Genomic DNA, 61,943 nt, shown 5'->3' on the forward strand with positions numbered 1-61,943 from the left:
CATGAGTAGTTACTTTGCCTCCAGTTTCCCAATACCTGACTACAACCTCACTTGGAGTACCCTCGAGCTGGCTCTATTTTGATGGTGGATTCTGTGAAAAAATGGGAAGAAATGCTGTAGGAATGTCAGGAAGGCTCATTTTCTTCATGCCCTGGAACAGCTGAAATGCAGAGCTAACATGTTTGTCCTTCCAGTTACTTATATATTTCTTCAATTTTTATGGTATTCAGTATTTTAGATCAGACACTAATGCTGCTTTCAAGCAAGTGGCACAACTTACGGACAAAATTCTTCATGTTTTTAATTCTAGGGAACTATGCCTTGAATAAATAGTTGCAAGCTGTCTGGGAGCAATACCAGTCCCCCGCCCTCATTGAACCATGTTTGACATTGTCAGGTATTTAGCTTGTTTTAACACACAAGTTTTTCACCTGCTGCTGATTCCAGCCATTCATAAGGGGTTTTTTTCCCAAAATCCAGAATTTGTTTTGGTTTTCTTTGTTTTCCGAAATATCCATTTGCTTGCTTTTCTTGGCAAAACCATTCCTGTGTTCACAGTTGAACTTTCAAGAATCTGGAGGAATCTAAGAGACAACCACCTTTTTCTCCATGCCCTGAAAGTGATCACATTGGCAGCTCTTACTATGCTGCTGGGCATGGGATACATCTTCCCAAGCCCTGCTTCTCTCCAAGGATCAATTCTCACACTCCTGACAACACAGAACTATTGGATATCTTGACTCTGGAGAACAGCTTCATCTCTAAAAGGAGGTGCTCAAATGCCAGGTATTCAGGCCTGCTAAAACTTTTCCTCCAATTACTGTACAAAGACTGTTCCTCTGCCTTCCTATCCACTGTGCTTCAAGTCTGCCTCCCCTGCTTTGTGTGCCTTTGCTGCCAGTGATGAACGCAGAGGATGGACTGATAGCAGTGAACACAGGCAGCCTCCACTGTCGGTAGTCATCCAGCACTTAGCAATCACGAAAGGCTTGGCAGGGTGGCCAGAGACACACAACGCTGTCCTGGCAATGAGCCCTTCCCCGGCACTGCCAGGCTCCGCAGGGCGGCAGCCACAACTGACACACTGTGGGCAATCCCACCTGAGGAACTCCAGAGACCAAAGAGGCTGGGAAAGATGACCCCAGCTGTCCCTGAAAGCCTCCACCATTCCACGATTCTGAAATCTGAAGTTCTGTCAGTTCCTACTGAAGAAAGCTGTGTAAATCCTGCTTAGCTATGCATAATATTAATAAAAATTATGTGACCAACTCCACCCAGTACTTTTTTTGAGCATTGTAGAAGCAGAATAAAATAAGACTTTAAGACTCATAAAACACAAATCAGCATACTTACATGAACATTGCCAGCTGGCCTTAGATCCAAGAAAATCTTGATTTTCAGTAGAAAAGATATATGGTTTAGTCAAGTTGTCCCTGCATGGCTGCAAATTAAATATTATTTTGGTGCATGGGAACTTTGCAGTTCATAAAACCTGTGTATAGAAGTACTACAGAGATCCAGAAAGAAGAGTGAAATTTGTTTAAATCAATATGAAAATGCTCAAAATCAATAAGACATGAAGTCAATTACTTGCATTTCTGAATAAACAGAAGAAAATGAAGATTTAAGACCTACAGGTAACAAGTCATATAAGTATTGGTTTTAAAAAAATTGGTTTGCCCCTACCTTTTTATTTTATTCATGTGATGGTTTAGAAAGAGTATAATAAATAATTTCAACACAAAGCTAATTACTACAAAAGTGTACTTGCATTCCATTTAGGAAAAATCTGATACACGAAAGCCAAGAGCTGCTGATTAACGCTTTTGTTTCCCAAATGTAAATCCAAGCACACTGTAAGCTCTACAAAACCAACAAACAAACATTATGAGTTCATTGGACCAAGTGTTCACTTTAACCCCAGAAGATATTAATCTGCATGCACAAACACTGTGTGAGAAGAGTTCTCTGTTTCTCAATTACACACCATGTTTTTTAGACATATGCTAAATGACCTTTGGAAAGGTTGCCTCTGATTTCCCTGCATAGAAAGTAAATTCACTGCTCAAACGTAAATATTAATCACATACTCCTGCAAGAAGAAAACTGGTTTTCTTGAAAAGTCCTGAAGAGGGGAACCATTTCTCCTGTGCTTGGTGGGTGCCCTGGCATCAGTGGTCCCCAGAAGGGCCCCCAGCAGCAGCCTCATGCCCTGCAGTGCTCCTCACACTTGGGAACGGCCTGGCAGAGGGACAGACCACCCTCCCTGCCCTGAGGGGAACTGCCTGCCACATTTAAAAGCCAACGTGTGGTTAAGTAGTACTGAAAAATGAGTGGCCAACACAAGAACTAGCCATTGAAGAGGTGCTTTCAGAGACCTGCAGACATTATGCCTGTACAGATGCCATCCGCAGGTGATGGAACAGCCAGATCAGGAAGGAGACAGCATAGTAATACCCAATCTTCTCTTCCAGATCCTCATTTAGATTTATTTGTTCCATACCTACTGCACTTGAAAATAACCTGTGAGTGTTCAAGCCTTAGAAGAGACTTTATAGTTTGGTTCATCGAGGCAGGATTTTTATCAATAACAAACATAAACAGTAACTTATTATTACTCTCAAGAGGTAGTCCCAGCCTGGAGGGAGGATAAGGACGTATTCTGCTTACACAAAGCAGCACAAGCTGCAGTCAGGCACTCCTCTGAACTTTCTCAGGTTGTGAAGTGAGGCACCTTCAGCAAAAGCTGCAGGTTTTCCCACTACAACCACTTATGTACCTTTGGGTACCTGGGGCTTAGAGCCTACAGCACAGCATTAAACTTCTAAACACCATGTCCCGTAGCAGAGAAGGCAGAAAAAAATGAAACATTCCACAAAAAATGAGATTGTTCAAAAAGGAACTAAGGACTGAAATACAATCTGTTCTCAGAGTCGTTATACAACTAAAGAATTCTACATATGTGCCTATACACACACACTCAGATGCATTGGTTTTAAGAGTTTTCTATGGGATAAGAAAATAAAATTAGAAAACTCAAAACGTATTTTTTAATAGATTTCATATTTTTACTACAACATCTCTAACAGAAGGTCATGGAAACTTTAACTAGAAGAAAACTTCAATACTTCTGCTGAAGAAAATTCTATTTCCTACTTAAAACTCTCACCTCCAGACCCAGCTGCACACTTACATCACATCATACAGTGACATTTGTGAGAGGGTTAGTTACCTCTCCTATATTTCACCTTGCCCTACTGTCCATCCGCTTTAAGCCCAAGTGTCTTCCTTCAAGCACCTCCTGTCTCAGCAGCCTGATCCCTCATATTTTAGTGTGCTTCGTGTATTCTGCCTTTATCAGTACAGCAAGATAGACTCCAAAATGTTCTTTCCTATAAAAAAGAATGATTTGGGCCTGTCTTAGAGGCAATGAAAATGATTTTATGGGTTTGGAGCTGTTAGAATTCCCTCTGCTGCACAGCTCTGCCTCCAGCACTGCGGCACAGCGATGCCATCTGCTTACAGCAGCGAGATGCACCCACCGTGCAGAGCCCAGCCTCTGCACCACTGCTGCCACCACCAACCTGTGAAAGATGTAATCTGCTCTGCCTCTGGCATGGTGGGGAGAAATCCTCAGACTTGAAACACTCGGGGTATTGCTGCTGAGTGAAGGGAGAACTGAAACGCCCAAGCTCTTCTTAGGGGGCAAAAATAAGCAGCCGAAGAATTGGAAGAAGATGAGGCAGAGGGTTTCTTTCAAATTACCCTTTGAAAGTGTGGCTTGGGTTGATCTTTTTTCAAAGGTGTGAAAATCCGGGCCCTGATTTGAATGGTGAACAAAGAAGAGATTTGCATGAGAGAGAGAGCAAAAACTCTTGTGTGGGCAGGTGGGGGATTAATTCTTCCAGTATAGAAGTAACAAGAAAAAGGTCTATGGATTTACTTTCCCATTCTTGGATGGATACCTGCTGTTTTCCAAGATAGAGTGGGCACCTTTATTTCACTTGGGCCTATACGAATTCCCAAAGCCCTATCATAAAAGAGATTTGTGCTGTGTAAATGCTTGACCTCCATTACATATGTAGCCTGTGGTTTTTATTTATAAAAATGCTTAAGCAGCTGTCTGGCCCCACAGAGCAGGACATGTCCACAACTACTGACAGATGTGATTGAGGCACTGAAGGTCATTTAACCGAGGACACAAACACCTGCAGCATCTCCTTGTCCAATATTTTGATTAAAGAAAACTAGGGAGGAGTGTTGCCCATCTCCCTGAGGAAGAGAGGCAGTATCACCTCATACCTGTAAGGACAGACTGGCACATTAACACATCGGATTGCTTAGCTCCCTTAGGTATGGATAGCTAAAGGAAATTTTCTTCTAATTAAGAGCCTAAAATCAAGTAATGAAGTATTGTTTTCAGTCATTGTATCTATTACTGCCGTTGCTGGACAGCAAAGGATTTGCTCTCCATCTCTGAATGAGGCAATTACGTCTCCAATTAAAGGTGTCTCAAAATTGTTAGCCCCTCAAAATTGAAGATTTTGTCCAAAGATTTCAAAATTGAAGATTTTTGTCCAAAAGCTACAAAAACATCTTATAAGTCCTCATGGCCCATTTCCAACAAGCATCTGCAGGGCAAGACAGAGATTAAGACTTATAAAAATCCACTGGAAAAGAAAACTCCTACAAGTGAGCTTCATGTTGCAGGCTACAGAAAGCCATATCATCTCTCTCCTCATGCTCTGAGGAGAAGGCATCTAGCTGCAAATACAAATATGAGAGCATGTTTCAACCACATCTATTCTGTCCTCTAGTGTCAGCTTTTACTGATTAACAGAATCAGAATAAGCCTTACTCTGTGGTCCATTAACTGGCTTTTTTAAAGCAAAATAGTACCTGTCCTATTGTGAATTGGCAAGCATACATCTCAAAAGAGGCCAAGTTTTAACTGGAAAACATCAGCTTCACCCAAACCTACCTGCAAACTTTTAAACAGCATCATTTCAGTACATAAGACAGCCTGAAAACCACAAACGGGATTTACTTCAGGGGAGAATCACAGCAGAACAGAGAACACAACTGATTTTATTTCCAACAATTTTTCTTTAAACTAATGCTATTGTATGCAGAGAGTTTGTGTAGCTAAAAATATGTCAGAATGGTCTTTCCCTCCTTGATTTACAACAGACCTATCCATGCAGGCTGTTCTGCTTAAGAACATGATTAGCCAAATTCCCCCTTACAGCAGACTGCCATTTCATGCATTTTATGAGTACAGCATGTATTGTATCAAAGTAGTTCCATGAACAGGGTAATTTTCTCTGCATTTAGGTGCTGCCACAGTAAAGTATTTTTTAAAAAATCCTAGAATACTTAGGTACACTAGTTGAGGAAAACAAAACCATATTAACAGTAGTTCCACGAAAGCTGTAAGCAGAGCAGGAGCCGAACAAGCAGAAGATCTCCAGCACCCTCTTCTGGCGTGTAGAGCCTGCAGGCACCACTGCAAAAACCTTCCTTCTGCTCGAATTACATCGACAGCCCTAGGTAACTAACATACAAGTAGAGGGGAGTGACGGGGTGTTAGTGCCCTCTGCAGCACTGACTTATATATGTCATCCTATTGTTTTGAAAATTTCGGGAAGAAATTCCAACAGTAATGGTATCCCACAGTAGTGGGATCTTTCCTCACACTCAGCATGCATTGACGCACGATGGCAACATTGCTTCTGCTGGGACCCCAACCTTAGAGCTGCTATGAAATACCTTTCCCGGGTCCACAGTGCTCCCCGTAGCACTGAGCCCACTCAGCACCCAGCTCCCCCACCACCAGGTCCATCAGCTCACCTCCCAGTGAAGCCAACAACACCGTGCCCCCGCCCCTCCGCAGCTCTGCCAAGATTGCCACCGTTTCAGAGATCGCCAAAAAGGTTTCAGCTTTGCTGAGGCTTGATACATTAGTTAGTTAATGAAATCTGTCCATCCTGGTTTGGTAAATCCTAATAGCTACCTCATCCAGCAAAGTGGGGTTCTATCATCTTTTTTTAAAAAATTAACAGTGAAATTGTGGCAGTACCGGGTTCCTTTGCTCAGCTTTCCTGCCTCCCCCATCCACATACCACTGAGCAAAATTCGCTGCTCAGCCGGTGAATTTCACATGCTTCCATGATTACTCTTTGAAAGGGCTTAAACACCCTGTAAAGTACTCATGCATCCACTTGTCCCTTTGCAGGCATTTGATGCGTGCACCAGATACAGTCTGCTCCATACAACAGTCACTCACCTTCCATCAGTCACAGAACCACAGAAAAAGGCTGAGTTTAGAAGGACCCACAAGGACAAGTGAGTCCAACTCCTGGCCCTGCACAGCACCATCTCCAAGAGTCACATCATGTGCCTGACAGAATTGTCCCAATACTTCCTGAAATCTGTCAGGTTTGCTGCTGTGACCACTTCCCTAGGGAGCTGTTTCAGTGCCCTAACACCCTCTGGGTGAAGAACCTTTTCCTAATATCCATCCTAAACCTTCCCTGAGGAGGCCATTGCCTTGGGTCCTGTCACTGGTCATTCAGAGAAGAGATCAATATCTGTCTTTCCTCTTTCCCTCAGGAGGAAGTTGTATCTGCAGTGAGGTATACAGTCTCCTCCAGGCTGAACAGACCAAGTGACCTCAGCTGCTCCTCATCAGGCTTCCCCTCCAGAACCTTCAACATCTTTGTTGCTCTTCTTTGGACTCTAATATTTTAGTACCTTTCTTATACTGTGGCACCCAGAAGTGCCCCCACCAGTGCAGAGCAGAGCAGGACAATCCCCTCCCTTGCCTGGCTGCTGATGCTGTCCCTGATGCCCCCAGGACACGCTTGGCCCTCCTGGCTGCCAGGGCACTGCTGGCTCATGTTCAGCTTGCCATGGACCAGAGCCCCAGGGCCCTTTCCATGGCACTGCTGCCCAGCCTCTCATTCCCCAGCCTGTCTGTACATCCAGGGCTGCCCCATGCCAGGTGCAGAATCTGGCATCTTCCTTTGTTGAATTTCATATGGTTGGTCCTTCTCCTTGCAGCTTCTCCTCCCCCAGGCACATTTCTGAGCTGGGGTGTCACTGTCCTCACAGCTCTACCCCTTTGTGCCCCCACAGCCCCACCAGGCAAAGCAGACCCAGCTCCTGATCCACAGCTGCAGCCAAGATGCTGGATCCACTGCTGAAGCTCCTGTACTCAGCACAGCCAAGCTGACCATCCTTCATTTTGCCCAGCTGTTTCCACCACCCAGACATGAGAGCTATGCCTCTGCAGAGTCCTCTTCACCCCTGGCTATCACTATTTCTTCATAAACTGCTTTCCACTGCTCATTAGAGAAGATTCTGCTCCAGCCGTATCTCTCCACCCTCACTCTGTGAAGAGAGCTCTGTCTGTAGCTGCCACCTGCCTTTGGGCATAAGGGAAAGAAGCCAATTAGTCCTAGTGCGTGAAGGTGCCTTGTCTGTGTCCTGCTCCCTCAGTCCAAGCACAGCAGGTTCTTTTGCTACCAGTTGGCAGTCTCTGCATCACAAAATCTACTAAAAATTCAAAGGTGAGGCCATCTGCCTTTCAGAAATTTTAACAGCAGCCAAAAATTCAAATACAAACCCAAAAAATGGCATCCCAGGAAAAATCAAAACAGAAACAAACAAAATCCCAGTAACAGAAAGCAAAACCAAAAATATATAAACAAAACCACAAACGCTAACAAACCACAAAAAATACAACCCAAACTAAAAGGTGAAGAAAAAAGAAGGTTTAACCTATACTGTGGCTGCCCAGTGTTGACCTAGGCCAGACTGTGCATAATTTTTTTTTTTTTTACTCCATTTCAGTCAAGTACCAGTTCCCCCTCCTCAGAGAGCTCTGGCCTCTCTCCCCACTACCACCCTACTCTTGCAGTGATGCATCTCTTAGATAGGTGCCCTCCTACACCCTGGGTCACTTAGAGGATGCCCTCTGAATCTCAGACCCCACAGAATTGCGTCTGCTCCTAAAAATACCTTAGCAATTTTACAGAAGCTCCAGCTTTTTTCTCATCTTTTCTTCAGTCTTAATTTTCCCATTCATATGACAGGAAACCAACATCAGGACCACCTTTGAGAGTTCTTTAAACTAGGTTTGAAGGGGAAGGGGATGCAGCTGGGCTTTCTGGAAGCAGGCACAAAGGTGGTAAGCCTGAGTTAGGGGTGAAATCCCTAACTGTTGAGGTTCATGTATACCAATGTGCACAGCATGGGCAACAAACAAGAGCTGGAAGCCCTGGTGCAAGAGCAGAGCTATGATGAAATTGCCATCGCAGAAACATGGTGCGATGACTCACACAGCTTTGCACCGGACAGGTACAACCTCTTCAGAAGAGACAGGAAAGGGAGAAGAGGTGAAGGGATGATCCTTTATACCAGGGAGGCTTTTGATGCCCTGGATATTGAAACTAATGATGATGAGGCTGAGTGCCATTGGGTAAGAATTAGGGGGAAGGTCAACAAGGCTGGCATCCTACTGGGAGTCTGTTATCATCCACCCAGCCAGGATGAAGAGGTGGACAACTTATTCTGTATGCAGCTGGAAAATGTTTCAGACTTCAACCTACCAGACATCTGCTGGAAACTTAATACAGAGAAAAGAGGCAGTCCAGGAAGTTCTGAGAGTGTGTGGAGGACAACTTTTTGTTGTGGCTGGTGGGTGAGCCCCACCAGGAGAGGGACTATGTTAGACCTGTTGTTCGCAAATAGAGATGGGCTGGTTGGGAGGTGTGGTGGTTGGAAGCCACTTGGGGCAGAGTGATCGTGAAATTATAGAGTTCTTGATATTTGGTGAAATCAGAAGGAACATCAGTAGGACTCTTACACTGGACTTCCAGAGGGCAGACTTTGGCCTATTTAGGTGACTTATTCAGAGTTCCTTGGGAAGCAGCCCTTAAAAACAAATGAGTCCAGGAAAGGTGAGTGTGCTTCAAAACAGAGATCCTGAGGGCACAGGAACAGACTGTCCCTATGTGCTGAAAGATGAGACAATGAGGCAAATGTCCATCCTGGATCGGCAAGGAGGTTTTGAAGGAGCTTAGGAATAAAAAGAGGATGTATTACAGGTCTCTGAGGAAGAATTCAAGGGGGGTTGCTAGGGCATGTAGGAAAAAAATTAAGGAGGCCAAAGCCTTTTTACAAATATATTAACAGCAAAAGGAGGGGTAAGACCAACCTTTGTTGTCTACAGGATGTGGAAGGGAACTCAGTAATTGCAGTTAAGGAAAAGGTAGAGGTGCTTAATGCCTTCTTTTCCTCAGTCTTTAGTGGAAAGACAGCTTGTCCTCAGAACAGCTGTCCTCCTGGGCTGGTAGATGGTATCAGACAGAATGGTCCCCATTATCAGAGAACAGCTGAGCCACCTGGATGTTCCTAAATCCATGGGATCCATCCCAGGTGATGAGGGGGCTGGCAGATGAGCTTGCAAAGCTGCTCTCCATCATTTACCAGCAGTTCTGGCTCACTGGTGAGGTTCCAGAGGACTGGAAGCTGGCCAATGTGACAACCATTCATAAAAAGGGTAAATGAGGAAGGTGGATCCTGGTAATTATAGGCCAGCTAGCCTGACCTCTGTACCAGGGAAGGTTATGGAGCAGTTGATACCGAGTGCCAGCACACAGCACTCACAGGATGGCCAGGGTGTCAGACCCAGCCAGCACAGGTTTAGAGGGGCAGGTCGTGTTTGACCAACCTGAACTCCTTTTATGACCAAGTGACCCGCCTGGTGGATGTGGGAAAGGCTGTGGATGTTGTGTACCTGGACTTCAGCAAGGCCTTGGCACTGTCTCCCACAGCATACTCCTGGAAAAGCTGGCAGCCCACGGCTTGGACAGGAGCACTCTGTGCTGGGTTAGGAACTGGCTGGATGGCCGGGCCCAGAGGGTGCTGGTGAATGGTGCTGCATCCAGCTGGTGGCTGCTCACCAGGGGTGTCCCTCAGGGGTCTGTGCTGGGGCCAGGGCTGTTCAGTGTCTTTATTGATGACATGGATGAGGGGATTGAGGCTTTCAGTAGTGAATTTGCAGATGACACTGAGCTGGGATCATGTGTTGTTCTGTTGGAAGGTGGGAGGGCTCTGCAGAGAGACCTGGAATGACTGAATGGATGGGCAGAGTCCAACAGGATGAAGATTAACAAGTCCAGTTGTTAAGTCCTGCATTTTGGCCACAGTAACCGCCAGTAATGTTACAGGCTGGGGATGGTGTGGCTGGACAGTGCCCAGGCAGAAAGGGACCTGGGGGTGCTGGTGACAGCGGCTGAACACGAGCCAGCAGTGTGCCCTGGTGGCCATACAGGCCAGTGGCATCCTGGCCTGTGCCAGGAACAGTGTGGCCAGCAGGAGCAGGGAGGTCACCCTTCCCTGTACTCGGCACTGGTGAGGCAGCACCTTGAGTGCTGTGTCCAGCTCTGGGCCCTCAGTTTGGGAAGGACCTTGAGACACCCAAGCAGGTCCAGAGGAGGCAACGAGGCTGGAGAGGGGCTTGGAACAGAAACCCTGTGAGGAACGACTGAGGGAGCTGGGGGTGTTTAGCCTGGAGAAAAGGAGACTCAGGGGTGACCTTAACACTCTCCACAAGTTCCTGAAAGGTGGTTGCAGTCAGGTGCGGGTTGGTCTCTTTCTCCAGGCAACAACTGACAGAACAAGACAGACTTAAGCTGCAGCAAGGGAAATATAGGTTGGATGTTAGGAAGAAGTCTTTTATGGAAAGGGTGATAAAGTACTGGAATTGTCTGCCCAGGGAGATGGTGGAGTCACCATCCTTGGATGTGTTTAAAAAAAGACTGGATGTGGCACTCAGTGCTGTGGTTTAGTTGAGGTGTTAGGGCACGGGTTGTATTTGACAGTCTTAAAGGTCTTTTCCAACCTCATGATTCTGTGATTTGTAAAGTGGCACAAGAAAGGTACTCAAAGAAAATTAAAGTCAAGATTATAAACAGAGAACCTTGCTGAAAGCCAAGAAGCACAAGCACATGCAATCTTCAAGCACTCCCAGGCATGTGTTACTGTTACATTTTTAATTGCACAAGCACATACCACTCACCTGGCAGGACACCAGGACACCTGCCTAACTCAGTATTTGGTTTTGACTTACTTAACACCTCAGTCCCTGCCATGCACAAAACACAGAACTACTCCCCTCCTCTGGTACTTTGGTGCTGAGTCCTTCAATGTTAACTTACCTTTGTATCCTTGTGGTTAGCAAGCAGTATGGTCCATTTTCTTCAAGGCAATAAATTACCAAGGTTAAGGTAAGAATTTGCACGAACATCCACTAAAATCAGGATCTTGCTTGCTCATTGCTAAACCTGGCATATCACTATCAGCTTGTTCTCTCAACACTAATCAAAAAAAAAGGAACAAGAGAACCACATCAAACCTCTACATAAACTAGTCAAGACATTAACCTTCTTACAATGAAACAGCATAATCTGGGATCATCACATACAACAAAAGTTGGCTGCAATCTAACGCAGAACCAGCCACTAACAGGCAGGGAGAATGCTTCTCGGTCATCAGAAGACTCACTTTCCAACTACATGATCAGAACAAAATTATTGCAGACCTTTATTTTTCAAAATTATGAGACTGTTTGCTCCCATTTGCCCTTATCACTGAAAACTTTTCCCCTCTTTTGTCCCTGAGTTCTCCACAACTGTATCTGCCTTTGGCACATCTGCTAGGCTCCGCCAGCATGCAGCTGTATGCTGAGGGGCTTGGTCAGCCTGGGAAAACTGGTCCCACGGTATATTCAGCAGTAAATGACCAGGAACAGGTTCTTCCAGTGGAAACATAAGGTAACCAAAACCACAGCCAGTGGAAACATAAGGTAGCCAGTACTAGCAGTTTCATCTACAACAATGTGCTTGTTTTTTCAGCAGTTTATAAAAGGAAAGACTAAAAATCAAATAATACTCAGTTATAATTTATCTGGAACATTAAGATACTTACAAATTGCACTTTCAGAATATCTAATTCCTTTATCTCAATTATGAAAATGCATTTATTCTGTACAAAGATTATTTGTGCATGCCCACTTTGGAGGTGGACAATAAAAAAAAAACTGAAGCAAAGAAAAATAAATGTTCACACGAGGATTTAGGAAAATAAAATTTACATTCATACTTGAGCTTCTTTCTGAAACAGCCTTCCAATGAATAAAGTAGTGTTTCTCAGCTTCTGGTAATGAAGCTTGGCATAAACAGCGGCTTGACTCAGCAGGCTGTTTATAGTGTATGTCAGTTCCTTACAGATCAGCTCAATTCAGACAGCTTTCATTTTCATTATCCTTACAAACAACATGAATTGTTACCTAAAGCAATGTCGTAGAAAAATAAAAAATTAACCCAGCTGTTGAGGAAGAGGCCCTTCAGCCTGCCTATAATTTAAGGCAGGAAAAAAAAATGTGATGCTCATGACAAGAACACCAGTAAAACCAACCAAGCACAAATGGCAGGCACAGAAAATAATTACTGCTAACAATTCTACAATGTCCCCTTGTATTACATTCAAATTCTAATAGAACACATCCATGCAACACAGTGCGTGCACATGTATTCTAAACAACTCAAAGCTCTCTTTTTTACCTATCCATGATGCAGTCACTTAAGCTCAGACAGGAGGCACCTTGACTTGCTAAAGATGGTTCTGCTTCAGCAGTCCTCAGCAGAAAGCAAGGGGAGATGGAATACACAAGAACAGCACAGAGCCCCCAGATTTTAAGCTATCACACAAAAGGAACAAGGAAGCCACAATACTAAAGCCACCATGCTGGATTAAGCTGGATCAGAGCTGCACACCATCTCCTGTACTGGCTACACCGAGTAGCTGACTGGAGGAAAAGCCGCACCACCTTCCCTGACACAACTCTGGTAACACTAAGGCAACACCAGGCGCCCTCTGGGTTCAGGGCCAGCCAGGAGCCCTGTGTTGGTACCTAATGCACAGCTCTGTTTCAGGACCTATAGGCTTAGAAGATCACAACTCAGGATAGTACACCACCAGCCTGTTAAACCAGTAAAACGAAATAGCTCAGGTCACCAGGCTGGTCCAAGTTCTCAAGCATGTGCAATTTCCTGAAACAGTTCTCAAGTCTGACACTTCCTGGCAGAATGCGTTTGTTTCCCTTTGCTTCCCAAGCTGAAACTTAGTATTCACAGAAAGAGTTCTCTCCCCTCATCTCCTAGGGAACTCAAGTTCTCCATACTGACCCAAAATCCATCAGTCTGTTAAGCAGATGCCTGCCTGGACATCAGCAATCATCACTTACCAAAAATACTCTTTCACTTCAAAGCTGTATATTTCATCTCCATAGAAGACAAAACTAAATGAGCAATTGCTCTGCAAGTATGGAATGGCATTTCTCCATGAAAATCATACCAGTGCCAGGGACATAAATAGCTGCATATTAAGAATATCCAACAAGAATGAAGTCTACATAACAAGCCTACTGTTGGGTATCTTTTCAGGAATTTAAGGAATGCATGCTGCTACAGGCCCTGTGAGACCTTCCCCATCCATCAGAGGATCTGATCTGCACAAGGGACTACGGCGGAAGCAGACTGTGGTGCACACTGAACTCAGCAGTAAACTCCACTGATGCACTGGTTGAAGGAGTGAGTTTTTCTTCTGTCTGAAGATCTCTTCCAGATGGCAATCCAGTAAGAGAGACCAACCTCAGAATTTGCTTACAAATCTCCTGAGGAAGTGCAAACCTCCTGTGAGAGAAGAGTCTTTGGCACTATCCTGTGCCCCATCCAGAGCCAGACTGCTTTGCAGATCACTGCCAGTGCTGGTTTAGCAAATGCATTTCCAGGTACCTCTAAGGACAGCTGCAGAGTGATCCAGGCTACAAAACAAACCTCATTCAGTTTGCAATAAAACTCACCGATGAGCAAGAACAACAGCACGAGGAAAGATGACCAGCTAGTCAGCACATTTATTATTCTAATGAGCCAGTAATCCTTGGTGTTCAAGTGCAATAATCCTTAATCAGATCAAAAGTTCCCTGCAGCTCAGTAAATTACTTCAGCTGCTGCCTAGCAGCAAACTGAAAATGGATAAACAAAGGCATCCTTGACTAAACTATACTTCCAGTTTCTAGCAGCCAGTAGTTTAAATGCATTTACTGAAAAATAGATATTCTTTTAAAAAGAAACACTGAAGTTGAAGTCCCCAACCTCAAATCAAGCAGATGTTTATCCCTCACAGGCAACTGTATAGGAGAATAAAAATTCATTTCCTTCACACCTGGTAACATTTCTCAAAGACTGGGATGACCATTAAAATCTTCTTCAGACTATTGACAAGGTCCAACATGAATCTGTGGACAACTTTACTGTAGTTTTAACAATTTCCACAAAGACAACTAGCTTCTTTTAGACCTTAAGAGAGATAAAGGCCCTGTACAAGCCAGCAAGGGAGGCCTCTGGTCTTACTGCATGAGGTGAAGGATCCCCAGCTCTCCATCATAAACTCAGGCACCCTCCATGCCAGCAGCAGGCTGAGGGTACATTCTCCATCAACAGCAGGTCAGAAGAACCAGTGAGTGAGCGATCACTACTGTTTGCTTTTGAAGAGGGTTGGAACAGGGAACCAGGAATACATGGTTCTCCACCAATAAAGCCTGGAAGATGAAGAGAAATGCGACTTCAAATCATGTCTGCATACAGCCACCTGTGATTAACACCACTGAAGTCAAGCTCTGTTAACCCAGCACCGACAAAGTATCTCCAAAGCTTACTAGTGCCCACTAAGGATATGGGCAAGTTTAGTCACCAACTTCTCAATCCTTTAACACAGACACCTGGTGAAGCAGAAAAACAAGAGAGGACTTATTCTGGGAATGGATCATGGTTTATGTATGAGAGAACAAAAAGGCCAATGCACTACTTAAATTGCCCTGGAAAAGGAACAAAGTCAAAGATGCATAAGATTGCACTGTTAAATACTAGAGAATCCAATTTTGTTCTTCTCTACATCATCAAGCACTGAAAAAAAGGAAGACGAACTGTACAATAAAATGCTTTCATACATTTTATGGAAGTATACTACAAAAACCAAACGTTGTTTTGAGTGACATTTCGCAGGAAAAAAAACCTAAAAGAGTTCCCACAGTAAGTGACTAAAAGTTTCTTAAGGTGACACAGAAGATGATGGATACTCTACTCAGCTTTGTCACAAGCAAATATAAGGGAATCCAGTTCCTCAGTGGAAATATCTAATCTCACCTATTCCCACACTGCCATCAAGGGCCAACAGAAGTAACAGAGCAGGCTGATAACCACTTAAGCCAGGGGCCACACACACTTACGAGGAGTCTCTGAACTGGTAGAAACTACCAGAAATTAATCCACAAGTATCAGCAGACACAAGAGGAGAAACCAGTTCAGAGAAAAGTTATGAAGGCTATGAAAGTGTTTCACTCTACAAAGCAAAACCACTGCCCAATTCCTGTTACCTGCTTTGCCCACAGTTCATTATAATCAGTGCTTCCATTACCAGTTTCAGGATATAAACTAGCAAAGAAGAAGTACCAAGTATGACTAGTACTCCCACTTCCTCTAAAGATAATTTTCTCAATTCCAACTTGTAGATTTCCAAAGTCTATACAATTTTAACACAGCTCTTCTATAATTACATTAACTTCTCAGTTAATTCCTGAGGTGACTGAAATAAAGTAAAACAATAAAGAAGGGGGAAAAGTCTACACTCCACTTTGAGAAATGTCAAGGAAAAACATTTTCACTTCCTATTAAAACAGTGCATACACATATCACTATATAATTAAGCTAGGCAGAAGATCCTGTTTATAGTATGTGAAAACCAAAAAGTGAACAAACTACAACCATGTGTCAAAGTCATTAAAAATAAATTCAGGAGAGGGAAAGGAAAAAGGTGTATAAGGCATGCAGGTAGGAAAAACATCATTACAGATATGGCAGTTTTCTTTTTAAAAAAGAAACATTTTTATCCTCTTAAATTTAGATTAGAAACTGAGTATTTAAATACACCAGGCCAAAATTAACTACATCAACATTTGCAAGCAGCTTCTAATACAAAAACTGACCTCTTGAAAAGAAATATCTGTTTAAATTAACAATAAATAAAAAAGAGAAACATACCAAATTTGGCCCAAAATTTATGCCACCTTATAAAAAAAGTATTTTCCTAAAGAAATATGGACAGAATCTCAACTTTATAAATATTTTTGCTTTCAAGTTCTAAACTGCAAATAATTTACTATAAGAAGTAGTAGAATTCAAAAACATCTTGACAGGGAAGTGTCTATATATATATATATATATATATATACACACACATATATATATATGTGCTATATTATAAACTTATGCAACATCCCCAAGAGCAGTTGTGCTTATGAATTAATGCTACACAGGTTGCACAACCGTGGACAACATTTAAAGAACTAAAATAAACCAACTAAAACTATAAATAATACAATATTGGTTTTTAAATGTGAGATCACAAAGAAAAAGTCTTACACTGAGTAAGCAAAAGAGGTGGCTATTGCACACATATACTTCTGCTGCTATAAAAGCAAGATCTAGTGATGAAAGTATTTTTACCTTGCACTGAAATGCACAACTGCACTGCTGCCAGAGTACATGTAATATAAATGCAAACTAACTTAGCTGTTTTAAAAACAATACCCGTGATGCTGTGCAGTGAGGCAATACTCTGTAAATCATTTATTTCCCATGTAGTGGACGAATCCAGTCATTGTAATGATTTTTCCACATGTTGAATAGTAAAATCAAACTGCTTATTTTCCCACAAGTCACTGTGAGAATAAGGGTCTTGCTATACTCCTTAAAGCCTTCAATTTAAAAGTTAATTCTAGAAATTTGGAACTGTAACATCAGGGTCTTTTGCCATTAATAACAACAATAACACAACCAATGGCTAAAGAGCAGTTATTTGTAGAACAGTTCAACAACTCAGTTAAGGAAGAGTTTTAGTGCACTTTGCTCATTTTAGCCAACATGCTACATTGCCCTTTTTGCATACAAAGCGGACTCATTGATTTCCACTGTAAGAAAAAAATGACTTGGCAAGCAAAACACTGTGACAAGCTGCCCTTTTCTTCCTTAGACATTTTAAGACAGAAGCTTTGCAAGATATTACACAATTCTTTGCTTTTATTATTAAGTGAGAAAGTCTGATTTGTAACATTGTCACATTGCTAATCAGAAATGCTTCAGTGATGGAAGTCAACACTGGGTCAACACAAGGCCTCATTCTACGACATTCGTTTACAGAGAACTTATAATGATTTTCAACACACCCAACAGAAAATTCCTTGCTTCCTTCAGAGGAAAGTCCCATTATTCTTTCTGTAGTGGGCATGTTACTACATAAATGACAATTTTTGTTTTTGGACAAAACATCCCCAATCTTCACAAGAACAAATGGACTTCTCCAGGTGTTACAGAAGTCTTCACACATCATCATCATCTGATGTATCACTGCTGCTTGTCTCAGAATCCTCATTCTCCAGAGCAGGTTTGAAAGTGCTGTTTTTCCAGGGGCTAAATTTAAAATTACAGATGAGGCCATTTTTCAAAATGCCATTTTTCCGAAGGCCATTTTTTTGTAACTGAAATGTGAAAACATGACACATTTAGAGAAAGAAAATGCCAACACAACAATCTGCTGCAATTCAGTACTCTTTGCATCTTCACCTCTGGGCTACACTGGATCCACAGCTTTTCATATGTACACAGAAAGGATAACTCCCCTGTAAGCCTTCACCTCTGGCCAGCCACCTGTATCCCAGTGTCTCCAGCTGTGCTGAACTCCTGCAGTCAATGAGAGCTCACCCTGCTCTCATCCATGTCCCCACACATCTTGCCCCAGAGATCCTTTCTCCCAAATGGTCTCTCCCTGCAATCCAGTCCCCTTTCCCACAGTGCTGCAAACATCTGTGCTAAGAAGGGCAAAGGACAATAGGGAAGGGGCCCAGAAGAGATGCTGCAGACAGGAATGGGTATCTCAGAAATTGGAAATTCAAAGATACTGAAGAAAGGAAACGGCTGATTCTGCAAAAAAGAAAGGAATTACTGCATATTCAATGTCATGCAGAATGCGCGCACTAAAACAAGCACTTGAAATTTTAATATTCCAATATTAAATTATTAATATTTCAAATAATATTTGAATTACCAAATGTTCACACTATTCTCATTTCTGACTCTTTCTCACTGACCCCACCAGGTATACTCAACACTCCTTATAAAAAAAATAAAAATTAAAAAAAAAGAAGGAAAAGTCAAGTCTAGATTACTTTTTCATACTTTGTTACTAGTAAATTAAATGTCTCACAATTAAAAAAAAAAAAAAATTGCAGCTCTCAGAGTACCACGAAAACTGCAGAAAAAACAAAAACCTTGAAAGAATGAAAGAAGAATCTCTTTCCTTAGGCTAAGCTAAGGAGCTTGAAAGCCTGTGCACTTCTACCTCCAACAATAGTCAAAGTACCCGGAAGTACACCTTAACCTTCCCTTGACGCTTTGTGAATAGGCCTGAGCTACAGTCAGCATTGGTACCCAATTTTTCTGAAGCAACTATACTTCCAAAAGCACAGTACTGAAATGGTACTGCAACAGCAATATCCCTAATGATCAAAATTACTGCAGATCCTCCTCAAAGGAAGGCATCAAGGGTAACTAACTGCAGGTTTATAATGGAAATTAACTTAGTTTTACCTGTTCACTAATGACTTGAAACTCCCTCATCTCATCCTCAGTTAGTGGAGCACATGTTTCATCATTTTCACTGTCTTCCTGCCAGCCCATCTCCTTTAACAACCTTTAAATTAAGAAGGACAACATTAGGAATTTGCTACACACACTCAAACACTTCAAGCTCTGCCTACATACATGTCTGAAGACCTGTAACAAATGCATTGATTAATCAGCCAGTATTTTTTTTAAACAAACTCTCACATAAGTTGAGTTCAAAGTCTTGTAAAAGCTATGTAAAGCAGAGAAGCTGAGTTTTCAGGTTCCTTAAAGATGACCCTATCCAACCATCATATGTGGTGAAAACTGTACCTTCATTCTAAGGCAAGAGATCTGTGTCAGAACAGTAAGAATGTGTTTTCTTAACATAACTTAAAGCTGTCAGTGAAGCAGCAATGTATTCACTCCCCTGAGAATAATATGAAGAGACAAAGACACACTGAGGGACTCTGCAGGTTTTCCTGAATAACAAAGCAGAGCAAAGCATAAGGAATATTGGTGGTGTCCTCAATGGAATGCAACGGCCTCATGTGATTTATTTTTTATACCACACGCTAATATCAAGAGCTGTGTCAGGTTTCTTTACAATTGAGTCTCAGCCAACAGCACATGGTGGTTTTTCAGCTCAAACAGCTAGGAGTGGATTTTGGGATAAGGGGAAGAAATGAGGAGAAAGACTCCTCTCGTAACTAAGCTTAAGATATACAAAGATGCAGTAATCAGCATGTTTTGGCTAGTTCCTAAAGAAGGATGGCAGTATCTGAGCAGGAAGAAAGTGGTTTTACATTTGAAGATGGTATAAAAACAGGGATTATCTGAAGGTGAAGATACTGTGACATTTAACAATGAAGGCATTAAGTTTGCTTGCTGCAAAGTTTTTTCCAAAAGGATTACACCTTCTTCAGGTAAACCAGGTATCTTTTGACCTTAAACATTAAAACAGACTAAAGTTATTTTACAAAAAACAAAAAGGTTTCTAAAATGTATGCCAGAACTGACACTTAAGAGCTAAAAAACAGTGAATATATTAAAATAGCAAGACAAACTCACAGCTGACACCACATACCAGGCACTTCATTTAGGCAGATAGCAGCAAAAAATGTCAACACAATCCTCCCCACAAAGAACTCTATATCCCAATACAGTGAGTGGATGTGCACTGAGAAAATTTGCATTTTTAGAACTGTAACAGAAGCCTGGAATTGTAGAAGGAGAAAGCTACTCTGCTTAAAAAAAAGTCAGTAGGACAGTAACAGAAATAGAAATCGTATCCTCTGTTGCATTTGGACCAAATTGGAAAGCACAACAGGTAGGAACAATCAAGTCATCCAAAACTCTAAGAGAATATATTGTACAGAAAAACACAATGCTCAATGCAGTTCAATGACAGTTAGCTGATCTTCAGTTTTACTGCAAGCAAGCTCAGACATAAGCATGGCATTCAGTGAAGTAAACAGCTACAGAGCTTCTGTTAATATAAGTAAAATTTAGGCTAATAGCTAACTAATTTTAAAGCAACAGTCTGTAATGTTAGCACCACTGTCCCTTTAAACTGACACCATTCTAGAATGGTTAGAAGGATGAACTACATAAAAAAATTACTTTGGATTAGCCAACCTGATACCAACAGGATTGCTGCACGTTGGAAACTTCCCCAGCAGGAAGGAAGCCCTTTTTGTACCAAATGTGCCAATACTTTTACTAGGCATGCAAAAGTAACCTGGGAGCTAAGGTGGTGACCCATTGTGCAATTTACCACAAAAAGGTTTACCACAACATCTGTCCACATGTGTGCTGAGTTCACAGCCAAAGCACTGTGGCAGTATGGACACACAGGCTCTCTGGAATACCCAAGAAGAAAGACATTTGCCCAGAAATCCTAACAAGACTATTTAAAGTAATTTGAATTGAAAAACTAAGAGTTAGATTTGACTCCCACCCGCCAGCCAAAAAATCATGAGCCTCTAGTGGCCATAGATTTCACAAACTCCCAGAATATCCTGAGTTGGAAGGGATCCACAAAGAATGTGGCATCCAACTCCTGGTCCTGAACAGAACAACCCCAAGAATCATACCCTGTGGCTGAAAATACTGCCCAAACACTTGAACTCTGTCATGCTTGATGTTTTTTGGAATCCTGTTCCAGTGCCCAACTATCCTCTGGATGAAGAACATTCTGTCTTTCTCAAAGTCACAGATTTTCTCCCTACAATGGCGAGCACCATTTTCCATTTTTGCTATTCCAAATTAATATCTGGCAAGTTGAAGTCCCCCATTAGGACAGCAGCAGTTGATTCAGAGGTGTTCCTTAACTCCTTAAAGGACAGTCAGTGTCATCATCCTGGGTGAGTGGCCTACAGTGGACTCCAACAATGACATCTGCTTTTGTTTGCTCCTTAATCCTTACCCAGAGGCCCAATAACCATGCCATCACCAGCCACACGCTCCAAATATTCCACCCCATCCATTAGATACAACACCACTCCCCCACCTCTCCTGCTGTCTGTGCCTCCTGAGGAGCCTGCCCCATCCACAATGCTCCAGTGACAGAACTCATCCCACACAGTGTCACTTATGGCAGTGATGTTGCCAATGGTGGGAAAAAAGGAACAGAGCAGGGTGCCTTGTACTCTTCATCCTCAGGAGGAGTAAGAGGAAATGAAAGTTTCTTCTACACACATTACAAAATTAAGAGTTGTCTAGTCCAATGTACAGACTATCACTGAAAAAAAATCTCTCTAAACTATAAGAATCTGACAGAAGACTGGGCCATGATTATCCAGCAGCATAATTCTCATATCTACCAAATACTACTACAGTTGGATTACTGGGATAATAGAATTGTTTCAATCACTTTCATGAAATTACTTTCTCATCTTCCAGTGGACTGTCTTGTGATATCACTAATAGTGTCAACAAGTCAGCTACAAAAATAATTAACTACTTTAATAATGATTAAAAGCTCACTGAAGTTTTATATAGATGCAGCACTTAAAATATTTCAATTCAAACAGCAATTACATGTATTGTTCCTCCCAGACACCTAGACCAAAATCAGAGGGATGAAATCACTATGTAGTTTGCTATATTCTTTATTAAGAAATAAACTTTTTTTACTTAAAAATTGGATGTAAATCAGTACACAGGTCTAAGAAACAAAGTATATCTCATGTTAAATCAGTACATGTCTAAAAGATAAATTTTACATTAGTCAAGAAACATTATATGCTTTCTCAGTTTTCAGATTCTGACTTCTGCACTAGCAAGAATTTATGAACATGCTCAGCTATCATGAAGAAACACTCTATGTTTTATATAGTACATACCTATGCTCTGCCTCAAGTGAGCTTGAAAGAACATTTGCCTGAGGGAAAGCTGAAGACTGAATGATCTGCTGAGGTGTAATTGAAGCATTGCCATTCTCCTGCAGAATCTCATTTTCAAAGTTTCGGTTTGTATCTCTCTCACGATGAGAACTGTTGTTGTTATGGAAGCTGAAGGACTCATCATCCTAAATACAAAAATAATTTTACATTAAAAAATGTAAAAGTGAATTCCATCCACAAGTACATATCCAGAAGTGCTGCAATTCAGTAGTTCTGTTTAGTTTAAATTAAATTTAAATGGAGAGACTCTGTACTTCACAGGTACTTCACTTCTGTTCTGGCATTTGCAACACCTGCATGCTACAGAATTCCTAAGATACACTACTGATTAAATAGTGCAGAAAGCACCTCACAAGCTTTTCCCCAAATTTTTTTCCTTCAAAGTTTCATACGTATATTAAAATTCAAACGTACTTCAGCTGTTCTTCATACTTACAGAAATAATGGACTGTTGAATTTTTATTGTTCCTAAGTAAATATCAGAGCTGTATGTGGCAGAAGTAGTCTGAAAATATATGAGTTCTCAAGTTTACTTAGTCTAAGGGACAGGTCACAACACCCATACCTCAAATTCTCTGCCATGAATTCAGAAAGACTGCAGACTGCTCTTTAAATTCAGACAAGCTCACTTACACACATGCACTCAACCCTAGCTTCTCAGGCTGTTGTGAACACCAACTGGAAATTACTAGACATTAAATACAAATCAGGAAGAAAATTTATTTACAAAGACAACTGTTCAGGTTCACTCAAAGATTAAAAGGTCTTTAGTCTATAAACATGAGGTATTTCTTTCTACTCTACTCATTCAGCAACCCATAATTCGTATTTATGAATGAGCCGAATAGCCTCAGAAGTCTTACCAACTGTAAAAACAAAGAAGAGTAGAATCATTATTAGTTAAAACCTTCTCAAAATCCCTAAACTGAGCATATAACAGCATTACCCATAGCAGGAGGAAATAATGCAATCTTCTGCACCTGTAAGAAATCATACTTTAGAGCACAGGATCAACACAACCATCGTTTCCCTCCCACTCATATGCTGTCTGCTTTCAGAAATATTAGAACAGTCAGCAAGATATTGTTAAGAACACATATCCCAGTAAACACACATTCAGCTGTTACATTATATGCCTGAAGAATATGTCACATAATACCAAGAAAAATTTATAAATTTACTAAGCAGTTCTGTAGGACAAACCAGCTTCTTCCAAGTGTGATTCAGCTGCTGAGTACAATTTGCCTCATTATTTCATAATTCTGAATCTCTAGATGGTTCCTAAGATCTTTATAATCTTAAATCAAAATCTTTGTGTATTTCCTGAACACATGAACAAAGCTATCCCCAATATCCATTTCAGGGTACTCAGTCACAGAATACCTAATGAAAAGATGTAGGATTTTCTTAGCTGACACATACAGCTAAGTTATACAGTCCCATTACAGCAAATTGCATTTTGCCTGAAAAAGGATCAGGGTCAGTAAAGTCAATTTCACTTTTAACAGCAATGTACACTGGCACTGTTTCCTTTTTAATATCTCAAAAGTCTAATATCACTTCCTCAAAACCATTTGTTTATCTGGCTGATTTCTAATTTATGGGATTTTTTGTTTTAATAAGACATTTTAAACCACTCATTTACAGCAAACAGGCTTGTAAGCACCTCATTCTGAATAATAAAGTACTTATCTTCACCTGGACTATGATAACTGGTATGATAACTTGGTGGCTAGTAGCATGTGACACAAATATTCTCTAGTATCAATCGAACACTGCATAAATAAATTCAGACTGAGAGAAACCTGATGCATATTATACCCAGCCTTATAGGCCTTCAAGCTCTCAATTAGTTAGAACCAGTGGTTTATGCATATAGTGAGCTATTGCTCCTTTGATTAGATAAGAATAGAGAACTTCTGGCTACCTAAACACTAATTAGAAAGGAAATGGTTTGAGAAGCATTGAGAAGCAGAACAAACTTTTTTGTTTTGTAGGATAACCAGCAGCCAGGGTATGAAATACTGCCCTTCACAAGTCTGTTGGGACTAGGTGGGATTCACACAAGAGCACAGAGGGAGTCAGCAGTTCACTGAGCTACTTTCCATCATTTACCAGCAGCCCCGGATTACCAGAGAGGTCCCAGGCAACTGGAGGTTGGAAAACGCGATGCTCATTTGCAGAAAGTATTGGAAGGAGATTCCAGGGAACTACAGGCATGTCAGACTTGCCGTGGTACCAAGGAAGGTAGACCTTCTATGACCAGGGGACTGCTTAGGGGATGAGGATGTTTTCTGCTTAAATTTCAATAAAACCTTTTCTTTGACACAGTATCCCAGAGGATTCTGCAGAAGCTGTCAGCCCATGGCTTGGAGAGGGGCACTCTTCACTGGGTAAAAACCACCTAGATGGTTGAGTCCAGAGAGTGGTGGGTGGTGAGTGGAGCCATATTCAGCTGGCAGCCGCTCATGGGTGGGGCTCCCCAGGGCTCTCTACTGACCACTTTATCAATGATTTGACAAGTGCGCCTCAGTCAGTTTACAGGTGACACCAAAATGGGTGAGAATTCTGATCTGCTGGAAGGCAGGAAGGCTCTGCAGAGGGGTCTGGACAGGATGGATCAACAGGCCAAGGCCAATGGTGTGAGGTTCAACAAAACCAAGTGCCAAGTCCTGCCCTTGGGTCACAACAACCCCAGGCAGCTCCACAGGCTGGGGCAGAGTGGCTGGAAAGGAGCTGGGGGTGCTGGTGACAGCAGCTGAACATGAGCCAGGCTGTGCCCAGGGGGCCAAGAAGGCCAATGGCATCCTGGCCTGGATCAGCAATGCTGTGGCCAGCAGGGCCAGGGCAGGGATTGTCCCCCTGTGCTGGGCCCTGCTGAGGCCACACCTCCAGTGCTGTGTCCAGGGCTGGGCCCTCACTGCAGGAAAGGCCCTGAGGGGCTGGAGAGAGCCCAGAGAAGGGCAATGGAGCTGGGGCAGGGTCTGGGGCACAAGTGCTGTGAGGAGCAGCTGAGGGAGCTGGGGGTGTTTGTCCTGGAGAAAAGGAGGCTCAAGGAAACCTCTCACTCTCTACAGCTGCCTGAAAGGAGGCTGTGACCAGGTGGGGCCAACACCCTGACAGGACACAAGAAATGGCCTCAAGTTGATGGAGGGGAGATTCAGGTTAGACACCAGGAAGACTTTCTTCATAGGAAGACTTTCTACCACAGGAAGGGTAGTCAAGCACTGTAATGGGCTGTCCAGGGAAGTGGCTGAGTCACCATCCCTGGAGGTATTTAAATGCCATTTAGATGTGACACTTGAATACACAGTTTACTTGCAGGCTTGTCAGTACTGTTAATGGTTGGACTTGATCTCAAAGGTCTTTTCCAATATAAATTCATGCATGATTAGTTTACTAAGCCTAATGTATCTTCTTTTATTGTTGCTAAAGACACACAAGTACTTAAGTCATCAACATGCACTAAAAGATACCGCAGAAAGACAAAAAGAAACTACAAACCAGCACTGGAGGAAGAGTAGTACTTGGAACAATGTTTTTAAATTAATCCAAAGGTAATTCCTTTCCTTCATTTAAGGATCTATAGACCAACAGCTATTTACAGCAAAATTAGAAGTAGTTTATCATTTGTCTGAAACCTACTGGATCTACAGCAAGTATGAACAAAATTACCTTCTCTTGTCCATCATGATTCTCATCTTCATGTTCCTCTTTCACTCTATCTCTTTTCAATGCTTTCAAAAATTCACTCTTCTTATCAGTCCGCATTCTTGTCAATTTTGTTAAACGAAGCTGACCAGATTTGTCAACAGGGGATGAAGAATTTGACCGATTACACTAGTAAAGGAAGTCAGAAAAAGAAAGAATGTTAGAAATATGTTCATTCAGAAAAATTTTAATTAAAGACACAAGTACCTGTTCTTTCAGATTTCACATATATTCACAGTCAAAAGTAGAGGGAAGATCTGTATTTTGGTATAAACAGTTTGCAGATGTAAACCCAGAGATGCAGCTTTATGGAGCACTGCTAGTGAACAGTGGACCTTCTGAAACATATAACACCTTTAGCAGTTTTAAAGTCTAAAAGCATCAGGCTGTATTTTCTGATGTGGGTTTTTATTCTACAAAGGAAACTGCAGTATTTTGAGGCCAGTGATGTGCATTCCACCTTTTCTGAACGTTAAGTTCCAAAAAAACCCGTATTTAATACAATTCTGTATAAAATTTACTGGCCATCCTCACTAAAGCAAATTAAATGTTTTATAAATTTTATTACAGCTACTACTTTACCTCTTTCACTGAATTTTGTGTTACAGCAAATGCCTTGACAGTTGATTTGAAAGGACCATATGCAGATTCATGAGGAAACACATTCCCAAGTTTATTTTCTTTTGCTTGGCTTTTCCACTGTGTGGGCTAAACAGAGAAGTAAAGAGTCATTAACTACAAAAGGATTCTTTTCAAGAATCTTCAGAAAAATGATTAAGCAAAAGCAAATCATAACTGCAACCTTAATGTAGTGCAAACATCTGTTTTCTTGTGGAAAAGAGGCTGTTTATGAGCAATTCATCTGCTCATAAATACTGTTCATGCTGTTTATATAAAAACTAAAATTTCAAAACAATTAAGATCCTTATATTTGAGGTATCAAAAATGAAATATGGGACTTCAACAGCTGAAAGTATTATTTTAGATTCAAAAATGTTACAGAGTTAAGAACTAATCCACCATATGCTCCCAAGAGCTCAGAAAAATTCCTGAAACAAAAAAATAGAGATTAAACCAGTGAGAATAGTTCAGTTGGTTAGAGACTGGTGATAATAATGCCAGGGTTGTGGGTTTGAAGTCCATATGGACCATTCATTTAAGAGCTGGACTTGGTGCCTTCCAACTCAGAATATTCTGATTATGCATATGGAAAGTTGCATTTGGAAACAGACCAGAATGATACTACTAAGTTATAATGTCATCTCTGTCTATAACTGGGATAAATTCTGAAGGTAATATTATGCTGACTATATTTCTCTATATTTCTCTACAATGTACCTAATTTTGTTCTGTTGAAATCATACATACAAAAGGGACTGCTATTCCATAAGTTTAAACCAGCATTTTTACTCTCACTTGTACAGCTGCTGCACTTCTCAAAAGTGGTAGATGGGAAGCAAAGAGAACGAAATTATAATTTAAAAAGAAAACTGCAAAAAAAAAGTTGTTTCTATTCATTTTTGGGGTGTGTTGCATTTTTCAAGTGTTGAATACATGATAATCTAGGAACGGTACTGTCAGGGATGAAATAAACACACTTGGAATCATAGCATGATTTTTCTAGGCATGTTTTTTGTAACACTGGTATCCAATACTCACCTTTGCAGGGGGAGTTACAGGTTTGGGGACTAATCCTTTATAAACACTTGTGCCAGTTCCATTCCTTACCAGCTGCGAGTGAAGAGTTCCCACTACTGGGAATCCAGATATCCGCAGTTCCTTTGTACTGCCTTTTTTAATGACCAGCATTCTCTGAGATCTAGATTTGGGATTTAAAGGGTACTCTGGAAGAAAAAAAGAAGTGTGTATATATATAGATATGTCTCTGTGTGTGTTTGTGTGTGCCTGTGTACACAACTCACTAGTTTTTATTTCATAAGGTACTGGAACAGCCATATGATTCAGAGCAAACAGGCATAAATCAGGAACTTAAATCAGTATTAGCTCCACAAATAACATACTGTGAAAACCTGGAAAAACACAGGTTCCCGTTGCATTTTCTACAGTCATCATTTTAAAAATATTTCACTTGGCAATGCAGGAACTGCACTTTTCAAAAGAAAATATATTCTTCAAAGAAACCTGCTACACATTTCTAGAGACTCCTGTGTAGTAATCCTACAATCAAAATACTGTTAGTTGTTGATAGTTACTCAAACTTCACAAGAGTTTATGGCTTTCATATTCCCCTTAAGACTTCCTAAAGAATAATTAGTTATATATTTATTAACAGCTCAATTTAGAGCTCTGCACTGAGGTTCTATAAACATGAGACAATACGTGCACTACACATTAGACCATGGCAATGACCAGTTTCTCTAGCTCCATGCTTCAGATGGACATAACAGGAAAAAAATTCCATGTTCATTGGAGAACAAATTAGGAGACATACAAATTAGTCAGCTCTCAAACTAGAGAAACTGCCATTTAGCAGTATTAAGGAACATCCATTAAAAACAGTTCTAAAATTTTCAAAAAGAAAAAAAAATCTTTTTTTGTACATGCATTCCAACATTAAGAGCCTTTTCAAGGATTATCTCCTCTCTCTGCGAGCAATTCTACTTCACTATACCCTCGGTTTAAAAAAAAAACCAACAAACCCTATCTTAAAAGAATACATGAGTTTTGTTTTGTTTAGCAGATAGATGTTACAAAATAGTTATCACAACTGTAAGTTTAATTCTCATTAAATCTCATGACAAGATTTTTCATAATATTTACAGGCTCCCATCACATATACACAACGTAAAATGGAAGAGATGTCTATGTTTTAAACAGATATTAGAAGGGATTGTAACACTCCTCTATCCTGAAAAATTTTTTCTTTCTAAAGGGAATAATAACAGCCTTCAGTTTTTCAATTACAAAACAAGACTCTTTTATTGAAAGATAGGTTATCACATGAAAGCTGCTAACAACAGAAAACCAGAAAATGTCCAATTATTTATGATGCTGTAAAGGTCTGCAGCAACTGGATATTTATATTGAGGGGGTTGGCCTATATCTAATATTACTTTAGCATGCAAAAAATACTTCAAGTATGAGTAAAGAATCAGCAAATTAAAATACCTTTAAAATCTCAGTATTAGCAGTAGTCTAAGTAGACAAGTAAATTAATGTTTAATTTTTTTTTTTAAATAAAGAGAAATATTCGTATTTTGGGTACATTTACTTTAAAACCCCTGCCATCTGAAGCTACCACCTTCTTGGGGTAAACAACTGAAAACATAAAGCCCATCAGAATTGTAAAGTGTTCACCACACACTCAGGTGTGTGAAAACAATCCAGACTACCGGTCTCCTCAATGCCCCTGCCCAGGATTGTATTTGTCATACAAACAATACACAAACACAACCAACAGCATAAGACATTTTCTTCCAGAAAGAGACCTTAAATCTCTGCAAGCTAAACTACTCTTCCAGCTCTCCCAGGTTTCTCTCCAAATTCTTCCAGCTCATTTTACAAAGCCTTCAGCTAGCAATCAATACCACTTATTTAGGTGACCAACCTTCATTGCACTTCCTCTTGAAAATAAAGGTGAAGATTTCTTGACATCTTTACAAAAAAAGACGTATACTTGTCCTGGGAAAGAGTATTAGTTGTGGTAGCATCTACAGACTAGCTAACTGATACGCATATGGAAGTGCTACCCTTTAACAAAAAGATACCTACATTGTAATAATATTGAAATCTTCTCAATCTATACTTTTAGAATTCTAAAAAGAGGCTTGTGTTTCAAATAAAACAGCTACAGATATCTGCTATGTTTTTGCATTTAAAAACATCAAAAATACTCACCCCACACACCTGCAGCTAGAGATTTATTCTGGTTTGGTTCCCTCTCATAGTCAGGATTTAAAGATGGCTGAAAGAAAAAAGTAAATTTTTTTAAAAAGTAATTTTTAAAAAAAGTGACCCTTGAACTGTGGGATGAATGAACTAAAGAATCACAATAACACCAGCAGCATGACCTCTGCTGACAGACTAAACACCTCCCCCAGGAACCAAACAGGAAAATGTTTACTTGTTTCTCTTCTCTAACAAAATATCTCAGGCAGCAGCCAATGCCATTATATGACAGCAGCAGAAAAAGCAAAAAAACCAGCCATGTATGTTTCTTCAAAGAGTAAGATCACCCTTCCCCTTACATCCCAACTGCAGGTTAAAGCATCAGAGCTCAAAGGCCACAGGCATGAAAATTACTTTTGTTACTATTTAAGATTCCAATAAGGTAACTGTGTAGAATTTAATACATACACGTACCACAGCAGATAGGAATCCAACTGTAGTTTCACTTAAATACACAACTAACAATAATAAACATATAGTGAAAAATCTGGTTATAAAATGAGAAACAAGTTATTAGACAAACTACCAACACTCCCTTACCTACAGAAAATTCCTTACATGATGATCTGAAACTGGTGAAATCTCATAAAGCGACTTGTAATGGACAAAATGGTATTTGCAGACAAATGAAACCTTTTTAATTGTAATTACAATTTACTTACGAAGTCCTCAGCCTCAAACTGGTTGGGTACTTCTTTTACTTCCTTTTTCTGGGTTTCATTACCAAGTACACTGTTTTCACGCAGTCCCTGGCCTTTTCCACAATGGAAGGTGCTGCTACGAGTACGGGAACCTCCACCATGGTACCCTCCACGTTGGTTTATATTTTCTGGAGCATTTCTGCCTTGTGAACGCCAGCCATTCCTCTCTTTTCGTCCAAAATGCCCTTGGATTTTAAAATTGTAAATAAATGTAATTACAAACCATTTTAAAATAATGTTTTACTCTTCAAAATTGTTAAAAAAGTTGAATCACAAGCTCTATACACTGGGATACAATAGCATAGGAAACAAGTTTTCATTCACATAAGCAGCAGGGAAGGATCTCACAAAACAGTGCCAGAGAGAAAATAGCCAGCCAATGCTACAACAAGTCAACCCCTTTTTCGGGCTACTCATTTTATATGTTGTTGGCTAGAGTATTAACTCAACACTCGTATTCTACTCAAGAGAGAAATACACCTGGAATTGCATCACTTTAGCCAACCCTTATGCTCACATCCTCTCCCAGATTAGTCTTTCCATTACCTCTCTTTCACTGCAGAAAAAGCATTTAGCACACATGAGCTGTCATCATCAGACTTCCTTTCTAGCTAGTGCTACAAAGAAATGACACAAACATATTCACAGTGTTCCATAAATTATACCTCCATTTGGCCTTCCAGTGTTAGGATCAAACCCTTCCGAAGAATTGTGTCTTCTGCGATTTGCTTCATAACGATTCTCAGCCCATGAAAAATTTTCAGAATGTTTCTCAAAATTCAGTGATGACTGCAAAGGAGCATAAATGGTAGACCTGGTTGCTAACAACTTAATCATCAGAACTGTAACATGCACATTGTTGACAGTATATAATTCATTCTTACAAGAACTTTGAACGACAGACAATGCAGCAGTCCTCTCATGCAGAACTGTGTCACCATCTCTCAGGCTAACAAAGTGGAAGCTGCATCTTCTGATCCAGGACACTGAAACAGCCCTTAAGTCACATGCCTGTGACACAAGGTAAGAAGTGTCTACTTTGTTTTGGCAGCAAAACAGAGCAGAAGTGACATGTGTTGCAGCAGAAGAAATTTTTTTTTTAAAGATAAGAAAGGACAGAAGATCACAACTTGGAAGGCTGAGAAGAAGTCTGGGATCTTAATCTGGATTTTCAGAGACTACATACAGGCATTCCATAGAAAGCAAGGAATCCCTTCCACCCCAGGCAGCTATACTCAAACAAAACTTAATTCACTAATCTTGTCATTATTACAATTTAAAAAGGAAAATACAAGTAGTTATGAAATACTAATAAAATCTAGAATCAGAAGTGCCCAGATTCACAAAGATACTTCAAATTTTCAGCTTATAAGCACACATTAAAAATTTTTTAAAGAAATAAATCTTTAATATATCAGTAGGAAGTAGTAAACTAAAATCTTATCTTGAAAACAGCACCAAGAAATCAAACTACATCCTGACTAGAATTCATACCTAAAGGGATTAAACCAAAAAACATTTTTCCTTACACAACCCATATCTTCCTTATAACTTCTCTCTGAGTGTACCTTTAAACTTACTTCCTTTTTCCCACCTAACCCACACAGGAAATCACACACACAAAAAAAGATCCCCAAATCTCTATGGAAAACGCCCCTGTAGAGCTCAAGGTGCTGTTCAATATTCACTGCTTAAAATTCAAACTCAAATAAGCATGTCGACAAAAATCAAAGCAGGTATTTTTAGACTGTTAATTTTGAGAAGTCAAATGTACAGGGACTACCCTCTCAATCTGAGACATGGGACATGAATTACTTGACAAACTCTCCTTGGAGAGAGCAAGACCAGAAGACTGCAAAAAATTGTTAAAATAAAAGTACTTCAAAAATTACCAAATTAATCTAAATATTTACATGAAAGAAAATCCTTAAACAGATTTTTACTGAGCTGTCAAAAATTTCAGAAAGCACTAGATCTGCCAATCTTAGGTGAAATTTTAGAAGATACTTCATGTGTTCATTTACATACAACAACCTCTAAAGATTGTTTTTGGAATTCAACTTTCTTTTTTTGTATGACCTTCAAAACAACGTTTTTACAAAGTATAACTGACAGCATTTTATATGTTGTGTTTGAGTCGTACATGCTACCAGGAATCCGACGCTTCTGAACTGTGTGCAAAGATCACGCAGTTTGCATTTTCCCCACATGATGGAGATACCTGCCTATGAAGCCTCTCGAGGCAGAGATGACAGTAAGCTTCGTAATCAAAAGGAAATGTATTGATTACTTCTGTAAGTTGAGAAACTATCTGACTCAGTTCAGCCAATCAAGAAAAAGGGATAGAAACAACATAGATTTTAAGAAATACAGGAAGTCTAGCTGCCTAACAAGAAGTAAAAGAGAGCTGTAAAACTGCCTTTATCTATCTGCAATGTTCCCATACCCTTTTCACAGCAATATTTTCTTAAAAGTTCTGTCCATGTCCCAAAATGGTTTCACTATTCACAACACCTTCCCATTCCAGCTGCCCATCTGTAATACTGCACCAACACAACACCTTAGCTCCAGACCTGGACAAAACCCACTGAGTGACAGATACACACCTATTTAGGTGGATTTTGCTGTGTAGTTGACAGAGAGATGAGAAAAGCTTGCTGTTAAATGGAAATCAGAAGCAATAGATGAGATAGATTTCAATCAAGCTACAATCTGTATATCACATTAAAAAGCTCATTCACCATCACAGTTTCCTGGTAGCAGGTTTCTGTAATGCCAGCCTTGACCTATGTAAGGAAAAACATCTCAACTACCAAGGGCTCAAGGGGAAAACAAGGTTCCTATAGGTGTAATCTCTGAAAGTGATCACATCTCAGGTATATAAAAATTGACTAAGCAGAGCTCAGATTCTACTTCTCAAATGTTTAAAATGCTTAAATGTTGCTGATACCATAGCCTCACCCCAGCTCCATTGTGCATGAAACATGAGATACCTTGCCTTCCTCGCCCCTTCCTCTTCATCTCCTGCTTTTCTCTTCTGCTTTTTTCATATACAGCAGAAAATAAGTCTATTTTAGGAAATAGAAGGGACAGGGAGCCACAACACTTGTGACCTGCCTTGTGGAGGAATCACAAATCTTATTCTGCAAACTAAGAACTACAAACAGACTTTTCAAGCACTTAAAATCCAAATGGGCTGTGTATCACAGAACGCTCATCATTGAGGAAGCAGGTAATACAGGGAAATAAGGTGCATTCCAACAAATATTACAACAGAGTAATACATACAACATGGAGTTTCTGAAAGAGGAGAAAATCTAACTAAACTCCATGAGGCAAATAGTCATCGAAGAGGAAAGGAAAAATGCACTTGCAAAAAGATTTCACACAAATCAGAAATGAGGTGACAAATATAACCCATACTTCAGATATATTCTAGTGGTGCTAGAGTACTTCTGAAACTTTGTTTTATTCTGCTATATTGGCACATAAAGCATGCAGGTAAAGCTCTTGCAGCAGACTCTCTAAATATGTAGTGAAGATTGTTTTGCAATTGTGACACCACATCAATTAAGCTCCAGATACTTTTCCAATTTAAAACATATTACATTGAAAAAATCAGATAAAAAGAGTTGAATGAATCAGAAATCATAGAGAATGAAAACAAAGAGACTGCTTCTTAATTTGGATTTTCAGACACTATGTATCCGGGAACAGATAGGCTTTATGTTCCCAGAAACAGACTATACTAAACAAAGAATCTAGCTAGGTCAGGGTAGAAGAGACTTAAACAAAGTGATATAAATAAGGACATTCAATGACCTGACTAAAAAAAATGTGTTTATGTTTGTGCAGACATACAGAATCAAAGCATTAGGAACACAATTAACACTGCCATCTCCCCACGCATTTAACAATACCATAAAGCCTATTGCCCTAAGTTTCTCAAGGCCAAGCATTTTCCATGGAGGTGACAGACTGCACAAAGTTTCTATATTAAAAAAAACAAAGCAATTCTCATAGCAGCAGTTAGAAATATTGAATTCAAACTATTATAATGAAGATAGGTCTACAAATAGGGAAACAAATAACAGGAGTTTTAATCTCCACAGCTGACTCTGCTTCTGCATTTGCACAAATTAAGAAAGAGTAGAAAAAACATTTCTGAGATAGACTTCCAGGAATATTTACTAATTCTAACAATTAAGAGATTATTATTTCCCATTTCCAAGCTGTCCCATAGTAGTAGTCTAAACAGCGTGGAGATGTCTAACAGTATGAAAGTACCCCGCTCCACCAGCAGCAACAAGCATTTCACCATCAACTGCAGAGCCACTTCAGAGACTCCAAAAAAGCATAGTTTTAATCACTTGGATGACAGAATAATACTCCCTTAAAATTTAAAGGACACAATTAAAAATCAGAAACAAGAACATCAAGAACATGCTTTGTCTTGGTACTTCTAGCATGGAACACAAAGTATTTAAGTTTAAACACCTGAAGAAGGCAGTCTTAAACCAACCACAGCCAAGGCCAGATATGCGCTTCTCTCCATGAACTAAGCTGCTGAAGCAAAAAACTCTACTGCAGTCATCTGTCACCACAGTATTCATGAAGAGATTGGCATTTTTACTGTGATTGAGGTTATGACATTTAGATTTCCCTAATAATGAGAGTGCCTTTTCAAAACAACAATACAAAACATACCTTTGTTGATGATGGTGGAGTAGGAAAATTAAGCCAGGCTGGAGCAAAGTCATGCTGCGCCATTTAGGTCCAGTCTCTCCGAATCAATGAAAAAAGGCTTAGCACCTCATGGCAAGTCCCTGTAATCAGAAGAAAATACAAGGGGATTACACTTCTTGTCTTTTGTTCAGTATTTCACTTCTGTTTTCCTGTATTGTTTTCCTCATAGATCTGATTTAGAATCTATCATCATATCATTTACAGCATCATATCTGTGTTTTTATTACTAAAATGTCACATAAATCAAATATATCACAGGAATTATGAAAATATAAATGTAACATTTCTTTCTTTATTTCCTCCTATAAATGGGATGAAGCATCTTGTGTAAGGTCTGATCAAGAACACTATGGCAAAACTAGCTCGCTGAAATACATTCTGGTACTATCTAGAAGGGACCTGGCAAGCTATTTTACTAGAAGCTATTCTATTCCTAGAAGCTGATATTTTTCATTAATCCCTAACAGTAAGTCTCAGCGGCCATATGAAAGTTCCTTATGAAAAACCTACATACTTGGGCTCATTACAAACCTCACAATGACTCTATGTCTCCTCTCTTCAATGGAAACAGAGTCTATATGTCCAGAGTAGCAAAATCCAGTAAAATTCTCTAGCTTGAAAATGGGACAAAGAACATAATGGTTTACTATTAAAACCCACAAATACTTTTTCTACCCTACACTCTTCTTACAGGTAAGAAAATATTTCTCAATAGGCAAGAGAATACAAGGTAATGTGAACTATATTACCTGAAGCTGAACTGCAGCAGAGACAGGAAAGAAATGGATTAAACACTTCCTGAATTACACTAGGACAACCAAACCATGTTCTGCAGCTAGTCACAGCAAAATGGTCAATGACTCAAAAAATTTCTAAGTATGATATACATGCTATTAGAAATCCAGCTAGTGAAAACATAATAAACACCCACATACATTCTATAGGGAGGCCCAAATAAATGTGAATTCAACATCTCTGCACAGCAGAGTGCAAATCTGTTATTGAGCACAGATATAATTCACTTTAATCTGTGGCTGCTGTAATGTATTGGTAAGAGATGTGGAATCTGAACTTGGTAACTCATAATTATGGTTGTTCTCTGGCCTGAACTTGAATATTGCAGGCTACTGCACATTTCCATCGACAGACAAGACTGTTCCAGCTTCTAAAAGGAAGTCTAATAGATTTGTTAGATTTGACTTAGTGTAAGACTGTACTTAGTTGAGCTGCTGTTTGTTTTTAATGACGTGAGCTCATATCTAAGTTTTTTGGAACATCCAATACCATGGATAAACTGTAGGGTAGGACGTACAATCAGTACAGTTAAACACGGACAAGGTTAAAGATATGTCTCACCCAAATAACTAACTTAAAATTACTCTGCTGAAGTCATTCAACTCACTCCTACACCAACTTCAGCAAAAAAATCCAGAGAAAATTTCTAAGTATTTCCAGTTATATCAAACTAGTAAAATATAAATGAACAAAATTCTGGAGTCAATGAACCATCATAGAAATGGCTTCTCTTCCTAAAAGGAACCACATTCACTTTTACTGATGTATCCCATGCAGCAACAGTATACGAAAGGGCATATGTTTACAAATGAACCAAAAGATGTTAAATTAAGAAACAACAAATCTGAGCAGATTCCAGCAAGAAAAAAGTTTATTCCCCTTCATTTGGACACAGTTCTCTTCAAGCAGAAGAATCATGATATCTTCAGAAATTATCAAGACAGATTTTCAGTACTGAAAGATTGACACAACAACAACAAAGTCTTCAGACAGGCACTTACAGTCTGAAAAGCAGTAAGAAAGATTAGGTTTATACTAAGTGAGAACTTAAAGATTCCACAAAGTACCACCAAGTTATTTGTGCATCAGCTATTAATTACAGCACAGAAAATCCACTAACAAAGTGACTTCATAGATTTATATTAACATTTTTAGAAAACTAGTCAAGCTTCCTAACATTATTTATGAAACTGCCACAAGAAGAGTTTGTTATTAACTCACTATCATACTTACCTTTTATCCTTTGCACAAAAGACTGCATGATCACCAAGTAACCAAGGTCTGGAAAAGGTATTTTGCAAAATAATAAGCTTTTCCCACAGCTTACCAACAGTGGCTACCTATTTCTTCATGCAAAAATTTTTCTAGAAGCAGATTCAAGTCTTCCTCATGTTCTCAGCTAAAAAAGTTCTGAAAAAAAATTGATATTGTGCTCTGTCGTATGAGTCAGCCCTTTTCTTAGAAAGAAATAAACTTAAGTGGTTAAGGCAGAGACCTGCACCAAAACTACACAGTACTCAGAGCCAAGTCAGCAACAGAATATATATGTAAGTTTCAATAAACCCATAAAAGACAAACTTTTAGGGCTAATTCTTCCAAATAGTTTTAACAAAAAAAAACAGCAAGAAAAAAAGCACAGACGTATTTCTAGAAACTATCTGACCAAACTCAGAGGTTTGCAGTTAGGCACTAACATGAAAAACAACTCCTGTGATACTCCACGCCTAAGTCAAGAAAATATTTTCTTTCACCTAATTGTACATATGCCTGGTCCAGCAATTAGACATGGGAACAGAGAGTTCTTTCATTATTAAACCTTTCTAACTTTGAATAGGCACAAACATCCCAGACATAATAAACTGGGAAACAAAGGGCAGGTCAGGAAAAGATATTTTAAAACTGTATTAGAGGACATAGTCTACCCAGCTTAAAGTTACTGGTTCCATATTTTACCAGGTTTCATAAGCATTCTTACAGCTGCCAGCTTTCTGATGTTGCCAACAAGTTTGACCTATATATAAGAAAAAAATATTATAAGTATGATCTCTGTTCAAATGATCTGACACATATTTGATAGCTCTAGGGTACTCTTCATTCTCAGGAAGGTATTTTTGAAAGGTGAAAATGTGAAATCTGAAAACAGATCACAAAACATAAGAATGGGATGTCAGCAAGGCACCCCCACTGCCACAGGCAGGATTTACTAAGCTTAAACCCTTTGTGATCAGCTTGGCTGCCAACACTAGTGCATTTCTTGCTTGTTTTCCAACTTCAGCTGGACCAACAACTATCAAATTATACTGCAACACATTTTAACATTAAAAAGGTTCTTTCTACCTTTTTTTCCCTGCTATTCAGGTCCATACCTAAGATATGCCAAAGAGTCAGAGATGCATCTACATTCTGTGTCCACAAAAGCATTTGCAACCTCTCTTCAGGTTGCATACATACTATCTACTACTTTTAAATTAAACAAAAACAACATTTAAAGTATTTTAATAGAACAAACGTCAGTAGCATAAAATTGCTTTTATTACTGACATGAAACTATACATCTACCAGGAAGTTTTCTCTTGCATACACACAACACAAACACTGTTCAGTAACTAATAAAGCAGCTGATGCACTCCCAGCATTAACAGAAGTAAGCCTAGTGAGGTAAACACCACAGAGTCAAACACAATTCTAGTGCTTTCAGAAACTCTCCTGGTAACAAAAGAGCAGGCCCAAAATTCATAATGAATGTTTAAGTCACCATTCCCTATCTGAACTGCCATTCTCTAACTGAACTGTGGTAAAAGCTAACTTGGCTCAGACTCTCAGCTACTGAAGCAGAGCTGCACAACTCTAGAAAGAAAAAGATAATGAAATATGGCTATCCTCATACTATTAACACTCAAATTCATTTAAAAGTCTTTAGTCAGACTGATCAAACTATTGTCTCATCTCAGCAATAGCCTCTTGTGACCAATTCAAGTAAAGTGTAGTGACCTTAGTGACGTGAATAACAAAAGTGTTCCATAGCCCATAAATTTAGATAAAAGTGATGTGTTGCTGTGTTGTGGATAATAGAATAGTTTAGTGCGAAGAAAGAAATCCTGTTCTTAAGTTTTACATCTTGAGGGGAGGATCTGAAAGAAGTCTGTAAAGAATTTTGCTTTAAGTAACATGCAGTAATTAATCCAATATTCAATTAAATAAAAATTAATTCTGAAGTTTTATGAAGTATGATCTTCAATAATAAGGTACTGACTGCGAAGGAATAATGAACAGCTGATTCCAGATGATATACAGTGAAGAGATTTATCATAAATATTACTCAATCATCTGCTCTGAGCCACATTTGCAGCTGAAATAAGACTTCACCAAATACACCCAACCAACGCACAGAAAAGGTTAGGCTGGACTTTTTTTATGATTGAGTCAACAAGGTCCTTTTGTGACAGAAACTATTTCTTACCAGTTGTAAACCAGTAGGAAACCCTATATTCTAAATGAATTTGTGTAATCTGCATAGTATCTGGGGAAAATTGATGTATAGTCTCTGTCTTACAAAAATAAGTAACATGCTACAAAAAGGGAATCAGAAAGCTACTGCATGAAACAAAGTCAAGACTTCTGGGAAAAGGCTAAGAAACAACTCTTAGGGTCAACACCCAAACCTGCAAAAACAACAAAAATTAAGTCAAAACAAGTACCATTAGTTTATCTTGTACTTACCAAATTTAATTAAGAAATCAAACAGTAAAGACTATAGTCAATTTTCCTCACACTTCTACATTTTTCTTTTTAAATTCACATAAAACAAGTGAAATCACACTTAAGAACAACAATAGAGGGATTCAACACTTTACTTGATGCAATAACAAACTATTCCAGGGATCAGGGACATGAAATGTCTAAGGAATCTGGCTTACTTTGCCTCACAAAATGAAGACATAAGACTTATTTAAAAAGTGGTTATGAACATTTAAAGGAGAAAATTTCAGCAAGAAAGGAGATGTGTTAATCCAATACACCACCAGAATCACAGGGTATCAATCACAGTAGATTGAAGGTGGACAGACACATGGTCCTGAAAATCATAAGAACAATATTCTGAAATAGCTTTAAGACTTAGACAAATATTTGAACCTGTCAATTTCTATTATACTTCTAAATCAGACCCCAATAATTGTAACTAAAGAGTTTAGCATGCAGGATGGTGCATTACACAAAAGTAACATTGTAAGAGCTAATCCACTTTTTCCCTATTTTCAGTGCTAACCATGCAAGTGTGATGTCTCTCCAGCAACTTTTTTCTCTCTCCTCTGCTATTTGAAATAAATATACAGTTTAAAAAATGAATTTTTTAAGCACAAAGAACACCCATTACAACTAAAATGTAAGTAAAATTCTGTTTTTTCCTGCAATAACATAAATAGAATTCAACACAATACAAAAACAGAGAATACCCTTCTATTCATGAAATTTTATATTAGCCTGCTTTCAGATTACTTTAGCAAAGTGCTTCCTCAAACTTCATCTCAATACTAAAATTTTCACCTTATCTGGAACTATTCACTATTACTGGTACAAGCAAACTTACTAGCATTTAAGTTTCATTTGCAAAGCTTGTTCATAATACACAGATCAAGGAGATGCAGATAAACAAACTAGCTGAAATAGTGTTATGGAGTACATCTTGGCTCTAACAAACACAATTTGTCACATTTTAATAAAGTTCTGTAACTTCTTGCAGTAAAGATTAATTTATTTTAACAGTTGGGGTTTCTTTCTCTATTTATTTACCAGGGGGAGGAGGGTGGAGGACACAGGCAGAACAAAATGCTTGCTCATTCTCACACCATTTGTGCTAAATTTGGGACAGCTGCCACCACAGCCATGCTAGTCATGGATTTCATGCTGTTCACTCCGGGGCAATTCCACCAAGCAGGCGGACTGGAGTACATGGCACTACTTTCCAACCCCTAGTGAAGCCCAAGAGCACCACAGGCTATGCACAGTGCAGAACTCCTGCAGGCATCTGTTACTCCAGATTGTATCTCTGTGTAGCACAACAAAATGCGAATACACTGCAGTGACATACCAGAGTCAGTACAGGGTAACTGCAGAGCCACTACAGACAGAATTTGTGTGAATGTACCACCTCACTAATGCTGCAGTACACCAGGAAGCACTTGTGCTGCCAAATGTTATGAAGAAAAAGGGTAAGACATGAACACAGACCTAGACTATTTTTTCCCCATGCCAAGCATCTGTAAAACACTGAAAACAGTTAGCACAGACAAAGCTTTAAAATAAATAAAATGAAAAATAAAATAAACTAAACTAAAAATAAATTACAAATAAAGTAAAAATAAGATCTTAAATAAAAAGAAATGAAGTTTTTTAAAAATAAAATAAGAAAGTCTCCAGCTCATACTGTAGAAAATTTACTGTGTAAGCAGACTACTATCACATAGTAGAAACTCATATAATGTCTTCTGCACTGCTTTTAATGACACAGTAGAATAGCAAATTCCTTGACAAAAGTATTTAATCTGGCCTTAATTGTATAATGAAAACAAAGGCTACTTACACAAAAACATAATTCACCTGATCACTTGTGATCCTTTTTAAAGACAATTGTTTACCCAGAATTTCTTCTAGATTTAATTGTATTATTCAAACCTTTACAGCGTTAAAAAATAAATCTCCCTTTAAGATTTACACAACACTGAAAACAGCCACAGAGCATCTCTGGAATACAGGAATCAGAAAAGTGACTGTTGTGAGAATTGAGCTGGAGGCAATCTCTGCACTGTCTGTGTAAGCAGACACGAGAGCCCATAGATGGCAGGGCAAAAGAAATCACCTTCTGAAATACTGCAAGATGGCAGGGCAGAGAAAGCAGATGTAATCAAAGCATTTGGGATTTCAGTTCTCTTGTACCGAGAGTCTCTAGTCCCATTAATAGTATTAACAAAACTAAAGTCTCCCTCATCATTTGCATCTTCACAGAGTTCTACATGAGAAGTGAGTTTAATGGCTTACTAATTTTAAATTTGGAAAGGACTTGAAAAATTAAAACATAACATCCAAAGATAACTCTGAAAGACTAATGGCCAACTTGTACTTCCTTAAACTTCAATCTAAGACTAGTGGCCAACTTTTACCTCCCTAGAACTTCAAACCAAGTATCAGCCTCTGCCGATTGGAAAGATACTGCGGTCTGTTTATTATCTTTGTGGTGCTTTACTGAACTCCGCCAAGCCTCACCTTTTCTTGTTTCAGAGAGCCTGTAACAGTGTTACACATCCTGGAAGGGTGACACCTCCACACGTGGCCTCACCAAGTCTGCATACAGGACAAAACTGAACGCCCCTTGACGCACCCGCAACACTCCTCCTAATATTGCACAGAGATTTTCACTTTACTCCTTACAAGGACACATCGCTGGCTCGACGTTGGCTTGCTGTTCAACAGTACCCCCAGGTCCTTCTCTGTAGCTGGCATATGCAGCTGCTGTTCCAGAAAATTCACACTTTCCCCTTGCTTCATGAGAATCCTCTACCCACATTCTTCCATGCAGCAGACCAAACATCAAGTGCTTGTATCAGCCAGCTCCCCTTTCTTATATTATCTGCAAACTTGTTGAGGGTAAACTCTACTCCACTGTCCAGGACTTCAATGAAGATGTTCAATAGCAGAGGCTTCAGCAGTGAACCCTGGGGTACACTGGAACAGCTTCTTTTTAATGGCCTTTGTGCCACTGATTGCATCCCTGCGGACCTGACCATTCAGATAGTTCTGGATACATCTCACTGCTCACTTCTCCACACATACTTGTCACCTTTTACCATAGAACACAATGTCAAAAGCCTTACTGAGGTCAATACTATCGCCTGCTCTCTGTTCATCTACCAAGCTAGCTGCCTCATTGTAAAGGGTTATTAGCTTGCTGAAGTGTGACATCCCCTTCATAAAACCCTTCTGACTGCTCTCACTCACCTTCCTGTCCATTACATGTTTGGAAACACGTTTCCAGGATCAGCTGGTGCACAACCTTCCCATGGACTGAAGAGAGGCTGACTGGCCTGTAGTTCCCTGGATCCTCCTTCTCATCCCTCCTGATGACAAAATTAATATTTGCTCTCTTCTCTTACGCAAGAACCCCTCCCAATGACCATTAGACCTCTCAAAGATGGCTTTGCAATAACATCAGCACACATGGCAGAATGGAACACCCATCATGCAACCATCCTGTCAAGCCCCATGGGATTATAATAGTATTTAAGTGTTCCCTAACCTGATTCTTTCTTCACTGAGGGTGGAGGAAAAAGGCACAGCAGAACTTGAGGACGACACGAGACCAGAGACAGTCTCCACCCAATTTTAAGGGCATTGCTTAACTCGTCTAACCAGTATTCAGCTGGAAGAGACAGTCCCACAGGTAGTGAACAGATCTCCAACCTCAGAGAAGCCTCTTCCAGTGAACAAAAAAAGTATTTCCCTAGCTCAGAAACTCATCCTCGTACTTAAAATAGGTTTCACTACTACAGATAAGATACATTTGGTAACACTATCTGTCTGAACTGTGATCTCGGGAGTTTAGTTCAAGCATGGCTTAAAGAAAAAGGCCATGAAGCCATGCAATTGAGAGAACAGTAAAAGGTAGTTGCGAAGCAGTTCCAAAAGCAGTTCCCAGCCTGATTACTATAAACAATTAGACTCTCTCAGGCATCACTCTATAAACAATAAGGTTCTCAGACAGTCTTCCCATAACAAGTGTAACACCCTCTCTGGGAAAAGATGGCACCCTGGGAACAGATGTGGAAGTTTTGGGAACCTTTCATATCACAGTGGGAACACTGGTTTTGTTTTGTGTAAACAATTGTCGGTATTGTAAAACAAAAGGAGTGGTTAGAATTTTCTCTGTTAGCCTACTGTAAACCTGGATTTTGGAATATGCATGAAGTTAATTAACACTGTTATTTAAAGTGACTGATCAATCAATAAATTGGAGTTCGATGCATTAAAGGATGGTCGTCTCCCCCTTACTTCAACACTGTGAGAATAAATAAAAACAGCTTTGCTTTTTCAAAATGTTCTAACATGAAGAAACAGATAAAAGAGTGACGTTACTATAATAAGAAAAAAACCTAGCCAATAATATAGTAAAATAGCGAAAACTTCTGGATTTTAAAATTTTAACCTAGAAGTTTTAACTAAAAGTTAAATTTAACTAAAAATTTAACTAAAAGGTATGTGCTTTTGGAATGGACCTACCATACTACAGGTACACCCTATTCAAATGGAGCTGACCAGAATTTTGTAGGAAAAACAAATTTTAAAATAAAGCCAAAATTGGGGAAAAAAAAATCCTAAACAACCGTGTCAGCTGAACACATCACCAGAAGACAAGGAAAACCACAGGAAATCAGTTCTGTATCTTCAGGTCCTATACTTAAGCTTTCTCTCTGTGTAATCTGTATCATTTCTTAGGAAATAGTGTCTGTGACACTTAGAAATTTGAGAAATTGTCAAAAGACCACTAAAACAAAAGGTAATATAAACTCAAACAGCAAGGAATACTTGAAGCTTGTGAATGGAATTTCAAATTTAGCAACAACAGGGGGAAGGGAGGAAAGGTTCAAGCCATGAATCACGAAAATTAGAAAAGAGATACAAATTTCTTGATGCTCCCTGAAGACCAGTTTACAAGTTCAGACAACTGATTTGCACAGAGAAAACCTCAAACAGAATAAATGTCAAAAGCACTGACATGATATACAAATTTATATTTTCCAAGGGAATCTAAAAATAGTAGGAAATGCATATCTAAGCGGCACATTCCTATGAGCTTTAATCCAATGCCTCATAGATTATTATCACAGTAAGTACAGCACACCACAAATTACATAGGGGACCCTTAACTTCACTTCTCAACTACACGCATCTGCCAAACTACTCTCACTCTGTCGCTGTAATTTTTAGCATAATATTTATAAATGAGACAGAAGAAGGTAGTAAGCTGTGAGAATTAAAGTACAGTACAATGTTGTTATAAGAGCATGGAAAGAAAAGGTTATATGCAGTGTCTCAATTTGCTGCTACTGCTTTGTTTCCTTGATAAGGAGCTCCAGCACACATATCAAATTCTTATTTCATCAGAAGACAAAAAAGAGCGTATGTATGAACTTCAGAGGGTCCAACAAAATAGTTAGAACACTGGCCCTTCAGTCCTCCCACAATGGGCCAGCTTCAAATTTTGGCTTCAACTCTGCACCATTAGCCAAAGGAAAACTACCAATATTGGTCTGAATTAGGCAAAGAAACTACATGTACAAGACTCAGCCATCAGCCTACACACTCCTTCTTCAAATACAGGATCATTCAGGACATTTTTCATACTAAGCAGCTCTTAAAAATAACCCACACTACCAAAAGTTTTTTCTTCTGCCATAAAACACATCTTCTTTTTCTTTTTTCAAAAGAAAAATTTTCAGTGATAGCGGATTCTTCTCTGTTATCCCTCCTTGCTATCTCTAGTTAAGAGTAACACTAATTTGAAATCAAGTTGCTAAATGTAAGGTCCAAACAATACTTTTATTTAAAATCTATTAATCTCAATTTTCATTCCCCTTTTGAAGACACAGTTTACTCAATATCTTCCTTACTATTCTGTGATCCATGTAGTTCCAACAAATCAAAATAAGCTAATTTTAAGTTATTTTGCTATTCAAAATTTGTATGTCACTAAAACAGAAAATAATATTCAAACCCTTACACAAGCTTTATGAGTTTTTGAAACTGGAAGCATTTCTACTGATCACAAATTGCTGCAATAGCATGACAAACACTTCAACTGAAGATTCTCTCTTTCCTTCTTTCTTTCCTCTCTGTGTAAATGAACAGCTGTAACAACAGAATAAGTTTACACCTTTACAGTCAAACTTCTAACACTCTGAAGGAAAAAGTATCATGCCACCCCTTGTGGCATTTCAATGAAAAACTATTTTTAAAAAAGATTGGGCTTGGGTATGGTAATTCCCTCAAGTTTTTTGGTTTGCTAAAATTTATTGCCTAAGATTCATACCTTCAACAGAAAGGAAAGGGAGCTGAACTTTTGAAGGTCTCCTCCACTAATTAAACAAAAAACTCTGAAACAGTTCAACTGTAGCCTCTTATTTCTCAATGATGCTACTGGTGAGCAAGCAAAACCTCTAGTTTATTTTTGTTATCCCCATCATCCAATACAGAACTGTCCTGATATATATTCTACCACTGGACAACACAGAAGAACAGAAGAAGATATCCATACAATTTGTAATTTGCCTTCTTGCCTCATGTTTTAAAAAGAAGTATAAAAACTAAGGTTTCCTGCAGAGCACTAAGGAAGGAGCAAGGTGCTCTGCTAGATCTGAGCACTGACGCTTACATATGAGGAGTATGCAGAGTCAAAATATAATGTCAGTTTTTTAACCAATTAAAGCCAACACATTCTTTAGTACAGCCACAGACTTAATACTTACCTTTACAGAGACTTAGCACAAGTATAGAAAACCCAACAAAAAAATCCACCTTCATTTCTACTTTGTGCTTAAATTCCTTATGGGAGAATGAACCAACTAAAGCACACGGTGTTTTGCATAAGGATCTAGAATATGAGCACTGCTTTTTATCATACGGTCCCCTTTACTATATACAGTTATGGTTCACAAGCAACCGGTTTTAACATTACCTCTGCGAACCAAATATAAATGTCACAACAATCAAAACGTCTTTTAAGAAATGTTTTAGATATAGATGAAGCTGCTAAATCCTTTGGATAACATAATGATGACTTTTTAACAAAAAAAAAGTTTCTGTTTTTGCATTTTACTGAAACACAGATTTTAAAAAAATGCAAGCTATTTCATAACATGAAATAACTGCACATTTACAGCCAGGTTCAGCTGAGTAACTTCAATTCACTACAGCCATGTTCCTTCTCCTTGAGAAGAATCATTTGGTGTGTAATGGTACTGACCATTTAGCAAAAGCCTGATCGATGCTCATTTCTTGCCCTTTAACAAGGTTCAAATTCAAAAGCTAAAGTGTGAGTTGAATTACATCACAGCCCTAGTCAGCATATGTTATGTAGGAAATCACCAGAAATGCTTCAGCACTTGGGAATTGTCACAAGAAAGAAGTAGCAGCTGATAAAGGCAGAAATTTTGCCCTATGCTGAGCATATAAAGCAGATAACAACTTATTTCAGCTGTTTCCCTGACTATGTCTACCCAAGACATGAAAGGAGGAGACTGTGGAAGAGTTGACAGCACCACACAGGGTATTATCATCAGGTATCACGTTCAGTTACTCAAACACAGAGTAAGAAAAAACAAAACAAAAAGTGTGACAAGTTTTGTTCACATCTGTTTATAATAAGGTCTGCAAATAGTTGTCTTTGCAGGACAGAATTTATTCCTACTACTAAAAAAAGAAAAGAAAAAGAAAAAGCAACTTCCTCAGACATTATTGATGAACTGTCAATACAACAGTTCTAGCCACACAAGTTAAACAGATTAACCTCGTTAGAATAAAAATGAAAGGAGCACAAAGTACATTAACTTGTAGAACACTAAATATCTGCACAATTTGCCCCTATCATTTTACTGATGTAATTCTGTTTCAGCTTGCTGCAGATTAAAGCAAAGTTGAAACAAATAATTATTCTCAAAAGTTTCCACCAACACTTTTTTCACATAGTAGAGCAACCTGCATCATTCTGAAGAATTAGCCAGTACAAATGTACCCATTTTAAGAACCTACCAGAATAAACACATCAGTAAAAGACACAACCTGCTGACAGTTATCCCTCTACAAAAGGTATGTTTACATCAAGGTTTAAAGTATAAGCTCTCAAGAGCAAGGACATTATCTTCATAGTTGTCTGTAAAGCATTTAACAGACTGTAAGGACTTGAAAAAAAAAATCTAGGGAAGAAATTAAAGTGGACCAGCATGCTTGGCATTCTCTTCTCAGTAGGTATGAATTATGTTTAGGTTACAAGGGCACAGCTGTAAAACACTCCTGAATTCTTGTCAAACACAAATGTTCACAAATAGGAAAAAAAAATACACTCCTATAGAATCCCTGAAGATAAGGAGCTAACGTGTATATCTCAAACACCAATAGCTGGATAACTGCAGAGCCAACCAATGGTTTGTGGAAAATGGGATATGGCTGGAGAAGGGGCCATGCAGGGGTAGGACAACATTCTTCTGGGACAAGCATCCTCATTCTAGTCCACAGAGACACAAAAAACAAAAGATAGAACCAGCACAGAAGCGAGCATGAACTGTTGACCAAAGCCCAATGCCACAGGGGGATAATGAGATCATCAGGGATCCCCCCAAAACCCTCCAAGCCATTTCCAGAAAGGCCTCAAAGAATGGACCATACAAGATAACTGATCTACATAGAAAATGAAAACCTTCGTTTCAGGACAAGGAAACTACCTCCAAAAAGCTACCCCACCAAGCCCTGCCTGCACATCCCAGGACATCCCATAGCCAGACCAACAGTAGGAATCAGGGCTGGTGATCTGTTTTTCTCTCTTCCTTCCTTTTTCTCTCTCTCCCTCTCCTTAATTCATCTCTTCCCTTCTCTCTTCCTTTCTACCCTATCCCTACCATGTAAGCTGTGTGCTTATACAGTAGGCCAGGGACTGACATACCCATTTCAATGCCAAGCGTGCAATTTATGTAAAAACCCAGTGATTTTTTGTGGACCCTCCAACTTCTGTTGTCCCTTCAATCACAAGCATTTATGAATCCTGGGTGCTCCTTTCCCCTACTTCCTAAGTGTAAGTACTGTGAAAGGATAAAAGAATTATCCAAACAGAGAGGTGTAAAAACAGAATTAATTTAATGAAGCTAAAAAGCAAACTCCTCAAAACTTCCAGAAGAAGAAGAGTCTAGAAAAAGATGCCACCCAAAATAGTAAGTGGAGGATGTAGCTCCTTGATTTCAGTGAGAGCATCTTAAAAAGAAATAGAAGTATCTCAGCACTGAAAATTAATAGCTTGGAAAAACAAGCAAGACATCACTTTTTCTATGAGTTAAGAAGTGAATATTTCTATTATTCTCATGCACATACAATAAACAATCAAATTAAATGGCAACTCACACCAGAATTCTCCATCTATCAAATGCTTTCAAAAAATCATAGTCATACAAGTAGAGGAATATACAAGATCATTCTTTTCTATTGGTTTGGTTCTTTAATAAGTGGCTCAGCTCCCCAGTCAACTATGCTCAATACACAACAGCCACAAGCCATAGCCAGAGATTACAGCAACAGAGTCCTACTCCCTACTCCTGTTCCATAGTTTCCATATTTTCAAAACAGCAAAACTGAAACAGAAGTTAAAATAACAAAGCAGCAAGACCATCCAAAGCACAAAACTGAAGCTAGTTCAACTTTTAGATTTGAAAACAAAGAGATAAGAACTTTAGCGAGACTGAGAATTTACAAAATTTATGTAGATGCAAGTCCTTCATTTGTGGTCAAAATAACAAGCTACAGGAGTTAAAATACACTGCAGTAATTTTTAAGTACAGTTTCGCATGCTTAACTACACTTTTTCTACAAGGTTATAACATATGTAATCTTTCCAAATATCTTTGCACTGCCCTTAAGGAAAACCTTTTTTTCATTAGTTCACTACTGCTAATAATTCAGTATTGGAGAAGCTTTCAAAAATATTTTAGAATGTGACAACTGAGGTATAAGTGTAACCTCTACCAGATGCTCAGTTTAAAGTCTACCTTATAATGCTTTAATTATTTAAAGCCTTATGAATCATCAGGGTGGGGTAGGGGATAGGGAACTTCAGTAAAATTACCACTGACTTTTGAATTAAGTTGCTCTGTCCATCTTTAATTTTCTTTCAGGCAGTAGCAGCTCTGTTGAATGCAAACCTACAAAAAATAATTATAAACACATTAATGCCAAAATTAAAAAATATTGAATCACTGTGGGATGAGGAAAACTACAATACATCTAAAAACAACAAGGAAGATAAGCCAATTCACCACTAGATTTAATTTTGTATCATTCCAAGGAGAAGGAGCTCTTTCTGAAGAGCCACACTTGCAGACCAGTCAGTCCAATTTATTGCCATTACAGAACAGGAAAAAACACTGAAGCCAATCTTACAATATCAACACAGATAAAAGCTAGACTGCATAGCCAGTAAAATAATTTTTGGTTAAAAAAAACCCTCTGGCTTTCATACGTGAGAAAGAATAGTGGAAAGGAAAAAAAGGAGTGAAATTCCCTCTATATTATTACTAGCCTGATGCTGCAAACACATGTAACACAAATGGAAGGAATGGCACATGCAAGCTGTCCAGAAGACTTGGTCAAAAAGATACATTTACTCTTCAGAGTACAACATTAACATAAAGGCAAAATTCCTTATGGATTTAGTCTAGCTATAGCTACTTTTTAATCTCACATAAAAATCACACTCTTATATGTACACGTTTCTCCTTGTAGCTGTATTCTTCAAAGTCTTAAGGAATTATTCCATTATAAAAGCCAGCAAGTAAAAATTAACAAGCCTCGACATTCAACATTCTCAAAAAACAAAACAAAAAACAACCACCAAAGAACCTCTAACCAGTAAAAATTACAGGTTTAACTGTTCTACCGATAAAATGTTTTTTCAAGTGAAAATTGAATTATGAACACTACAACACTTACCTAATCCGAGAGGACCACACAAGGTGCTAGTACTGCGTGATTTATATTTTTCCAGTTTGTTTTCCTTGAGATAATAACCCCAACTCCTGTTGATACTACATTCGTGGCAGTTTGACACAGATTTGACCTCACAGAAATCAGCTACCCATCCTTCTCGCTTACAGATTCTGCAAGGCTATTTACAAAGTCTGCCAATGTCTTAAAAGCCTTTTCTTTTCTCTGACAGCTTCTTCTCTTGTCTATTGCATGTAGATACCATTATATGCAGCATCAGCTCCAAGTGAAATAAATACAGTTTTTACTCCACAGACTGTGATGTCAAAAACTCAAATTTCACATATGAACTGAAGGACATTTCCTACCTTCCGGTAGCAGAGGCATTTGTAAACAGTTATCTGGATGCCTCCATACTGCTTATGAGCAACAACATTTTTCAAGAAAAATATTAAATAAAATACAAAAGAAAATAGTATAAACAAACACCTATTAAATTCTTCATTTATAAAATCGGTCTCACTGCAAAATGAAAGAAGACTATGTCAGAAAATCTAAAAAATGAAATAAGGGGGGAAAAAAATCTGCCATGAAACTTTTCAGCAATGTCGCCACAGTGACTCAGGCCACATTTAACCTGCAGCCAGTTAACAAAACTGGTTAAGCCTCTGACTCAGAATGCTGCCGAGAAGAAAAAGAGTACGTAGAAAGAGGAAAGCACTTTATTTTTGCAGCTGAAGTATTCAGAACTTCATAAATTTAGCTATGTATCCATGCCACGCGGACAAAAGAATCCGAGGGTGATGGGCTCGACACTGCTAGAAGAAAAAACCTCACGATTTCCTCAGTTCTCTTCCCAGATGTCTACTGCTTGTTTGAGAGGCCTTTTCTGGACAAAGCACGCACAAGTTATCCCAGAACAGTGTCCGATATTTCTTCCTTTCACAGGAAGAACTGCTGCAGGTCAGTATCCACCTTTTCTCTTCTCTGCCAGCTGAAGCAAAAGGCTACAAACATCAAGGACTGACTCTATCGTTCAAGCAACCTAAGGTAAAAAGAACCAGAAAATTCAGTTCTCCCCTACGAAATCCGGACTGGCGTTAGACAAACACGAAACAAACAAAACCCAAACGCCTGAATCTTAAAACCAGAAGCAAACAGGAACCTGGATCGCAAAGAGCACACACGGACGCAGCCGCGGAGCCGAGCCCGGGAGCGGAAGCCTGGGTTACACCTCCACTCGCAGGCACAGAGGGCGGCGGCAGTGTTTGACGGGGGGCGCAGCCTATCAGCGGAAACCTCCTCCTGCCGCTCGACCGCGGCAGGAAAACAGGCTGGGGCCTGGAGCCATGGGCAGTGGGGGCTGGGAGGAGAGAGTGCGGGGAAAACAGGCAAAGAAAGAAAGGGTCATGTCTCGTTTTATTGGCGAAGCTGAACAGATGTACAGAAGGCACCCGGTCGGGAAGCGCTGACCTGGGCCAGGGACATTTCCCGGAGGGGCAGCGGGAGCCGCCGTGGGAGCCCCAGCGCGGCCCGGGACATGCTTCCTTTCCCGGGCTGTGGGGACAGACAGACGCGGCTGCCGGGGTATGCGGACAGAGGCCGTCCGCTGCGGAGTGTGCGGGCACACAGAACCCCAGCTCTCGGGGCGGGCACACGGAATCCCGGCTCTCGGGGCGGGCGGGTACACGGAGGCCCGGCTCTCGGGGCGGGCGCGCACAAGGAGCCCCGGCTCTCGGGGTCCGCGACCTCCCGCTGCACCGCCGAGCACCCGTCCTCGGCCCTCCTGGCGACAGCCCCGCCTCCGCCGCCGGGGGCGGCTCCCCGTGCCGCCCCCGAGGGTGGTCCGGGCAGCACGGCGGGGCAAGGAGCGTGGCGGCCCGGCTTGCCCTGAGTCCGCTCCGCGCCCGTTCCTGGAGCTGTCCCGGGCTGTTCCGAGTGCCCCCCTCGCCCCACCACGCGCGCGCGCACACCGCGCGCTCGCCTCGCTCCTTCAAAATGGCACCGCTCCGCGCCGCAGTGCTCCCTACGCGCACGCGCAATCTCCGCGAGAGCCCCCGCGCGGGAGCCTGGGGAGGAGCAGGCGGTGCTCCCGGTACCGCCCCCGCCTTGACGTCACGGGAACCATCCCGAAGGTTCCGCGCGGGACGGGGAATCCCCAGAGCGCGCCCCGCCCTCGCGGCGGGAGTCCCCGGCGCTGCCGTCACTAACCGTGCCGCGGCGCGGCCTCACCTGCGCATGTGCAACGAGCTGCTGAGGCCGAGAGTTGGGAGCTGGGGCGGCCGGGGCGGGCGCCGGGGGACCCCGGCTGGCGGCCCGTAGGCCGCGTGTGAGTGCGAGAGCGTCCGCCCAGAGCGGCCCTGGATCAGCCCGATGTGTGCCGGAGAGATCCCCGCCGGGAGGAAGCGTGGCGCCACGGGCCCCGGGAAGCGCAGGTCCCTTCCCGTGCCCGCTGCCGCGGACAGAGCGGGCTCCGCAGCGCCGGGTGCCGCCCGCACCCGCAGCGCGGCTTAATCGCGGTGCCAGAGGGGCCTGAGGACAGTAAAAACCAATAACCACGGATTAATAAAACAAAATATCAGAATCTTCGCTAAATCGACACTTCGGTGTTCCAGCGCACGAGTGGAAGTACCCTGGAGGTCCGCATGGTTATTCCGAGTGTGCAGTTTTGAGAGAAAAGTGATGGGAGTATTCTTACTGCCTGGGATCTAAAGGCCTAAATCACCGTTTTGCAATTTTGAAATCCTTTTACCAACGCAATCAAAATTGTTTTTTCAATTAATTAGGTAAAAAAGTAAATTTACAAAAGTAATATTTTGATATAATTAGAAAGAACTCTGGCAAGTGTTTGTAGCACCTGCATTTGATTGTGGGTTTTCTTTGAAAGTTTCCTCCACAAGTTTTAAGTTATTGTAGAAACTGAGATTATGCACTGACTTTTGACAAAAATTATCTCAAACTGTAGGATTCTCTTTTAAATGCATTTTACGGGCATGTATGTGGCCAATGTAAGTTAGTTTTCGTAACTTGATAAAAGTCACTAGAAAGCAACAATTACTAGAAACTTGACTAAACAATTACCAGACTAACAGCAAACAAACTAAGCAACAATTACTAGAAACTAAAAATCAACAACTGAGAACATAAAGTAGAAAAAGCACATGATAATTTCATCTTTAAACTGACAGAAGCTCTGAAACAATTCAGAAGCTCTGAAACATTAATCTTCAGCTCAACTCTGAATATTTAAACGCCAGTTCCAATTTCTAACACCCAGCAGTGTTTTTCTAGGTTCAAGAATTCAAGATTCATCACAGTCTTGAGTGCAGTGAAACCTCCTTTCTCTTCATCCTTGAAGTTGTTTGTCCTATTTGCCTGTGCTGCAAAGTTATTAGCACAGCCTGATGCCAAACCTGAAGCCATGAGCAGGAAAGGCAGGGCAGTGCCCTGGCCCAGCTACGAACCAACAACCCAGGTTTTGGTGAACCTCACACCACTGGCCTCAGTCCATCAATGCAGCCTGTCCAGATCCCTCCCTTCCTGTTCTCCAGCAGACCAACACTCACACCCAACTTGGTGGTGTCTGCAACACTGAGGATGCACACTCAATCCCCTCATCCAGATCGTTGATAAAGATATTAAACCGAAATGCCCCCAGTGCTGAGCCCTGGGGAGCCCCGCTGATGAGCGGCCACCAGCTGGATGTAACTCCACTCACCACCACTCTCTGGGCCAGCCATCCAGGCAGGTTTTACCCAGTGAACAGAGCACTTGTCCGAGCCATGGGCTGCCGGCTTTTCCAGGAGAATGGCATTGGAGACAGTATCAAAGGCTTACTAAAGTCTAAGTAGACAACATCCACAGCCTTTTCTTCATCCGCCAAGCAAGTCACCTGTTCATAGAAGGAGATCAGGTTGGCCGAGCAGGATCTACTTTTTCCCACCACATTGGCTGGGCCTGATCCCTTGGCTGCCCTGCACATGCCATGTGATTGCACGGTAGCACTCAAGGTGATCTGTCCCATAACCTTCCCAGGCACTAAGGTCAGGCCTGTAGCAGCCCAGAATCTCCCTCCAAGCCTTCTTGTAGATAGGTGTCACATTGGCCAATCTCCACTCAAGTCACCTGAGGCTTCCCAGGTTAGCCAGGTCCATTGGTAAATGAGGGAGAGTGAGCTTTTCCACTGGCTCCTCAGTATCCTTGGGTGGATTCCATCTGGCCCTCTACACTTTTGATGTCTAAGCAGCTCAGTAGGTCACTAACTGAATTCTCCTGGAGAGAGGCTCACTTCTGCTCCTTGTCTACCAGCTCAGAGGGCCTTGATAACAGCTGTCTTCTTGTTAAAGGTTGACCCAAAGCAGGCATTAATTACCTCAGCCTTTTTCTCATCTTTAGGTACAATGTTTCCTTCTGCGTCCAATAAGGTATGGAAATTTTCCTTGGTCCTCCTTCTGCTGTTATTTTTTTATAAGAACCCTTTAATTATCTTGTGCAGGAGTAGCCAGATTGAGTTCTAGCTCAGCTTTTGCCTTTCTTTCAGCCTACATGACCTAATACACTTGTACACTTCTTCCTTGTACACTCCTGAGTTGCCTTCTTCCAAAGGTCATAAAATCTCCTTTTTAGCTTGAGTTCCAGGAAAAGCCCCCTATACAGCCAGGCCAGTCTTCTTTCTCCCTGCCCCCTCCAGCTCATCTTTTAGCAAATAGGGATGAGCTGCCCTTGTGGCTTTAAGATTTCCTTCTTAAAGTATGTTCAGCCTTATTGGATCCCTTTGTTATTGAGGATTGTTTCCCAAGGGACTCTCTGAACCATTGTCCTGAAATGGCCAAAGTCTGCCCTCTGGTAGACCAAAGCAGAAGTTTAGCTGATGCCCTCTCTTCCTTCACCAAGGATTGAAAGCTGTCATTTTGTGGTCACTATCCCCAAGACAGCCTCTGACCACCACATCATCCCCAGTCCTTCTCTATTCACAAACAGCGGGTCAAGTGAGGTCTTCCCTCACACCATCTCTGTGAGGAAATTGGGTTCCACATGGTCCAGGAACCTCCTAGAATGCCTCTTCTCTGCTATGCTGAGTTTCCAGCAGAGATCAGCAAGTTAAAGCAAAGTCTTCCACAATAACAAGGGCCAGTGGTCATGAGATATCCTTCAGTTGCCTGTACAATGCTTTGTCTACCTCTTCATCCTGGTTAGGTGGTCTTGAACAGGCTACCATCAGGATATCTGCCTTGTTGGCCATCCCCTTGATTCCTACTTATGGGGACTCAAACTTATGACATCACTATCCTTGAGCTCTAACAGTTGAAACACTCTCTACTGTACAAAGACACCCCATTTCCTCACCGAATGAGATGAAGTACGAGACCAAAAATGTATTTTGGCAGGCACTTGAAATGTGCTTTCATTTATGGTAGTGGAATATAAGATACTTACATGAGTAGAGTACACACTCAGATTGTTAATTGAGGAAATACTATAGAAAAGTATAGAAACCTAATTAATTTCCTACTATTACACATTCTTGTGTCACTCCAGAAGACATATAAAGCACTTCACCTTTTCTTAAAAATCCAGTGTGCCCAATATACAACCAATCCAAACCAAAAGATTAGACAGAAAGCCAAAATAAAAATTTCTATGTAAGAGGCTTAAATCTGATTTATACAGATTTGATCCAGAAAGCTTCTGATGCAGGGAGCCGAATATTTAAAACTTAGAAAGCAAATGGTCACCTAATGTTAATAATAAAACCCCCAATTCTAATGTATGTTTCTCTCAGCAAATGATTATTTGTATAATTAGTTCCTAAACACAGTGAGAGTTCCTCAATAGAAACAGTTCTAATGAAACATCCTTACTGCCAAGTTTTAAATATCTTTCAGCTGCATGTTCACTTATCTTTTAGGAAGAACAATTAAAAGAATGGAAGTAGTATAAAAAAGTGCACAACAACATCTAGTCATTTTCATTTGCAATAACATGATGAACACTAGGGCTTGTCTATTTTTATGTATTACACCTTCCAGGTAGGAAATGTAAGGTGACTTACAAAAAAAAAAAAAATTTACCAATTTATTCCAGATTTCAGTGGCTCTGTCTACATAAATAAGACAATAGGATTTGACTGTATTAAATAATTGGCTGTTATTATTTGCATTATATTATGTATACCCTCTAGTTATTTGATTGGGGTACACCTCTCTGTTAAGGGCAAAAGGATTTTAGCTCATGAACTGGCAGACCTCATTGAGCGAGCTTTAAACTAAGCTTGAAGGGGGAAGGGGAACCAGCTGAGCTAACTGGAAACAGGCCCAAGAATTGCAAGCGTAAGATAGGGGTGAACTCAGTAGCCCAGATGAGGTGCATGTGTACCAATGCACGCAGTTTGGGCAATAAACAAGAAGAGCTGGAGGCCATGGTACAACTGCAAAGCTATGATGTAGTTGCCATCACGGAAATGTGGTGGGATGACTCATATAACTGGAGTACTACATTGGCTGGATACAGACTCTTCAGGAGAGATAGAAAGGAAGAAGAGGAGGTGGCGTAGCTCTTTATGTTAAGCAAACCTTCGATGTCATTGAAATTGAAACAAAGGAAGAAGGTGTTGAATGTTTATGGATAAGAATCAAGGGGAAGGCCAATAACGCCGACATCATATTGGGAGTCTGTTATCGTCCACCCGATCAAGAAGAAGAAGTAGACGATTTATTCTATAAGCAGTTGTGCAATGTTTCTAGATCATCAACCCTTGTTCTTGTTGGTGATTTTAATCTACCAGATATCTGCTGGGAACTTAATACAGCAGTAAAGAGGCAATCCAGAAAATTCTTAGAATCTATGGAGGATAACTTTTTGTTACAGCTGGTAGATGAACCCACCAGGGAAGGGACTACATTAGATCTGTTATTTACAAATAGGGATGGGCTGGTGGGAGATGTGATGGTTGGAGGTCGTTTGGGGCAGAGCGACTGTGAATTAATAGAGTTTTCAATACTTGGCGATATTAGGAAGAGCACCAGTATAACTCGTACATTGGACTTCCGGAGGGCGGACTTTGGCCTGTTTAAGAGATTAATTCAGAGCGTCCCTTGGGAAGCTGCCCTTAAAAATAAAGGAGTTCAGGAAGGGTGGGCTTACTTCAAGGCAGAGATCTTGAGGGTGCAGGAACAAACCATTCCTGTATCCCGAAAGATCAGTCAACAGGGCAAACGTCCAGCCTGGCTGGGAAAGGAGATCTTGGAGGAACTTAGGAATAAAAAGAGGACGTATCAGAGTTGGAAAAAGGGTCAGGTCTCCAAGGAAGTATTCAAGAGGGCTGCTAGAGTATGCAGGAAAAAAATTAGGGAGGCCAAAGCTCAGTTTGAACTCAGGATAGCGACTGCTGTTAAGGATAATAAAAAATGTTTTTATAAATATATTAATAGTAGGAAGAAAGGTAGGACCAGCCTTTGTTCCTTACTGGACAAAGGTGGGAAGTTAGTATTTGCAGACGAGGAGAAGGCAGAAGTGTTCAATGCCTATTTTGCCTCGGTTTTTAAAGGGAAGATGACTTGCCCTCAAGACTCCCGTCCATCTAGGCTGGTCGTTGGTTTTAGGGAACAGAATGGTCCCCACATTATCCAAGAGGAGGCTGTTGTAGAACTATTGAAATCCTTGGATATTCATAAATCTATGGGACCAGACGGGATCCACCCTAGGGTAATAAGAGAGCTGGCAAATGAGTTTGCAAAGCCACTCTCCATCATTTACCAACAGTCATGGCTCACTGGTGAGGTTCCGGATGACTGGAAGCTGGCCAATGTGGTACCCATTCACAAAAAAGGTGCAAAGGAAGATCCTGGCAATTATAGACCAGTCAGCCTGACCTCTGTACCTGGCAAAATAATGGAACAGTTTATATTACGTGCCATCATGCAAAATTTGCAGGACGGCCAGGGTATCAGACCCAGCCAGCACGGATTTAGGAGGGGTAGATCATGTCTGACTAACCTGATCACCTTTTATGATCAGATAACCCGGCTAGTGGACGCAGGGAAGGCTGTAGATGTTGTTTTTCTGGATTTCAGCAAGGCCTTCGACACTGTTTCCCATAGCATACTCCTGGACAAACTCGCTGGCCGTGGTCTGGATAGGAATACCCTTTGCTGGGTTCAGAACTGGCTGGATGGCCGGGCCCAGAGAGTGGTGGTGAATGGTGTCACATCCAGCTGGCGACCAGTCACCAGTGGTGTCCCTCAGGGGTCTATGTTGGGGCCAGTTCTGTTCAATATTTTTATTGACGATATGGACGAGGGCTTAGAGTCTTTTATTAGTAAATTCGCTGATGACACTAAATTGGGAAAGAGTGTAGATCTGCTAGAGGGGTGTAGGGCTCTCCAGAGAGATTTGGAAAGGTTAGACGCATGGGCAAAATCAAACGGGATGAACTTCAATAAGTCCAAGTGCCGAGTCCTGCACTTCGGCCACAATAACCCCCTGTACCGATATAAGCTGGGGACGGAATGGCTGGATAGTGCCCAGGTGGAAAGGGACCTGGGGGTGCTGGTTGACAGTCGATTAAATATGAACCAGCAGCGTGCCCAGGTAGCCAAGAGGGCCAATGCCATCCTGGCCAGTATCAGAAATGGAGTGGCCAGCAGGAGCAGCGAGGTCATTCTTCCCCTGTACTCGGCACTGGTGAGGCCTCACCTGGAGTATTGTATCCAGTTCTGGGCCCCTCACTTTAGGAGGGACATCGAGTTACTTGAGCGTGTCCAGAGGAGGGCAACGAGACTAATAAGGGGCTTGGAACACAAGCCATATGAAGAGCGACTGAGGGAGCTGGGGTTGTTCAGCCTGGAGAAAAGGAGACTAAGGGGTGACCTCATCGCTCTCTACAACTTCCTGAAGGATGGCTGTGGTGAGCTGGGGGTCGGCCTCTTTCTCCGGGCGACAACAGATAGAACAAGAGGACACAGTCTCAAGCTGCGTCAAGCAAGATGTAAGTTAGAATTAAGAAGGAAATATTTCACAGAAAGAGTGGTCAGATACTGGAATCATTTACCCAGTGAGGTGGTGGAGTCATCATCCCTTGAAGAATTCAAAAAAAGACTGGATGTGGCACTTGCTGCCATGATCTAGTTGAACAGTTACAACATCGGCTGGACTTGATGATCTTATAGGTCTCTTCCAGTCTTGAACTTCTGTGATTCTGTGATTCTGTGATTTTGCAAGAGTTCTGAACATCTCTGCATCCAATGCATTTAATATAATAAGCAAGTACAAGACAGGTCTGGAAATTAAGACATAAGTGCTTATCGAGTCCCTAATTTCTGAAGAACTTTTATATTAAAATTACCACTGACTTTGACAGGAACAGAATTTTGGGCAAAGACTTCAATAAAGATGTAGTTAACAGTCCATATTTTGAAGTAATACCTTAGTATTAATTTTGAATTATATATTAATTTTGAATTATATAATTATATATATTATATATATATAATTTTGAATTATATAATATATAATTATATATTAAATTTATAATATATAATATTATAATAATATTATATAATTATTATTATAATATTATATATTATAAATGAGACCTATATTATTGAAATAAATTTATCATTTTACCTCTCTCAACATGTCTTTTCCTATCTCAAATAATCAGTATCTTGGTGACACTAGTGAAAAGCCAGGATGAAAACAGGGAGGCCATGCTTTTCTTTATGCTAATTAGAGATAGAAACTCTTTTAGAACCAGGCTTTTAAAAGAGCAGCTTCACTCTTTCAAGTTTTTCATACATATTGTAATTGAAAATAGTCTGACTAGTAGTTTTTTTCCCCTTCAACAGTAAAAGCACCCATCTCCAATAACACATTCCATACACACTGGGCAGTATGAAGCTAAGGGGTATTTGAAGCCAATTGAATGGTTTATCTCCATTAAGTAGTATTCCTTCCTCATTATGAGAGATAATAAATAGAGGTTAAGAGGGTGCAACTGTTCTTTAAACATGTCCCAGGTGAACATTGCCTACATTACATTTCTTCTGTTGAAGGACAAAGTCATGGTATACATCTTCTCCACAATATTACACATCTGAATTCTAAATGTACCCAACTTCTGCCACCTATGAAGTAACATCAAGTGAATATTCACTGTTCTAAATTTTAAAAGAGCCCTGAAAATAGTAACTGTTAATGACAAGAAAGTGTTTAGATAAAGAAGGAATTATGTTGAAGGAATTATGAACTAAACATTCAATACCAAGTGACTAATTGAATGCTTCTCTCTACCCTACTATTTTCTCTAGAAAGTGAAATTTTTGTGTTTTTCCTAAAATTAGCCTTGCTAACTTGTGAACACAGAGCATATTAAATTTGAAATAAAGAGACTAGATAACTGGCATGATATCAGGATCTTGCACATTCCTAAATATAAGCAGATCTCAGTTTAATGCCGTTTCATTTCATAGCAAATTTTATTTGCTTTACCCCTTTATCCTTTACAAAATCTGTATTGGCAACAACTTGTGCCAATTTTTTAATTACTAGATTAATTTAGAAACTGCATATCCAAGTGAAGTGAAGAAAACTGTTTTTGTAAGGATTTTCTACAACTTTTGCCCATCAATGTGCACAGTATAAAGTTTTTGGAAAGCATGTGTATCTTTGTGAACTCTTTGAAAGACAGTGATGATACTTGCTGTGAACATGTGCATTTAGGGTACTGAGGGAGCTGGCAGAAGAGGTTGCTAAGCCATCCTCTATCACTTATCATCAGTCCTGGCTAACTGGGGGGGTTCATAAGAAGGGCCAGAAGGAGGATCCAGGGAATTAAAGGCCTCTCAGCCTGACCTTGGGGCCCAGCAAGGTCACAGAGGAGATCATCTAAAGTGTCGTCCTACAGCACACAAAGGACAGCCAAGGGATCAGGCCCAGCCAGCATGGGTCTAGGAAAAGCAGGTCCTGCCTGAGCAACACCAATGTGGGGGGTGTTCAGGAAATTACTGGAATGGAACATTGGTCTAATTGTCAAGGTGGTGATCAAAGGTTCTATCCTATGATCTCAGAGGTTTTTTCCAGCATAAAGGATTCTGGGATGCTGTAATTATTACAAATTGGCTCAAAAGAAATAGGCAAAATACCCTCAAAACACAAGT

The 61,943-nt window shown here is 40.3% G+C and overlaps 1 protein-coding gene across 5 annotated transcripts; it reads right to left on the minus strand.

The window, feature by feature from the left end:
• Window positions 1-17,186: 17,186 nt before the first annotated feature.
• Window positions 17,187-52,399, minus strand: GPBP1 (GC-rich promoter binding protein 1). Of its 5 annotated transcripts, XM_059492151.1 has the most exons (13): window positions 52,261-52,399; window positions 50,794-51,832; window positions 49,938-50,006; window positions 35,221-35,339; window positions 31,179-31,302; window positions 30,475-30,698; window positions 29,762-29,828; window positions 27,563-27,747; window positions 26,486-26,611; window positions 25,868-26,032; window positions 22,133-22,317; window positions 18,771-18,873; window positions 17,187-17,662 (listed from the first exon to the last, which is right to left on the minus strand). In XM_059492151.1, exons 4-13 carry the CDS (start codon window positions 35,281-35,283, stop codon window positions 17,504-17,506), a joined length of 1,401 nt encoding a protein of 466 aa, XP_059348134.1. In that variant the 5' UTR covers window positions 35,284-35,339; window positions 49,938-50,006; window positions 50,794-51,832; window positions 52,261-52,399; the 3' UTR covers window positions 17,187-17,503. The 5 variants fall into 5 exon arrangements, with proteins under 5 accessions (XP_059348134.1, XP_059348133.1, XP_059348137.1 ...); XM_059492150.1 differs by lacking the exon at window positions 52,261-52,399 and having other exon boundaries at window positions 50,794-51,974; XM_059492154.1 differs by lacking the exons at window positions 49,938-50,006; window positions 50,794-51,832; window positions 52,261-52,399 and adding an exon at window positions 43,048-43,067.
• Window positions 52,400-61,943: the final 9,544 nt, after the last annotated feature.

The sequence above is a fragment of the Ammospiza nelsoni genome, chromosome Z (genome assembly GCF_027579445.1).
Source record: "Ammospiza nelsoni isolate bAmmNel1 chromosome Z, bAmmNel1.pri, whole genome shotgun sequence".
Taxonomy (NCBI): domain Eukaryota; kingdom Metazoa; phylum Chordata; class Aves; order Passeriformes; family Passerellidae; genus Ammospiza; species Ammospiza nelsoni.

What these genes read in the sequence shown, in the direction of transcription:
- GPBP1 (XM_059492151.1), bottom strand. Translation starts at nt 35,283, where the DNA reads ATGGCGCAGCATGACTTTGCTCCAGCCTGGCTTAATTTTCCTACTCCA. An exon ending in AGTTTGAGGCTGAGGACTTC is followed by an intron (nt 29,829 to 30,474) that starts GTAAGTAAATTG and finishes TTTTTCTTTCAG; the next exon opens with CCATCTTTAAATCCTGACTA. An exon ending in TTCAAGTCATTAGTGAACAG is followed by an intron (nt 17,663 to 18,770) that starts GTAAAACTAAGT and finishes TTCACATTTCAG; the next exon opens with TTACAAAAAAATGGCCTTCG.